Here is a 72,089-nt window from a genome sequence, read left to right as displayed (position 1 = left end):
TCATCATTTTCTTTGGAGGTGGTAACACCAGCTGGTGTTGAGCGCTGTCCGACATCGATAGCACCACCTTTGGATGAAGGCAACCTAACATGTCCGCCTGCATCTTCCTCACAGACCGGCAGTTTGCTGGGGACACCCTTATCAACCCCGTCTAAGCACAATAGCCAGCCCTCGGTCCCTCAGATGTGGACAAGTAAAAGACCATTTCCTCCTAGCCATGAGAAAGCTAAGAGGTTGAATTTCACCATCTGCAAGCTCTTGGCTACAGAAATGCTGCCTTTCCGCCTGGTGGACACAGAGGATTTTCGAGACCTTATGTCCGTCGCAGTGCCCCAGTACCAGATGCCCAGTCGGCACTACTTCTCAAAGAAAGGTGTGCCTGCGCTCCACCAGCATGTCGCACACAACATCACCGCTTCTTTGAGAAACTCTGTGTGTGACAGGGTGCATTTCACCACAGACACTTGGACGAGTAGGCATGGACAGGGGCGTTACATGTCGCTGACTGGGCACTGGGTAACTATGGTGACAGCAGGACAAGGGGCTGCTGTCCAAGTCTTGCCGTCCCCACGAGTTGTGCGTCAATCCTCTTTATGTCAAAGTTCCTCCACTGCTTCTGCCTCCTCAACCTCCTCTCGGTCTTCCACCTGCACCCAAAGCCTGTCTGGTCATGCCACAAGCTTTCTAACTGCGCAGAAGGGATCCTGCACACCTCCTTACTATGCTGGCAGTAGGGCTCAACATCATTAGGCGGTTTTTACATTGAAATGTCTGGGAAATGTGAGTCACACAGCTGAGGAGTTGTGGTCAGCTCTGGAGAACCAATTTCATGAATGGTTGTCTCCACTGGACCTGAAACCAGGGAAGGCCGTGTGCGACAATGCTGCAAACCTGGGTGCGGCCCTTCGCCGGGGCAATGTCACACACGTGCCTTGTATGGCTCACGTGTTGAACCTGGTTGTCCAGCAATTTTTAGCCCACTATCCCAGACTAGATGGCCTTCTGCAGAGGGCACGGTCGCTGTGTGCTCACTTCCGCCGTTCGCATCCCGCAGCTCAGCGACTTACATCTCTACAGAAGTCGTTGGGCCTGCCACTTCACCGGCTAAAATGCGATGTGCCTACCCGGTGGAATTCAACTCTGCACATGTTGCAGCGACTGTGGCAGCACCGACAAGCCCTGGTGCAATACGTTCTGACGTATAGCCTGGGCCAACGAGATTCAGAGGTGGGGCAAATCACGCTGGAGGAGTGGTCTCAGATCAGGGACCTATGCACCCTTCTGCACAGTTTTGAAATGGCGACGAAGATGTTTAGTGCTGACGATGCCATTATCAGCATGACTATTCCGGTGATTTACATGCTGGAGCACATGTTAAACAGAATTCGGAGTCAGGTGGTGGCACAAGAGGAGGTGGAGGAAGTAGAGGAGGAGGAGTTGTATGCGGAAGGGCTAACATCTGCAAGGTCCAGAAGGTCGGCAGCACCAAGGCAGCAGGCATGTGAGGGTGGGGGAGATGGTTTTACCAGGGCGCATGGTAGCAGCCAAACTAGTGAGGAAGGTGCAGGAGCCCAGGAAGAAGTGGAGGACGAACTGATGGAAGACTCATCAGATGAGGGAGACCTTGATGACATTTCTGTTGTGCGAGGTTGGTGGGAGAGGACAGAGGAAGGAAGCATGATTGTTACCTCGCCACCAACACAACAGGGACTTGGTGCTCCTGGATGCGCAACACACATGAGTGCCTTCTTGCTGCACTACCTGCAACATGACCCTCGAATTGTGAGAATTAGAAATAATCCTGACTACTGGGTTGCCACACTGTTAGATCCCCGGTACAAAAGTAAATTTGAAGAAATTATTCCTGCCATAGAAAGGGATGCACGCATGCAGGAGTATCAGCAGAGACTGTTGCAGAATCTTACATGTGCTTTTCCACAAAATACCAGTGGTGCACATAGTGAATCTCACAGTTCCAACTTGCCAACCGTGGGACCGTCAAGTGTTCAGCACTCAAACCGTAACAGAACCACAGTATCTGCTGGTAACATCAATTTTGCGGAATCATTTCACCACTTTTTTAGCCCATCCTTTGCAAGGCCACAGGAGACAAGAAGTCTGACACATAGTCAACGCCTAGAGACGATGGTACAGGAGTATCTCCAAGTAAACATTGAAGCCACGACTGTGTCACTGGACCCTTGCTCTTTTTGGGCTTCCAATCTGGATAAATGGCCGGAGCTAGCCACTTACGCCTTGGAGATCTTGTCATGCCCCGCAGCCAGCGTTCTGTCTGAACGTGTGTTCAGCGCTGCTGGTGGTGTGCTGACAGATAAGCGCACGCGGCTCTCCACTGATAATGTAGACAGACTCACGTTCATAAAGATGAACAAATCATGGATCCGAAACGACTTTTCTACCCCTGTGTCATCCTGGGGAGAGTAAAAGCTTGATGATTGGTTAAATCACCCTACCAAACGTTTTAAGCTTTCAAATTACTAATCATGTTTATCTGTATCTTGACTGGAAAATAATTTGGGCTTTGTAGCAGTGTGCAGCACTGATCCAATTAGGCCATCTATAATAAGCTCCACCAGGTTTAAAATTAAAAATAATTTTTAGCTGCATCTAGCCCGGAAAATAATTTTGGGGCTCCGAGATGCGCAAGACACATAAGTGCCTTCTTGCTGCACTACCTGCAGCATGACCCTCATATTGTCAGAATTCGAAGTAATCATGACTACTGGGTTGCCACACTCTTAGATCCCCCAAACTTTTCGATCAACCTTTTCATTTTAATAAAGACCAAATAAATGGTCATTTTTGAAATTATAAGCATTAGCAGGTTGTTAGAAACTGAAATCAAACAGTTTTCAACTCAAAACTTTATTCTAGGTGATGTTACATTTTCACATAGGACCCCTTGTTCGAAAGGAGCTTCTGAACTCTCTCGTCCATTGAATTTGTCAGGTTTTGGATGGTTTCTGCTTCAATTGTTTTGCATGAGGACAGAATACCCTCCCAGAGCTGTTGCTTAGATGTGAACTGCCTCCCGCCATCATAGACACTCCTTTTAATGATGCTCCAAAGGTTCTGAATGGGGTAGAGGTCAGGGGAGCATGGGAGTCACACCATAAGTTTGTCCCCTTTTATGCCCATATCAGCCAGAGATGCAGATGTTTTATGTGCAGCATGAGATGGTGCATTATCATGCAGAAAAATGATCTTGCTGTGAAATACACGGTTCTTCTTCTTGAACCATGGCAGGAAGTGCTGTTTGAGAAAATCCACATACATTATGGAGTTCATCTTTAGCGCCTTCAGGGATCCTAAAGGGGCCGACAATCTCTCTCCCCATGATTCCAGCCCAAAACATTACTCCACCTCCTCCTTGTTGGCGCTGTAGCCGTGTTTGCATGGGGTGTCCATCAACCAGCCATCCTCCACTCCATCCATCTGGACCATCGAGCGCTGCACGGCACTCATCCGTGAACAAAACAGTTTTGAAATCAGTCTTCATGTAATGTTTGGCCCACTGGAGCCGTTTCTGCTTGTGTGAAGTGGATAGAGGAGGTCGACAGGATGGCGTATGCACAGCTGCAAACCTCTGAAGGACCCTGCATCTTGTTGTTCGGGGGACGTTGGAGGCACAAGCAGCTTCAAAAACTTGTCTGCTGCTATGACAAGGCTTTTTTGCCGCTGCTCTTTCAACCTGACGTAATTGCCTGTAGGAAAGAGTCCTCAATTTGCCCTTATCAGCACGCACACGTGTGTACTGTGAACCAGCTACATACTTCTTGATTGCCAAGACACTTCATCCTGATCATCGCACAATGTTGATTGTAGTCATGCCTTGACCTAAACACTCCACAATTTCTTGCTTCTCAGCAGCCGACACATCCTTTTTCTTTCCCATTTTGGCAGAAAATGTAGGCTGCTTAATAATGTGAGAGAGCCTTCTTAAGTAGTCTTGCCTTTCATTGGACACACCTGCCAAACTAATTAGCACAGGTGTCTGCAATTGCTTACAGTGATATAAAGAGCCCTGACACACATCACCATCAATGAGTTTAACTGACAAACAAACAAATTCTTCCCTTATCACTCCTAAACACTTTTTGCATAATAATTTGGAACGCAGTGTACATGTGCTTTTCCACAAAACACCAGTGGTTCACGTAGTGAATCTTACAGTTCTAACTTGCCAACCGTGGTCTGTATGGAGTTGTTCAATAAAGGGCCCAAAATTAAGATAAAATAGATGGGAGAGGTCTCTATGAATAGGAATTCCTAAGTATTTGATACCCTGTGAGGGCCAGGCAAAGGGAAAGTTGGACTGGATGGAATCCTATATGGATTTGGGGAGGGAGACATCGAGGGCCTCAGACATCGCTGCATTGATTTTAAAATTTGGCCATATAACAAAGTGATCTATTTCAGCCATAACAGCATGGATGGATATATGTGATTGAGTGATATATACTAGGACATCATCAGCAAATAGAGAGCACTTGTACTCAGTGCCTCCCACCTCAATCCACCTTATATTGGGGTTATGGCGAATTGATGAGAGCAGGTGCTCCGTCACTAGGATGTATAAGAGAGGGGACAGAGGACATCCCTGCCTTGTCCCATTGGTGATTGTGAAAGGTGATGAAAATGTTCTGACGCACCCCCTGGGCCTTGGGACACCCGGAGCCGGACGCTTTTTGGTGGATGCTGGTGGTTGTAGTCTTCGTGGCGGCGACCCGGTTCCGTGGCTCAGGGTGGTCAAACCAGTGGCGGAACTATTTATGTGGTTTTGATGTTTAAATGTCCGACTACGCCACCCGCGGATTGCGGTCAGAGTGAACCGCCGCTACTGGGCAGACCACTAAGGCTGGTGTTGTGGGTGCAGCAGAGCGTAGCATAACTCCCCACGGGAGGAGTATAGCCTCAGGGCAGTGTATGCGGAGGATGGGGGTGATGGTGCAGGGCAGCAGCAGTATAGACACGGAGTCAGTGATGCAGTTCAGGGCCTTTACTCACAGTTCTTATTATCCAGACCACGTCTGCAGGTAACGGCTGCCCACGTCGTACTGTGCTCACCAGGTGAGGGGCTCAGACAACTCCCAGATGACTTTGGAGCGCTTCACAGGACCCCCTTTGTGTGTCCTTTGTCTGGCCTTTCTTACCAACACTTCTGTCCGGCTGCCTCGGGCCTCCTCTTGGTAAACTTGGCGCCAGTTTCCCTGACCCTATGTGGTGCCTTCCTAGCGGGTGTAGCGAGGGGCTGCGCCACATAAAATGTCAGAGCCTCCGGTTTCTAGCTGAGGGTCGTTTCCTGCCTCCACTAGTTCGGGGACCGGTTTCCCCCTTTGGCCTGACCCCTCCACGCAGGTGGATTCGGGCGTACGGTGGCGACTCGCCCGTCCGCACCCCTGGGATCCCTTCATTCCTCGTTCCTGGAGCCTTCTCCGCTCCTCTTCCTTCCTTCTCCCTCTTGCAGGCCTGGGCCTCTGTTACTAGGCCCGCCTCCGGAGCAGAGCTCATGCAGAGCCCCTGCTCCCTGCCACTTCTGCTCAGACTTCTCTGCACTGAACTAAGATGGTGCCCACCTTTTATACTCCCTTCTCAATGCACGCAGGAACTGCTTCCTCCCTGCTCCTGCACTACAGGGTTCCCCTTCCTCAGTGTTCCCTCCCCCCACTCCAGCCAGGGACAGGGACTGTCGTGCCCATCTCAGGGGCATATTGGTCGCCCTGCCCCACGGCAATGTGGTGTAATGCATGCAGGTGTCGGGTCCTGATCCACACTCCATCCTTACCTGAGAGTGAGATATCACACCTCTGGGTGAGGTGCAATATGTCTGTAGCAACCGAGCCCTCAGGGTGCTACAGTTCCATTTATCTTCAGCCTAGGTGACGTATTGTGATACAGGGCCTTGATTTTGGCTATAAAAGGGTCCCCTAGACCCCTACCCCAAGCTTTTTAAGAGAATCATATATGGCGTGCCAGGAGACTCTATGGAATGCTTTCTCAGCATCCAACGAGAGTATCTACTTACAAATTTTTAACTGCATCTAGCCCAGGAAATACTTTGTGCCTAGTAGCAGTGTCTGCTAGTCAGCGGATTATCCCGGCTTTTAAGCAAGCTACACCACCTGTAGTTTGGACACATAATTTTTTCAAAGGAAATGCTTCGGGACCACGGGATACTCAGTGAAGAGCATCAGGAGGCACCCCAAGGCATAGGGGCTGGGACTGGCAGTAGGATGCCTTGCGGTGGACAGCCGAGCTCGATCCTTATAAAAGCTTTTTAACTGCAGCCGCTTTAGTGGACGCTACTGGAGCTGGAATTACGCGGCTGCTGGCATGAGACTTGCCCTCCAATAGATCCTTGTAAATGGATTTAAAGTGTATTCATTCAAATTAGAGAGACAATTTAAATTAAAAAACTTAGAGCTGCCTCCACCACAGGGGGGCTCGCTCGACCCACCAGCGGACAGGCACCAGTATTGGGAGAGGGGGGCTGGCCGTAAGGGTTCACCGCGGCTCTGGCACAAACCCGGCGACACGGAGGTGGCACGGGCAGGAGCGGACTGAACGTGTCGGCTTCTCACTTTTTGGATTTTAGAAGGGCATGACATGCCTATATCTGTGTCTCCCCCTCCTTTTACTCCTCCACCTCTTTTCTTTTCTCATGACTATATGTACTTGTCACTTTTCCATGTGTTAGTTGTGTCTTCTGAGCAGTTTGTCAGCTTTTGGACACCTTTGAAGGTGTTTTCTATGTGTTTCTATGTGTTTTTGTTTGCCTGCCATTGGTTTTAACGGTGTTCGAAGGTGTTCGACGAACAGTTCGACGAACAGTTCGGCGAACACACGGGTGTTCGACGAACCGAACCGAACTCGAACACTACGGGGGTGGCTCAACACTAGTCCTGGCCTGCCCTGCCGCTAGCATGTTATCGGAGCGTGTTTTTAGTGCCGCTGGGGGAATTATAACTGATAAGCGCACTCGCCTGTCAACTGACAATGCTGACAAGCTGACCCTTAACAAAATGAACAAGGGCTGGATTGGGCCAGACTTCTCATCACCACCAAATGACAGCAGAGTAACATAAATTCAAATCCACTGTGTTATTTCGGGAGGTGTATTCACATGCACCGCTTCACACCCACCCATGGGTATACGCTTCCTCGTTTCGGCTGTTTAATCTTCTTCTCCTTATCCTCAGCCTCTACCACCACTATACCACCAGGGTGCCAGCATTGCAAGTTCCTCCGTCCTAATTTTTGGCAGCTTTTGCTGGGAAAGCATAAGCAAATACCATGGGACACCCACTCCCCAATAATGGGACTTATGTTTGTAATATGCTGTACTGCATGGCTCTTGTAAGGGGCATTGCAAGTTGCTCCGTCCTAATTTTTTGCAGCTTTTGCTCGGAAAGCATAAGCAAATACTATGGGATACCCACTCCCCAATAATGGGACTTATGTTTGTAATATGCTGTACTGCATGGCTCTTGTAAGGGGCATTGCAAGTTGCTCCGTCCTAATTTTTGGCAGCTTTTGCTGGGAAAGCATAAGCAAATACTATGGGTGACCCACTCCCCAATAATGGGACTTATGTTTGTAATATGCTGTACTGCATGGCTCTTGTAAGGGGCATTGCAAGTTGCTCCGTCCTAATTTTTGGCAGCTTTCGCTTGCAAGACATAAGCAAATACTATGGGACACCCACTCCCCAATAATGGGACTTATGTTTGTAATATGCTGTACTGCATGGCTCTTGTAAGGGGCATTGCAAGTTGCTCCGTCCTAATTTTTGGCAGCTTTTGCTGGTAAAGCATAAGCAAATACTATGGGAGACCCACTCCCCAATAATGGGACTTATGTTTGTAATATGCAGTACTGCATGGCTCTTGTAAGGGGCATTACAAGTTGCTCCGTCCTAATTTTTGGCAGCTTTTGCTGGAAAAGCATAAGCAAATACTATGTGAGACCCACTCCCCAATAATGGGATTTATGTTTGTAATATGCTGTACTGCATGGCTCTTGTAAGGGGCATTGCAAGTTGCTCTGTCCTAATTTTTGGCAGCTTTTGCTTGCAAGGCATAAGCAAATACTATGGGACACCCACTCCCCAATAATGGGACTTATGTTTGTAGTATGCTGTACTGCATGGCTCTTGTAAGGGGCATTGCAAGTTGCTCCATCCTAATTTTTGGCAGCTTTTGCTGGGAAAGCATAAGCAAATACTATGGGAGACCTACTCCCCAATAATGGGACTTATGTTTGTAATATGCTGTACTGCATGGCTCTTGTAAGGGGCATTGCAAGTTGCTCCGTCCTAATTTTTGGCAGCTTTTGCTGGGAAAGCATAAGCAAATACTATGGGAGACCCACTCCCCAATAATGGGACTTATGTTTGTAATATGCTGTACTGCATGGCTCTTGTAAGGGGCATTGCAAGTTGCTCCGTCCTAATTTTTGGTAGCTTTTGCTTGCAAGGCATAAGCAAATACTATGGGACACCCACTCCCCAATAATGGGACTTAAGTTTGTAATATGCTGTACTGCATGGCTCTTGTAAGGGGCATTGCAAGTTGCTCCGTCCTAATTTTTGGCAGCTTTTGCTTGCAAGGCATAAGCAAATACTATGGAACACCCACTCCCCAATAATGGGACTTATGTTTGTAATATGCTGTACTGCATGTGACGCGCCCCCTGGGCCGTGTGTACACGTGTGTGGGATACCCGATGCCGGGTCTCTGGGGTCTGTAGTCTCCGTGGTGGTGACCCGGTCCCGTGGCTCAGGCTGGTCAAACCAGTGGCAGTCTTTCTTAGGTTTTGAGGTTAATTGTCCGACTGCGCCACCCGTGGATTGCGGTCAGGGAGTACCACCGCTGCGAGGCAGACCGCTGAGGCTGGTGTTGTGTGCGCAGCATAGAATGGGATAACTCCCCTCGGGAGGAGTATAGCCTCAGGGCAGTGAGTGTGGATGATGGGAGTGATGGTGCACGAGTGCAGCAGGAACGACTCAGAGTCTTTGCAGTGCAGTTCAGGGTCTTTATTGATGATTATAAGGTAGACCCTCCCGGGAGTACTGGCTAGCATAAGAGGCCTGGTCAGTCTGTGAGCAAGCAGGAGTTCCCCTGGCCAGGTGGAGTTGTAGGCCTCCCCGTCTGTCTGCACTCTTCCTGGCTACCTTGCTGTAAGCGGGTAGAAGTAGCCCACGTCCCTGAGTGTACCGTGTAGTGCTCACCCGTATGGCTCGTGACTTGGGGCCTTCTGTTAGCCTCCGCTCCACGACGGCGGTGCTGGTCCCTTGCTTGTGACTGAGCCTCCGGGCTTCTATGGCCAGAGGACCTGAAATCCCTTGCCGGCTGGTTTCTGCTGCTGGATTTATAAGTCCTCACAGCTTCGGACTCCTGTGTCCGGTTCCTATTGTCTTCTGCCAGGGCGAGCTCTGCTCAGCTTCCAGCCCCTGGTCTTTAGCTCCTAGCTCCTACAGAGCTCCTTGCTGTTACTTTCCCTTGCTCTCACTCTGACTGTTCTCTGTTCTCTGACTCACTCAACCCCGCCCCAGATCCAGTTTATAAGGGCAGAATTCTCCCCTCCCAGGACTGGGGCAGGAGGATGCTGCATGTTTAAGGGATCCTGACCAGGAAACCTCCCACTTGCTCTCCGACGTAATATCTCTATTACTGTGGTGACCAGACCCCTGGGGTGCCACACATGGCTCTTGTAAGGGGCATTGCAGTTCCTCATAATTTTTGGAAAGCCTTCCATTCACTGCTTAGGCCAACAGTGCACGGGAGACCCAGTTGCTATAAATCGAAAATAAGGTTTAGTTAACGCCCTCTGACCTCCATGTCATTTCCAAGGGGCTTTGGAGTGGCTCGAAATTTTTGGTAGGCATTGCACTCACTGTATGCCCTATAACTGTGTAGCCGAACCGCTCCTTTTGTTACAGAAACATATCCTACAAGACATATATGGTTGACTGGCCTGATATTGATGTGAATGGTCCCTGTTCCTCCTGCTCTTTCTCCTTTGCCACCACCTCATCCATCATTTATCACCTGAAGCTTTGTTTTAGCGGGAGTCATAGAACTGGGATAATAGCAGGAAAACATCCAGCAATCCTCGGAGGAGGTAGGATATGCGCCAAAACGCGGACCACCTCAGGCCTAGCCGCTACTACATGCATGCGCTTGCATTCCAAGAAAACAAAGCAGATGCTAACTTCTATCATCATCATCATGCTCCTCACCTAGGCACTCTCAACTCCCCTGATGGAGAAGCCAGGGCCCACCGGAGAAGTCTGGTTCTCTGATGGGCTCGTCCAATGCTGCCCTAAAGCAGGCCAGGCTAAGAAAAGTGTGGGGGAAGGTGACAGGAGAAATCAGGGCGGCTGGGGACCGAGTATGGACACCTGGCCGCCACCTGGCGGCTGGGGACCGAGCACGGACACCCGGCCGCCGGGCGGCTGGGGACAGAGTATGGATACCTCGCTGCCGAAGCGGCCATGAGGTAGTGGCCAGCTTCGGCCTCCTCCAAACTAAAAGGCCCCATTTCAAGTGAAAGCTAGCAGTATGGTATTGCAGCCTGCGGGTGGGTGGGTGGTTGGCTGCATATTTTCGCTTGCATTGCAAGGAATGGGGGAGGTACAATTGAACACTGCCCTGGGACAAGGACTTGCATGGGGATAGTTGCAAATCTGCATCTTCTGATGCGGCAAGGATCAATTCTGATGGGCACACTTTTAGACAGTGACCTGGGGGTCAGAGATGCTTCCAGGGGTCTACCCCATGCTGATCCCTTGTCTTTTCAGCAATGTATGCATGTGTCACACAGCACATGGCCAGATAAGGTTGTAAAATGTTAAAATGACATTTCCCGGTGAACGCATTTGTCACGGTTGAAATCAATACAAAAGTGCAAAAACGCATGAAAATGCTACTTGTGAACATAGCCCAAGGTGTGGAGGAGTATTTTTGTTTTTGGTTATTTATTTTACCTTATACACAAGTTTTTACCCTGGAAAGGGAATTCCTTAACATATTTCACAGGAAAACCGTTTCAGTTTCGTTTTTGAACGTTTTATTGTGAGCCCGCAAAAGTGGCTTAATACTTCTGACCACATTGTTGACAGCACTGACCTGGGGGTCAGAAATGCTTCCAGGGGCGATCCCCATGCTGCCCCCATGTCTTTTGAGCACTGTCACTATCGTTTTGGGCACTTTTTAGGCTTTCTACAGACTGCCGGGGGTGCTGCCGCAAAAATGCTCGGGTCTCTCATAGACTAACATTGGGCTCGTTGCTCGGGTCGAGCACCCGAGTATCACGGTAAGCTCGGCCCGAGCTTCGAGCACCCAGGCATTTTAGTGATCGCTCAACACTATCAGTCGTCATCTTGGTGAGGACACGGAAGTCTTGCCCGTTACCAGTCTGGCACCCATGGCTGACTTTATGTTACGCTGCCTTAACCGTGACCCTCGCATTGTCAAAATGTTGGGTGACAGTCATTACTGGTTGATGACACTTTTAGACCCCTCTACAAAGATAACTTTCACTCTCTTATTCCTGAGTTGGAGAGGTCTACAAAAATGGGGCAGTACCAGAAGGCCCTTGCTGCAGAACTATTAAAAAAATTCCCATCTGAACACGGTAGCGGCAGAGGTCACAGTTCGCTGCCCAACTAAGGCATACAGGCGAGAGAGACGCAACTCCAATCCAGCAGAGGCAGGGGAACACTGTCAATGTTCTAGGGCAGTTTTCTGAGACCTGCCCAGCTTACAGGCCCTGAGGCGCAGGGTACTCTCACAAGGAGTGGAAAGTTTCAAAAGATGGTGAGGGAGTACCAGCGTCCTCCGTGATTCCTCTGTGTCTTTTAATTATTGGGTATCCAAGCTGGACACTTGGAATGAACTCACTCTGTATGCCTTGGAGGTCCTGGCCTGCCCTGCCGCTAGCGTGTTATCGGAGCGTGTTTTTAGTGCCTCTGGGGGAATTATAACTGATAAGCGCACTCGCCTGTCAACTGACAATGCTGACAAGCTGACCCTTATCAAAATGAACAAGGGCTGGATTGGGCCAGACTTCTCATCACCACCAAATGACAGCAGAGTAACATAAAGTCAAATCCACTGTGTTATTTCGGGAGGTGTATTCCCATGCATCGCTTCACACCCACACATGGGTATACGCTTCCTCATTTCGGCTGTTTTTTGCTCTTCTCCTTATCCTCAGCCTCCACGACCACCATACCACCAGGGTGACCGTGGTCCATGTTGCCAGCATTGCAAGTTCCTCTGTCCTAATTTTTGGCAGCTTTTGCTTGGAAGGCATAGGCAAAGACTATGGGAGACCCACTCCCCAATAATGGGAATAATGTTTTTAATATGCTGTACTACATGGCTCTTGTAAGGGACATTGTAAGTTCCCCCTTCCTAATTTTTGGCAGCTTTTGCTTGGAAGGCATAGGCAAAGACTATGGAAGACCCACTCCCCAATAATGGGAATAATGTTTTTAATATGCTGTACTGCATGGCTCTTGTAAGGGGCATTAAAATCGTCTTGTTAAGCTACTGTGACCTCCACGTCTCTTCCAAGGGTCGTTAATATTGTCTTTTTATTCCACTGCGACCTCCACCACTCTTCCAAGGGGCATTAAAAGCGTCTTGTTAAGCTACTGTGACCTCCACGTCTCTTCCACAGGGCGTTGATATTATCTTTTTATTCCACTGTAACCTCCACCACTCTTCCAAGGGGCATTGATATTGTCTTTTTATTCCACTGCGACCTCCACCACTCTTCCAAGGGGCATTAAAACCATCTTTGCTAAGCTACTGTGACCTCCAAGTCTCTTCCACGGGGCATTGATATTGTCTTTTTATTCACTGTAACCTCCACCACTCTTCCAAGGGGCATTAAAACTGTCTTGTTAAACCACTCTGAACTCCACGTCTCTTCCAAGGGGCATTAAAAACATCTTGTTAAGCTACTGTGACCTCCACATCTCTTCCAATGGGCATTAAAACTGTCTTGTTAAACCACTCTGAACTCCACGTCTCTTCTAAGGGGCATTAAAACCGTCTTGTTAAACCACTCTGAACTCCACAGCTCTTCCAAGGGGCATTGACATGTTGTTTTTAATTACCTCTAACCTCCACGACTCTTGCAACGGGCATTGCATTTCCTCCTAATTTTTGTCAGCTTTTGGTTTTCAATGCATAGGCGAACACTAAGTGAGACCCACTCCCCAGTAATGGGTAGATGGTTTTTAATACGCTGTAATCCACGTCTGTCTCAAGGGGCATTGCAGTGCCTAATAATTTTTGGAAAGCCTCCATTCACTACTTAGGCCAACAGTGTACAGGAGACCCAGTTGCTATAAATGGAAAAAACGGTTTAGTTAAGGCCCTCTGACCTCCATGTCACTTCCAAGGGGAATTGGAGTGCCTCGAAATTTTTGGTAGGCATTGCATTCACTGTATGCCTTATAACTGTGTAGCTGAACCGCTCCTTTTGGTACAGAAACATATCCTACAAGACATGTGTGGTTGGCTGGCCTGATATTGATGTGAATGGTCCCTGTTCCTCCTGCTCTTTCTCCTTTGCCACCACCTCATCCATCATTCATCACCTGAAGCTTTGTTTTAACGGGAGTCATAGAACTGGGATAGTAGCAGGAAAACATCCAGCAATCCTCTAAGGAGGTAGAATATGCGCCAGAACGCTGACCACCTCAGGCCTAGCTGCTACTACATACATGTGCTTGCATTCCAAGGAACAGAAAGCTAAGGAGGTGGATGGCCTCATGATCATGAATAATTTACTCGTTGTGTAGGAGGCCGACCACTGCTGCTGTCTACCTTCTGAACTTTGTGTTGAAGCCTGATTGACCCAGGACCCGCAATCCTCTATGTCTGGAGGACGTGTTGCATCCCACTGTCCAACTGTGTCCCGGCTTCCACAATATTAACCCAGTGTGAAGGCGTCAGTGAGATGGACCATTCCTGGCCACATTCACTTGTCCACGTGTTTGTGGTTAGGCTGTCCTTCCAACTAAATGCACTGGGGAGGGCACAGGTAATGTTTTGGTATGCGCGCTTGTGTATAAGGCGCACCGGGATAAATAGGGGCGGCTGGGGACCGTTTATGGACACCCGGCCACCCCCACGCGGCTGGGGCCTGTGTGTGGGCACCCGGCCGCGGGGTGGCTGGGGACTGAGTATGGACACCCGGCCGCCCCCTGGTGGCTGGGGACCAAGCGTGGACACCCGGCCGCCGGGCGGCTGGGGACTGAGTATGAATACCAGGCTACCGACGCAGCCATGACGTGGTGGCCAGATTCCACCTCCACATGCCTAAAAGGCCCAATTTCAAGTGCAAGCAAGCTAGCAGTATGGTATTGCAGCCTGGGGGTGGGTGGGTGGCAGGCTGCATACTTGCGCTTGTATTGCAAGTTATGGGGGAGGTACAATTGAACACTGCCCTGGGACAAGGACTTGCACGGGGATAGTTGCAAGTCTGCATCCTCTGATGCGGCAAGGATCACTTCTGATGGGCACACTTTTAGACAGTGACCTGGGTGTCAGAGATACTTCCAGGGGTCTTCCCCATGCTGTTCCCATGTCTTTTTAGCACTGTATGCATGTGTCACACAGCACATGGCCAGATAAGGTTGTAAAATGTTAAAATGACATTTCCCGGTGAATGCATTTGTCACGGTTGAAAGCAATACAAACGTGCAAAAACGCATAAAAAATGCTACTTGTGAACATAGCCCAAGGTGTGGAGGAGTATTTTTGTTTTTGGTTATTTATTTTACCTTATACACAAGTCTTTACCCTGGAAAGGATGTTCCTTAACCCCTTTCCGACCTGGTCAGTAATAGTACGCACCAGGTCGGGAAGGCCGGTTCAGCGGGGGCTCCGGCGGTGAGCCCACACTGAAGCGAGCACATGTCAGCTGATTATTGGAATCGCAATCCACCCGTGGCTGTTAACATGTTAAATCTATGACAGTGGCATTTAACTCGCGCTTCCGGGAGTCCTAAGCCCCGCCCATCAGTGACCCCGTCACATGATCGCGGGTCACCAATGGGTGGGCATGACAACTCAGGGTCTGCAGCAGACGGCTGTGGTTGTCATGTCTCAATTGCTATGAGCGCCACCTAGTGGTCAGAGCTCATAGCAAGTGAGCATTTCACCTGCATACAAGCGATCTGCTCATCGCTTGTATGCAGTAGAAGCAATCAGACAACTGCTGCTTCTAGTCTCCTCTGGAGACTATAGAAGGAAGCAGAAAGTGTAAAAAAAAAGTTTTTTGAAAAATAAAAAAAATAAAAAATATATAAAAGTTTAAGTCACCCCCCTTTCGCCCCATTCAAAATAAAATATATATATATATAAAAAAAAAAACACATACACATATTTGGTATCGCCGCGTTCAGAATCGCCCGATCTATCAATATAAAAGAAGAATTAATACAATCAGTAAACGGCGTAACGAGAAAAAAATTTTAAACGCCAGAATTAAGTTTTTTTGGTCGCTATAACTTTGCAATAAAATGCAATAACGGGCGATCAAAACATCGGATCTACCCCAAAATGGTATTAATAAACACGTCAGCCCGGCATGCAAAAAATAAGCCCTCACCTGGCCCCAGATCCCAAAAAATGGAGAAGCTAAGGGTCTTCTAAAATGGCATCATTTTTTTGTTTTTTTTAGCAAGCTTTGAATTTTTTTTTCACCACTTAAATAAAAAAGAACCTATACATGTTTGGTGTCTATGAACTCGTAACAACCTGTAAAATAATGATGGCAGGTCAGTTTTAGCAATCTGTGAACGTGGTAAAAAAAGGACCCAAAAAACAACTGTGGAATTGCATTTTTTTTGCAGTTTCACTGCACTTGGAATTTTTTTCCCATTTTCCAGCACACGATATGGTAAAACCAGTGATGGTGTTTAAAAGTAAAACTCGTCCCGCAAAAAATAAGCCCTCACATGGCCATATTGAACGAAAATGAAAAAAGTTCTGGCTCTGGGAAGAAGGGGAGCAAAAAAGGAAAACACAAAAACAGAAAGACCCATGGTCGTTAAGGGGTTAACATATTTCACAGGAAAGCACTTTCACTTTCGTTTTTGAATGTTTTATTGTGAGCCTGTAAAAGTGGCTTAATACCTCTGACCACGTTGTTGACAGCAGTGACCTGGGGGTCAGAAATGCTTCCTGGGGCGATCCCCATGCTGTCCCCATGTCATTTGAGCACTGTCACTATCGTTTTGGGCACTTTTTAGGCTTTCTACAGACTGCCGGGGGAGTCGCCGCAAAAATACTCGGGTCTCCTTATAGACTAACATTGGGCTCGTTGCTCGAGTCTCGCAGCCGAGTATCACAGTGAGCTCGGCCCGAGCTTCGAGCCCCCCAAACACTAATGTTTATCTGTATCTTGGCTGGAAAATAATTTGGGCTTTGTAGCAGTGTGCAGTACTGATTCTATTAGGCCATCTATACTAAGCTCCACCAGATTTAAAATTACTAATCATGTTTATCTGTATCTTGCCTGGAAAATAATTTGGGCTTTGTAGCAGTGTGCACGACTGATTCTATTAGGCCATCTATACTAAGCTCCACCAGATTTAAAATTCATAATAATTTTTAGTTGCATCTAGCCCGGAAAATAATTTTGGGGCTCCAAGATGCGCAAGACACATGAGTGCCTTCTTGCTGCACTACCTGCAACATGACCCTCATATTGTCAGAATTCGAAGTAATCATGACTACTGGGTTGCCACACTCTTAGATCCCCCAAACTTTTCGATCAACCTTTTCATTTTAATAAAGACCAAAAAAATTGTCATTTTTGAAATTATAAGCATTAGCAGGTTATTAGAAACTGAAATCAAACAGTTTTCAACTCAAAACTTTATTCTAGGTGATGTTACATTTTCACATAGGACCCCTTGTTCGAAAGGAGCTTCTGAACTCTCTCGTCCATTGAATTTGTCAGGTTTTGGATGGTTTCTGCTTCAATTGTTTTGCATGAGGACAGAATATTCTCCCAAAGCTGTTGCTTAGATGTGAACAACCTCCCGCCATAATAGACACTCCTTTTGATGATGCTCCAGAGGTTCTGAATGGGGTAGAGGTCAGGGGAGCATGGGGGTCACACCTTAAGTTTGTCCCCTTTTATGTCCATATCAGCCAGAGATGCAGATGTGTTATGTGCAGCATGAGACGGTGCATTATCATGCATGAAAATTATCTTGCTGTGGAATACACTCTTCTTCTTCTTGAACCATGGCAGGAAGTGCTGTTTGAGAAACTCCACATACATTATGGAGTTCATCTTTACCCCTTCAGGGATCCTAAAGGGGCCGACAATCTCTCTCCCCATGATTCCAGCCCAAAACATTACTCCACCTCCTCCTTGTTGGCGCTGTAGCCGTGTTTTCATGGGGTGTCCATCAACCAGCCATCCTCCACTCCATCCATCTGGACCATCGAGCGTTGCACGGCACTCATCCGTGAACAAAACAGTTTTGAAGTCAGCTTCATGTATTGTTTGGCCCACTGGAGCCGTTTCTGCTTGTGTGCAGTGGATAGAGGAGGTCAACAGGATGGCTTACGCACAGCTGCAAACCTCTGAAGGACCCTGCATCTTGTTGTTCGGGGGACATTGGAGGCACCAGCAGCTTCAAAAACTTGTCTGCTGCTTTGACAAGGCTTTTTTGCCGCTGCTCTTTTAACCTGACGTAATTGCCTGTAAGAAAGAGTCCTCAATTTGCCCTTATCAGCACGCACACATGTGTAATGTGAATCAGCTACATACTTCTTGATTGCTAAGACACTTCATCCTGATCATCGCAAAATGTTGATTGTAGTCATGCATTGACGTAAACACTCCACAATTTGTTGCTTCTCAGCAGCCGACACTTCCTTTTTCTTTCCCATTTTGGCAGAAAATGTAGGCTGCTTAATAATGTGGGACACCCTTCTTAAGTAGTCTTGCCTTTCATTGGACACACCTGCCAAACTAATTAGCACAGGTGTCTGCAATTGCTTACAGTGATATAAAGAGCCCTGACACACATCACCATCAATGAGTTTAGCTGACAAACAAAAAATTCTTACCTTATCACTCCTAAGCACTTTTTGCATAATAATTTGGAACACAGTGTACATGTGCTTTTCCACAAAACACCAGTGGTTCACGTAGTGAATCTTACAGTTCTAACTTGCCAACCGTGGTCTGTATGGAGTTGTTCAATAAAGGGCCAAAAATTAAGATAACATAGACGGGAGAGGTCTCTATGAATAGGAATTCCTAAGTATTTGATACCCTGTGAGGGCCAGGCAAAGGGAAAGTTGGACTCGATGGAATCCTGTATGGATTTGTGGAGGGAGACATCGAGGGCCTCAGACTTCGCTGCATTGATTTTAAAATTTGACCATGTAACAAAGTGATCTATTTCAGCCATAACAGCAGGGATGGATATATGTGATTGAGTGATATATACTAGGACATCATCAGCAAATAGAGAGCACTTGTACGCGGTGCTTCCCACCTCAATCCACCAAATATTGGGGTTATGGCGAATTGATGAGAGCAGGTGCTCCGTCACTAGGATGTATAAGAGAGGGGACAGTGGACATCCCTGCCTTGTCCCATTGGTGATTATGAAAGGTGATGAAAATGTTCTGACTCACCCCCTGGGCCTTGGGACACCCGGAGCCGGACCTTTTTTGGTGGATGCTGGTGGTTGTAGTCTCCGTGGCGGCGACCCAGTTCCGTAGCTCAGGGCGGTCAAACCAGTGGCGGAACTATTTATGTGGTTTTGATGTTTAAATGTCCGACTACGCCACCCGTGGATTGCGGTCAGAGTGAAACGCCGCTGCAGGGCTGACCGCTGAGGCTGGTGTTGTGGGTGCAGCAGAGCATAGTATAACTCCCCACGGAAGGAGTATAGCCTCAGGGCAGTGTATGCGGAGGATGGGGGTGATGGTGCAGGGCAGCAGCAGTAATGACACGGAGTCCAGGGCCTTTACTCACAGTTCTTATTATCCAGACCACGTCTGCAGGTAACGGCGGCCCACGTCGTGCTGTGCTCACCAGGTGAGGGGCTCAGACAACTCCCAGATAACTTTGGAGCACTTCACAGGACCCCCTTTGTGTGTCCTTTGTCTGGCCTTTCTTACCAACGCTTCTGTCCGGCTGCCTCGGGCCTCCTCTTGGTAAACTTGGCGCCAGTTTCCCTGACCTTATGTGGTGCCTTCCTAGCGGGTGTAGCGAGGGGCTGCGCCACATAAAATGTCACAGCCTCCGGTTTCTAGCTGATGGTCATTTCCCGCCTCCACTAGTTTCGGGGACCGGTCTCCCCCTTTGGCCTGACCCCTCCACGCAGGTGGATTCGGGCGTGCGGTGGCGACTCGCCCGTCCGCACCCCTGGGATCCCTTCGTTCCTCGTTCCTGGAGCCTTCTCCGCTCCTCTTCCTTCCTTCTCCCTCTTCCAGGCCTGGGCCTCTGTTACTAGGCCCGCCTCCGGAGCAGAGCTCATACAGAGCCCCTGCTCCCTGTCACTTCTGCTCAGACTTCTCTGCACAGAACTAAGATGGTGCCCACCTTTTATACTGCCTTCTCAATGCACCCAGGAACTGCTTCCTCCCTGCTCCTGCACTACAGGGTTCCCCTTCCTCAGTGTTCCCTCCCCCCACTCCAGTCAGGGACAGGGACTGTCGTGCCCATCTCAGGGGCATATTGGTCACCCTGCCCCACGGCAATGTGGTGTAATGGATGCAGGTGTCGGGGTCCTGATCCATACTCCATCCTTACCTGAGAGTGAGATATCACACCTCTGGGTGAGGTGCAATACCTCTGTAGCAACCGAGCCCTCGGGGTGCTACAGCTCCATTTATCTTCAGCCTAGGTGACGTATTGCGATACAGGACCGTGATTTTGGCTATAAAAGGGTCCCCTAGGCCCCTACCCCAAGCTTTTTAAGAGAATAATATATGGCGTGCCAGGAGACTCTATGGAATGCTTTCTCAGCATCCAACGAGAGTATCTAATTACAAATTTTTAACTGCATCTAGCCCAGGAAATACTTTGTGCCTAGTAGCAGTGTCTGCTAGTCAGCGGATTATCCCAGCTGTTAAGCAAGCTACACCACCTGTAGTTTGGACACTTAATTTTTTCAAAGGAAATGCTTTGGGACCCCGGGATACTCAGTGAAGAGCATCAGGAGGCACCCCAAGGCATAGGGGCTGGGACTGGCGGTAGGACGCCTTGCGGTGGACCGCCAAGCTCGATCCTTATAAAAGCTTTTTAACTGCAGCAGCTTTAGTGGACGCTACTGAAGCTGGAATTACGCGGCTGCTGGCATGAGACTTGCCCTCCAATAGATCCTTGTAAAAGGATTTAAAGGGTATTCATTCAAATTAGAGAGAGAATTTAAATTAAAAAGCTTAGAGCTGCCTCCACCACAGGGGGGCTCGCTCGACCCACCAGCGGACAGGCACCAGTTTTGGGAGAGGGGGGCTGGCCGTCAGGGTCCACCGCGGCTCTGGCACAAACCCGGCGACATGGAGGTGGCACGGGCAGGAACAGACTGGCCGTGTCGGCTTCTCACTTTTTGGATTTTAGAAGGGCATGACATGCCTATATCTGTGTCTCCCCCTCCTTTTACTCCTCCACCTCTTTTCTTTTCGCATGACTATATGTACTTGTCACTTTTCCATGTGTTAGTTATGTCTTCTGAGCAGTTTGTCAGCTTTTGGACACCTTTGAAGGTGTTTTCTATGTGTTTCTATGTGTTTTTGTTTGCCTGCCATTGGTTTTAACGGTGTTCGAAGGTGTTCGACGAACAGTTAGACGAACAGTTCGGCGAACACAAGGGTGTTCGACGAACCGAACCGAACTCGAACACTACGGGGGTGGCTCAACACTACTGGACAGTACACTGGACCGGGGACAGGTGAGTGAGGCTTCCCCAATCCCCATATTAAAAATATTTGTAATGGGTCTGTGTGTGTGCATGTATGTGAATGTCAGTGTGTATGAGTCTGTATATATATTTGTCTGTTTTATATATGTTTTTAAGAATTTGTGTAAAAATGTGTGTATGTCTGTATGTGTACATATCTGTGTACCGTGTGTGCGTGCGCATGTATTAGTGCCGTGTGCGTGCGCATGTCTGCGTACCGTGTGCGTGCGCATGTCTGTGTCCCGTGTGCGTGCGCGTGTCTGCGTATCGTGTGTGCATGCGCGTGTCTGTGTACCGTGTCTGCGTACCGTGTGTGCGTGCGCGTGTCTGCGTATCGTGTGTGCATGCGCGTGTCTGCGTACCGTGTGTGCGTGCGTGTGTCTGCGTACCGTGTGTGCGTGCATGTGTCTGCGTACCGTGTTTGTGCGCGCATGTCTGCATATGTGAAGGATGAGGTGGCAGGCTGGGTCAGGTGTACTATATATATATTTCTCCACCGTATCTGTGCATCATGAATCGTGTATGTGTTAAAAGGGCCCACTGAGACTCTTTCGCCCAGGGCCCAGAAAAACCTGGAGCCGGCCCTGGTAACACTGATGCTTGTTTCCTCTGTCCCCTCCCGCCAACCTTGAAAAACAGAGAGGGGATGATTATCCTATTCATCTTCTGACTGTTGCTCACCCATCACCTCTTCCTCCTCCATTTGCTTCTTGTCTCTTGCACCTTCACTAACAGTTTGTCTGGTATGACCAGCCTCCATCGATCGCAGTAATCCACCCTCTTTTGGCATCCGCCTGTATGACTACAGTCTGGAACTTTGAGACATTGTTATCCCTTCCGCAACCTCCTCTTCTTCTGGGACCACCACCTCCTCTCACAGGCTATTCAAAGTCTGCTCCAGCATGAAGATGACCGGAATAGTGATACTGATAACGGCATTGTCAGCGCTATCCATCTTAATAGCCATTACAAAACCGTGCAGAAGGGTGCAGAGATCCTTAATCTGTGCCCACTCCATAAACTTGATATTCGTACTGCATTGGCCTAGGCTATATGACATGACATACTGCGTGAGGGCTCGTTGCTGCTGCCACAATCACTGCAACATGTGCAGCGTTGAATTCCACGGTGTCGGCACATCGCATATCAACCTGTCAGCTGGCATGAACAAAGACCTCTGTATCGATGCAAGTCGATGACCTGAGAGGTGCGAACAGCAGAAGTGAGCACACAGTTTCCATGCTTTCTGCAGCAGCTCATCCAAGCTGGGATAGTGGCGGAGAAATCACTTTACCACCAGGTTGAAGACTTGAGCCATGCAAGGCATGTGTGTGAGCTCACCAGGTTCGTACCGTTATCACATATTGCCTTCCCTGGTTCCTGATTCAGCGGAGACAGCCATTGCTCAAACTCAGGCTGGAGAGCTGTCCACAATTCTTCAGCTGTATGACTGAAATCTCCAAAGCATATTCATTTTAACACTGCCTGATTGTGTTGAGCACTGGCTGCGCAGTACGGAGGTGGTGTGAATTCGCTCTGCACTGTTGGAACGCATGTCTCTTTAAGGTAGAGGTTTAGTGCACAGGTGGAGGCCCTAGAGGAGGTGAAAGAGGCAGAAGCAGTGGAGGAGATGTGAAATACAGAGGTTTATTCTACAAACCTTGGGGATTCCATGACTTGTGGAGTAGCCCCATCACACGCCTGCCCCCACAGCCACCAGAGTCACCCAGTGCCCAGTCAGCAAGATGTAACACCCTTGGCCATGCTTACTCGTCCAGGTGTCTGTGGTGAAATGCACCCTGGCAGACATAGATTTAGTTAAGGAATGGGTGATGTTGTCTGCAGCATGTTGTTGCAGCTCAGGCACAGCTTTCTTAGATAAATAATGGTGACTTGGCAACTGGTACTGGTGGACTGTGACAGCCATCTGCTTTCAGAAACCGTCTGTATCTACCAGATGGAAAGGCAGCATTTCCAAGGCCAACAGATTGGAGATGGTGGAGTTCAACCTCTTAGTTTTGTCACGTGTAGGATGAAACAATCTTTTACGTGACCACAACTGTGGGACCAAGAGCTGGCTGCAGTGCTGAGAGAGGGCGGAGTATGGTGAACTGGACAAACTGCTGGATCATGAGTGAGGTGCAGGTGGAGATGTTATGGTGAATTGAGAAACATGTGGTGTGTTTGGTGAAACAAACACAGCAGGCATGTGTGCTTCCGGTACAGCTGACGGGCTCTCACTCAGCCAGTGAGATTGCCAGAGTAATGCATGTTGATTGCACATGTGAAGATTCATGCATGTTGTAGTCATTTTATTGCACTTTTTCCCTCTACTGAGTATTTTCAAGCAAAGTTTGCAGATAATGTGAGTTGGCTCATTCTTTGCTATGTCAAAAATAGCCCAGTTGAGGCAACCTTTGCCGCCCCTGCAAGCTGCGGACCCGCAACCGCTGCTTGCCACAGCCACAGTTGTGGCTAAGGATGCAGTGCTCTTCGTGTTTGCATCACCCCATGTCTGCGCCGTAGGCCGCAATGTAACCTCCTCATCTTCCTCCTCCACCTCCTCAGATGAGTTACTCAGCTGAGTGCCTTTGGGTTCACACCAAATGAGGTCTACAACCTCATCATCATCCAATGTGTTATCCCATTTCTCGCCCTGAGAGTCACCCTTCTCCTCTTTTTGCTGTGACAGCACAATACAGTCCGCGTGAGCCTCAGGTATCTGAATCTCATCAGGATCACCTTTCCCCCCGGGGGTTAACGTCTGGTGATAAGGGTCTGGAAGCTTCTCGGACCCTACTTTGTCCTGCCCCGAATCCAACCTAATAAAATTTTGGGCATCGGTGGAGATGCTTTCCTCCTCTTGACTCTGTGATTCTTTTGAGTACACTTCTGATGCCCATAGCATAAAATGTATAGAAAGCTCACCCATCTGTAGTTCCCTACAGTCAGTTGGGCGGTTGAACAGTTGTTACACAGGGGGGAAGCAAGGGTAATTGGGGTGCCACTTATGTGAACTGTACTGTGTGTGATGTTGAGGTGGAGGAAGAGGAGAGAGGCCTCTTGCAGCAGCACTTTCCATCCACTGGAGCACATGCTCTTTCTGACCCTCATCAACATGCCGTACCACTGTACAACTGCCAAAGAAAGGGAGTGGAGTAGCCCATCCAGTAACAGAAGTTGTCAGTTGTCTTTGGATAGGATGTGACGGTGTAGGTTCACTAGTGCTTTCAATAACATTACCAACTACACCACATATACCTTAAACACCAAGCCTATTCCCCCTTCCATCAAGACCTTGCTTTTTCCCACTCATGTTGCTCAGACAGTGTGAGAGGAGCACACTATTAGCAACCAAAAATCTGTTTTTTTTACTCTGTACCAGCTCTGCAAACACCTGAATTTCAGCCGCACTGAATGACAAGGTGAAATATGGCTTGCTGTATCACATTAGCAACTGAAAATAGATATATTTTTACTCTGCAACAGCACTGCCACAGCTGAGTTTCCGCTGCACTAATTGACTAAGTGAGATCTCTCCTACTGTATCACGGTTGCAGATGAAATTATTTTTTTATTGTAGATGAGGCCTGTATAACATAGGAGATATGCTCCAAACATTTTCAAACTGAGATGCCCCCTTCTGTATCACATTAGTAACAGAAGAAAATATTTTTTTAGTGTGGGTGAGGGCTGCATAACATAGGAGATACAGTTGAAACCATAAGTTTACATACACTACATATGCATGTTTTTCTCAATATCTGACATGAAATCAGAATAAACCTTTCCCATTTTAGGTCAATTAGGATTACCATAATTTTTTAATATTTGCCAAATTCCAGAATAATGAGAGAGAGAGAATGTTTTAAGAAATTTTTATTACTTACTGCAAAGTCAAAAGTTTACATACATTTCATTAGTATTTGGTACCATTGCCCTTAAATAGAATGACTTGGGTCATACGTTTGGGATATCCTTCCATAAGTTTCTCACAATAGTTGCTCAGAATTTGGGCTCTTTCCTCCTGACAAAACTGGTGTAACTGATCCAGGTTTCTAGGTCGCATTGCTCGCACCAGCCTTTTCAGCTTTGCCCATAAATTTTCAATAGGATTGAGATCAGGGCTCTGTGATGGCCACTCCAAAACATTGACTATGTTATACTTAAGTCACTTTGTTACCATTTTGGCAGTATGCTTCGGGTCATTTTCCATTTGGAAGACCCATTTCCCCCAAACTTTAACTTCCTGGCTGAAGTCTTGAGATGTTGCTTTAGTATTGCCACATAATCTTCTTTTCTCATAATGCCATCTATTTTGTGAAGTGCACCCGTCCCTCCTGCATAAAAACAACCCCACAACATGATGCTGCCACCCCGATGTTTCACGGTTGGGATGATGTTCTTAGGCTTCCAAGCTTCTCCCTTTTTCCTCCAAACATAATGATGGTCATTATGCCCAAATAGTTTTTTAGGTTCATCAGATCACAGGACATGTCTCCAAAAATGAACGTCTGTGTTCCTGTGTGCATTTGCAAACATTAATCTGGCTTTTTTATGTTTCTTCTGGAGTAATGGCTTCTTCCTGGCTGAGTGGCCTTTCAGTCCATGTTGATACAGTACTAGGTTTACTGTGGTTATTGACACAATCTCACCAGCTTCCGCCATCATCTTCACAAGGTTTTTTGCTTTTGTCATTGGGATGATATGCACATGTCGGACCGAAGCACGTTCATCTCTATACTGTAGTAGTAACAGAAGAAAATATATTTTTAGTGTGGATGAGGACTTTATAATATACAAGATACAGTGGGTACGGAGAGTATTCAGACCCCTTTTAAATTTTTCACTCTTTGTTTACAGCCATTTGGTAAATTCTAAAGAGTTAAAATTTTTTTCTCATTAAAGTACACTCTGCACCCCATCTTGACTGAAAAAACTACAGAAATGTAGAAATTTTAGCAAATTTATTAAAAAAGAAAAACTGAAATATCACATGGTCTTAAGTATTCAGACCCTTTGCTCAGACACTCATATTTAACCCTTTCGCAACCTTGGGTTTTGTCGTTTTTGCTTTTTCGTTTTTTGCTCCCCTTGTTCCCAGAGCCATAGCGTTTTTATTGTTTGGTCAATATGGCCATGAGAGGGCTTATTTCTTGCGGGACGAGTTGTACTTTTCAACGCCATTACTAGTTTTACCATAACATGTACGGGAAAACAGGAAAAAAATTCCAAGTGCGGTAAAATTGCAAAAAAAGTGCAATACCACAGTTGTTTTTTATTTATTTTTTTTACCACGTTACGTGAATGCTAAAACTGACCTGCCATTCTTATTCTACAGGTCATTATGAGTTCATAGACACCAAACATGTATAGGTTCTTTTATATTTAAGTGGTGAAAAAAAATTCCAAAATTTGGTAAAAAAAAAAAATAGCGCCATTTTCCGAGACCTGTAGCATCTCCATTTTTCGTGATCTGGGGCTGAGTGAGGGCTTATTTTTTGTGCGCCGGGCTGATGTTTTTACTGATAACATTTTGGGGTAGATCCGTTGTTTTTATCGCCTGTTATTGCATTTTATTGCAATTTTGCGGCCACCAAAAAACGTAATTCTGCCGTTTAGAATTTTTTCTCATTACGCCGTTTACCGATCGGATTAATTCTTTTTTTATACTGATAGATCGGGCGATTCTGAACGCGGCGATACCAAATATGTGTATGTGGGGTTTATTTTTTATTATTTTATTTTGAATGGGGCAAAAGGGGAGTGATTTAAACTTTTATATTTTTTTTTTTTTTTTTATTTTTTCTAAAACTTTTTTTTTTCACTTACTGCATGCTTCTATAGTCTCCATAGGAGACTAGAAGCAGCAGTTGTCTGATCGGCTCTGCTACATACAGGAGACCAGCAGATCCCCTGCATATAGCAGAATTGGTCATGTGTTATGAGCGCCGACCACTAGGTGGCGCTCATACCGACCAGATCATGACAGCCACAGGCGTCTGCTGCAGACCCTGGGTTGTCATGCACGCCCATCGGCGACCCGCGATCACGTGACGGGGTCGCCGGTGGGCGGGGCTTATGACGCGCAACCCGGAAGTGCGCGTTAAATGCGCTGTCGGAGATTGACAGCGTCATTTAACATGTTAACAGCCGCGGGTGGATCGCGATTCCACCCGTGGCTGTTGCGGGCACATGTCAGCTGTAAGAATCAGCTGACATGTGCTCGGTTCAGTGAGGGCTCAGCGCAGCAGCCCTCACTGAACGGGGGGGTACGCAAATATGCGTACTAAGACGTCATGGGCTCTAAAAGGGTTAAATCACATGCTGTCCATTTCCTTGTGATCCTCCTTGAGATGGTTCTATTCCTTCATTGGAGTCCTGCTGTTAGAACCCTCCTGTTAGTTTTTTCTATTTTGTGTTTTGCGGTCACGTGACCATCTGCCTATATATTCCAGCTCCGCCCTTCTGGCTTTGCTGGACTTCAGTGTTGTTTGACTGTCTTGCTAGCCTGGTGCTTTGATGCCTATCTCTGTCAGTTCGCTTGGTCCTCTGGGACCTCTAGTACGTTTTGTCAGTATGTCTTTTGTGTTCTACAACAACTTCTGTTTAGGAGGTGTCCCATTTTTGTCCCAGTCCTTAGTTCTTTTAGGGACCCCTCCCTTAATTCTATAGGTCTTCGTTCAGACTAGCCAAGGATGAAGGAGGGTCTGTTCACTAGGAACAGGCAGCCCGCTATATCGTAGGGATTCAGCTTAGTCTTACTGTAAGGACAGCTTTCCCCTTTCTTTCCGTAGTTCTTGTTGCAGATCATAACACCTGCTGTGTTTAATTAAACACAATAGTGCAGTAATAGTGATAGTGCATTAATAATAAAAATGGTAATAATACATTTGTGAGGCCTCGTCCCAGTAAGTAAGTAAGTTAGTGTAGTGTTAGTGTAGGGAGTACAAATAGGGCAGAAAGGTTGAACTTGATGGACCTAGGTCTTTATTCATCCTACGTTACTATGTTACTATGTTACTCTGCATGAGCAGTGCATAGAACTTAATTTCATTGAAACAAAATGACAAGGTGAGATATGGCTTGATGTATCACGTTAGCAACTGAAAAAAAAATATTTTTTACTCTACAACAGCTTTGCACACAGCTGAATTTCAGTGTCATTAAATAACAAGGTGAGATATGGCTTGGTGTATCATGTCACTCACAGAAAAAAATATTTTTTTTTACTCTGCATACTGCTGAATTTCAATGCCACAAAATGACAAGGTGACATATGGTGTGCTGTATCACGTTTCTCACAGAAAAAAATATATTTTTTACTTTTTTTAGCAACTAAAAAAATTTTTTTTTACTCAGTCTGCACACAGCTGAATTTCAATGCCACAAAATGACAAAGTGGCTTATGGCGTACTGCATCTCTGAAAAAAATCTTAGCTTGTCTTTTCCATTAATCTCTGAACTACAGACAGCAACCAAAATACATCAGTGCTTCATTTTTATTTTTTTTTCACGAACCATTTGCTTGCATTGGTGAGTTTGATCCGCAACATGGATTAAAGTAGGACATGTCTCAAATTGTGGGTTGAATTTTTTTTTTCTATGGGTCCAATGACAGGTTAAAAAAACACATTTATTATAATGGATTGGTAATCTATTCACAAAAGCAATGGATAGCACATGTACCAAAAAAACTGATGTGTAAAGGAGACCTAACAAGGTGAAAACCCAATTGATGAAAATGGCAGATTGCAGAGATAGAAAAGATTAGGACATAGCTTTTGTTGAACAGTAGTACACTCACCATATCTGGGTTGAGGATGGTTTGTTTCAATGTCGTTTTTAATTATTCATTTCGTTAGAAAAAATTATCTCCCGATGCATGGTATCATCTGGAGCAAGGTAGTTTTTTATTGTTATCTTACAGAAAATGGACAAGACATTGGTCATAATCTTTGTCAAACTTAATATACATCGCCAGACTTTTTGTACTCTTAGAATACAATAGAGTCACTCAGATATACTTGTCTGTTTCTTATTGGTTAATATCTATTTGCGGAATTAACTTCTTGAAATATTAGTTATCATACAAAAGATACTTGAAGCGATGATGCTGTCTTGAACTGTCTCCCCCGAATACGAGTGCTTATCTAACTCATAGGTGTTGATAACACAAGTCAGGTATAAATCCAAGATCACAATCTCATACTATGTCTATCCAGAAACAAGGCGTTTGATAAGTACAAATCTACAAACATTCTTTTGTCCCTTCTGTGAGAACATCTCTTGGAAATAGATTTTGCTATAACTCTTAACTATTGATTTTACTAACAATATAGATGTATAGAATTGTCTAAATGATAATCAAAACAAGGTATAAAATATTAAACATAACAATTTTTACATCCTAGAAAATATTTTAGGCAGTTAAAAAATACTTTTATCATTGTATTAGACATTGCATTATCATTTTTTTTCCTACTTGGTGAACTGATGTATTTGCTTTAATGATGTAGATACTATAGATTGACAAGGAGAATGTTCTTTGTGCCATGAATGTATTTATGTGTGGTGCTCAAAATATCAGCACTGACATATTACCCATGCTATGCTGCCACATTTCTGATGTTGTAAATGACTCACTTTCTGGAGTATTTTTATTTCCATATGCAACACACACTTTACTTTCCTATTGTGTAAAATGATTTACCAGCTCTAGGATTTAGACTGCTTCTTGAATCAGTAATAGCATCTAAATGGATTTATGTGAACAAAGCATTTTGGAATGCACCCCACTGTACAAAATAGCATAAAATCCTTAAGAAAATAATTAAAATGTTTTCCAGCAGCAAGAAAACAGGCTTGTCACATACTAAGACAAATATGAAAAGAAAGATCACACCATAAAATTATAGAAAAGGATTTACAGCAAAAAAGAGCCAGATGGAATCTAAAAAAATGTCCACTTATCACTGTATTTACAGTTAACAAACAATATGTAAAATGCAAGAAAAGCAAAACTTTCCATATAAAAAAGTGGACCGTAAAAGCCTAGTCTACTTTAACTTTTCTTCTCAAACTTAACTATTCTATGTATTGATAAAGGCGTCCATATGACCTCTCCTCCCCTTTGTAAAAAATGTACTTTGCAATTTTATTCCATATTGTTTAAAAACTATAATTCTGAAGTTCCACCGTTCCTTCAATGTAAGAGAACAAATGGTGTGCTTACAAACAAAGAAAAAAAGATTCTACTGAAAGTTTATAATTATGAAACTTGGGAGACAATTCATTAAGACTGACTTTTAACACGCCAGTGTTAATGAAGGGGCATGGTGGTGTAGCATGCAACTAAATTAAGAGGCACACGTCATTTAATGAATTATGCGAATCTATCAAGTGTGAGGGTCCACTTGTAGCAAAATTTACGCTACTGGAGTTGTGCAAATTTTAATGAATCAGACAGTCGTGCTTAGTCATGTCCTGTCTCGTACCACCTCTGTTCATTTTGTCTAATCACAAGGTTTTTGCCAAGATTTTCAAAAATTGCAATAAAATGATGTATTTTTTTGCCATGATTGCATCAAGAACAGCAATGGGGCTGCAACTTGTAAGCATAGCTTTAGGCTGTGCTACTCGATGTGCTCCTGATGCATTTTTTTCTGTGATTTTCAAAAAATTCTAAATTGCTGTGTTATTATCACATTTTAAAAAAAGCATGATAAAAAAGTACATCAAGTGTACAAGGCTTTTCAGTTTCTTCACTGTTTTTTGGCTTTCTCTCACTATCTTGCTAAACTGTGAGCCGTGATATCCTCTCACTATTCAGATTCACATCAAAATGGCTGCTACATTTTTAGCAATTCACACAGAACAAACTCTTCAGAATAACAATACCATTGTATACTCCTTCTGAGTATTTATGAGCTTATACTAATGGTCCAACCGTAGTTCCTAATGCACTAACTAAGCAAATAGGTCATACTTTTTCGAATAGCAATACAATTCTTTGCTTTTTTGCAAGTTTACATTGTTAAAACCTATAATTTTTGCTAATAAATCTAATATTATTATAATAATAATAATGTTTGTGATTCCAACATATTGACAGTGAGCTAATCCTTACCTTTCTTTGTCTCTTTTCTGTTTCTTTGTTTTCTCTGTGGTAGCAATAACTTCATCTAATTCATTTATAAATTCTACAATATGGAACGTGAGCAGCTCATTGGTACGTTATCTTTTGATGAAGTAATTGTTTTATTTAAAAGTGACATAAATATTTCAAATAAAGAAACAATTTCATACAACTTTTTAATTCTAACCTCAAAAAATACAGTAATAAAACACTATTGCTTAGATTTAACAAAATCCTGAGTATGGTGATTTTATGGCAATAAGTAAAGTTGTGACAAAACTGGAGCTCCATAAATAAATGTATAAGTTTATATGAAGCAGGCGCTATTTAGGTATGCATATGTCTTCAGAGATTAATCTATATTGTATTATTAAAAATAGATCTTATGCAGTAAACATGAATCATAGTTAACCAAAGAACTAGGACACGACAACTACCATTTCTAGGTACAAAATATAAATAGTTGTTCAGAAGATTTTACATAGTCATTAATCTTAAATGTTGTGTATCTCATTAATTATGTCAAAGGTATATTCTAACTTTTTTCCAAAACCTATTTTTATTCATTTTAAACTAACATTAAGTTAACACAGGAAAAGCCTCATTCGTACAGAACACAAGACCCAGGAAAGGTAAGTAAAACTAAGTTTGTTTATTTACACCTGAGTCTATGGGAAAGTTTGGTGAAATTGGGCAACAGCTAAAAGGTTGGTATTGCTGTCAAATGTGGCTATAGTAACTAACTTGAGATGACCCCTTAGATGTCTTGGACAGTGGCATCTGTGGCACTAAGTGTTTCGACCAGTGTTTTCCAAAACTTCAACCCTCACAGCCCCACACAGATCAAGTTTTCAGGATTTCCATACTATTGCATAAGTGAGAGAATTCCTGATCCCTTGATGATACTTCCATCACCTGTGCAATACTAAGAATCCTAAAAACATGACTTGTTGGGGGCCATGAGGAATGGAGTTTGGGAAACACTGGTTTAGACAAATCGATGGGTTATCATAGGGTACGCATGGGTTATCATAGCAGCCAGAGCTCAATAAAGGACTCTTGGTCTTCCATATTTAGGCTAAGTGCCCATGATGCAGAAATGCTACAGATTTTTTCTGCATCTCCCTGGCAGGAAAAATGCATGCGGATTTTACATATATTTTTCCTGCCAGGTAAAAGCGTTTGTCAAGCGTTTTTGCAAGCATGTCTGCATGTGGGTTATCAAGCGCTTTTCCAAGCTATTTTAGCATCACTTGGAGAAGTGCTTGACAACTTGGTCACACTATATAAATCCATGCATCCGTCATGGATTTATATAGTGTGACCAAGTAATAGTTAAAAAAAAGAATAAAAATGGTAAAAAATAAAGATTATACTTACCTTCCGATGGCCTCCGGTGTTTTCTCCGCTCCATCTGGTCTGTTGTATGGGTTGCGGTGGTGTAAAAGGACCTGCGATGACGTCACTGACGTCATGGCAGGTCCTTTCACACCACCGCGACCCATGCAACAGACCAGACGGAGTGGAGAAAACATCGGGGGCCATCAGAAGGTAAGTATAATCTTTATTTTTTATTTTCAATTCTTTTTTTAACACTTTCTATGGTACCCAAGCCTGGAGGAGAGTCTCCTTTTCTCCAGACCCGGGTACCATCCGCACATAGAATCGCATAATATCCGTATGTGCAAATGTGCTGACAGAGACAATATGCGTTTCAATGCAAGTCAATGGCGGCAATTACGCTGCGTGTCCACAAAATTAATGGACATGCTGTATATTTTTCCGCAATGATAATCTGCAGCGGAAATTTCCGCAGCATGTGCAAAGCACATGCGGATTATCATTGGGGACCATGGGGCACGTATTACCAAGCGTTTTTTAAGCGTTTTCGCTGCAGAAATTCCGCGGCAAAAACGCTTGAAAAATGCATAGTGGGCACGCAGCCTTATACTTCTTGCCCTGCATAGAACAAACCCAACACAACTCTGTGGACAGAAAAAGGTAAATTCCTCCGAATATGGAGACACAAGCCAAATTTTATTTCTAAAGTTTTGGTTTTAGCAAATCAAGGATGTAAGAACAAGAGCAAAAAAGTACTGTAGCAGTAAGAGTAATAATTATAAAAAAATATATTTTTGAAGAACTTTATTTTAATTTTTTTCAGATTTATCACAATTAAATCCACTGTTATTTAATGTTCTTACACATTCCAAAAAATGAATGAAAGTTTAAAAAAAAATGTATAGTAACTAAAATTGCTTACAAGATTAAGAAATATGGGGTTTAGGAAGTGAAATATTTTTCTGAACATAAGTCACATGCAAGAAATTCTTAGAAATGTTTTAAAACTCTCCCTCGATGTGTCCTTGCCCATTTTTAAGCTGTCTGATTATATATGGTAGGTGGTTAAACATAGACATTCTAACATAGTGGATGCCAAGTCAGAGATAAACCCTGCTATTATAGAGGCTGAAAGCACACCTATTGCTGATAATACCTTATTGTTATCTTAATCCCTTTTGTATTTTCTTCACAGGTAGATTTTTATGTGTGTTTCAACCCTTTCTTTCCGAGCACATCACTTTAGCAAAAATCAATGACCCGTGCACACATTTTATTCCTCTGACATCTGCATTTACATGTACTGCTCAAGACTTTTATATACGTAGGTGTCATTATATTGTTGTCCTTGTTCTTTTTTACGTGTAATAGACAATTGGAAAGTAGAAAAATACATAGAAAGACATGAATCAAGTTTAAGTTATTCTCAATCAATGTGCTCTAAGCTCCTTTTACTTATCTATAATTATTTCCACAGGATCTATAGGATTTATACTGGCTTCGAAGACAAAAGAAATCAGTCATAAACCAAAATGCTTGCTCAGCACACCGCCTTTCCACAATATTATAAAGACAATTAGATTTGTCAAGATAGGAATCTGCACTGTCTTTGTGCCGGCTGGTCTGCTTTTATCCATGATCTGTGATCTTTTAAATGACCATATGATGAACTGAAGCACACGCTTTTAATAGGCTTTTATAATTAGATCAGCACTTGGCAAGTTTATGGACATTTTGTTGAATGGTAAAGTGGTATTTCTAAGATTATTATTGATTAGCTGAGGAACAATGAATGTACATGAAATAAAAATAAAATCTTGACTTTATATAATAATGCAAAAATAAAAAGCTTATAAATGGGCAACAGTTTCAATTACTTTTAATAAATGCTATTAGGACTGCATTAATATTGTGTGTTTTATCTATTTTCAAGTCCATTTTCTGAAGTATATGCATGCAGATCAATTCTATAAAAAAGGTTTATTCATTGCCACAATTTTTCCCCTATTCATTCTTACTACTAAGGAGCAGAGAGAGACAGAAGAGGGACCCTGTGCAAGAACAATATATGGGCCTTTTGCAGTCAAATAGCTCATTATAAGGCAGAATTCCAGCCACTTTGGAGGTGAGAGTAGGTCTCCCTAGCTTTTGGGCCCCTTAGCGTTTGCACAGTTTTCACCAATGGTGTGTCTGCCCCTGCTACTACTGCTGCTACTGCCTCCTACACTCCTGCCATTTTATGTTTGTATGGGCTCGCTCATACGAGTATATAACATGGCTGAGTGCTATTCGATGTTTTATCGGATAGCACTTGAACTAATGTTATACTCTGGGGCAGTGCCGAGAAGCACTTTTTTCACATGCCAATTCAGCATAAGAAAAAAATCACAGCATGCTGCGAGTGTATCCAATAATCGGACCATGTCCATCTATACAAATCTATAGGTATGTGTAAACCATCGGAATACACTCGGATGTCATCTGAGTGCAGTCTGATTTATGCGGACACAGACCATGGAGAAATTAAGTTCTCTGTCTTTCTTCTCCATTACTGTGCTATGATTCTCTCATTCGAGAGAATCAGATCTCAGTAAACTGACACTTGGCTCAAAAATCTGAAAAATGATCAATGATAAGAGAAGTCATATTAAGATAGTAAAAAAACATTATTGAAAACACAAGTAGGTGTGCAGTGACAATGTAGGAGAAAGACACACACATGATAAAAAAACAAAATCAAACATAGAAAGTGACAAGTGCAAGAGTAATGTCACATTGTGACGGTCTGAAGTAAGGGAGAGGGGCCATAAACTCTCCCTGGAACTGGGAACCTAACTATCTCTGTCCCAGGGGTAATCTTGATGGTAGAGAGGCCTGGGTCCCTGACCTTACTATGCTCCTGTTGAACCCTAATCTGTCCCCTCCCCCATCCCTTAAGGCATGGGACAGAAATGTAAAGGAAAACCAGATACAAAGACAGACAGGGGATAACTGAAAACCATTATTACACAAAACACTCACCAAAAATAGGGCGGAAGGTAGGGAATGGGAGAAATAAGCAAACCAAATAGGAATGGGGACAAGCAGATAAATTCCCACTAACCTACTTCACACATAACTCTCCAATAACTACTATCAACTCTAACTACACAGCACAGCACTTTCCAGGAAGAATAATCTTTCACCGGCATCGAAGAAATGCCCAGAGCCAGTATATACAGGGAGATGAGAAGATATTTGTAGCTGGGAGCAACCACCTATTGTCCCCTGACAGCATGGAAAGAGTCCTTAACCCTTTCAGCACTGATGGAAAGGAAATCCATTTAAAATAGGACACGAATCACACCTTCTCAAAAGAGGACATGTGATTGATTACCCATTGTGACCTTCTAAATCCAGGTCTCGGAGGGGGACGAGACACCCTCGTAACAAGTAAGATGTGAGGTATAAATATGAAAATAAAATATATTTACTGGCCATATAATCATGTAGGAAAAGATATCTGTTATAGCATAATAGCAAGCAGAGTAAAGAAGGTGCTGAAAGCGCACATCAGAAAATGTATGTGTGTACATATATATTGTGGTAAAGCGACTTGCTCGGCCCTCCAGAAGCAGACACAGAACACATGGGTTGGGTAAACTTCCTGCAGGTTTATTGTGAAGCATAAACTCCAGCGGTGTCCCACAAAAATAAACAGTCCCTCTTGGGGTTAACTGGAAAACAAAAGATGAAATATAGCAGAGTCCTCTATCCAACAAGGCCTTTGCCGGCTGCAGATAGTCCTGTGAAGCTTCAGCAACACCAGTCCTCCGGTGTTGCTCTCTGGTGTCAGCCACACACAGCCTGGAGACTTCAATCTCCAGACCACACACTCCACCCAGGAAAGCAAACTGACTGACATTTAAACCCTGTTCAGTCACACCCTGAGGTGGAGGTATGGGGAATAACGTCCCTTCCATCTCTACATCATTCCCATAAAACCACACCCTTTAAAAGAGTTAACCATCAGCATATAACATGCTGACAAAAATTCAGTAGGTCTTAGTTCACACAGGAGAGCATCCTGAGTGACACATACCTCCCTTCACATATAATACCAGTGACTCTGTCACATATTCCCCCCCCCTCTGCCCAAAGCCGGGGATTTAGGCACCTTCAGACACCAAGCAGGGAATTCTGGAGAGGGCATCCACATTAGCGTGTAACTTCCCGGGTCTATGCTCTTTGTGAAAATTAAAGTCTTGGAGACCTAAGAACCACCTAGTTTCTCGGACATTCTTACCCTTCTTTGCCCTCAACCATATCAAAAGGGCATGGTCTGACACCAATTTAAACTTCCGGCCAAATAGATAATATCTTTGCATGTCTATGGCGCATTTTATGGCTAAGCATTCTTTCTCTACAATGGCATAATGCTTCTAGAAGGATGAGAGCTTCCGGCTCATACACAGGATGGGATGCTCTTCCCCATTTATCTCCTGCGACAGCACGGCTCCTAGGCCAACTTCTGAGGCATCTGTCTGGAACATAAACTCTTTATTAAAGTCTGGTGCAACCAGGACTGGCTGCTTACAGAGTGCCAGCTTTAGCTGTTGGAACACCATCTCAGTTTCAACCATCCATTTCGCCATCATTGTTTTTCTGCCTTTCAGGAGGTCCGTCAGTGGTGCGACAGCCATGGCAAAATTTGGGATAAACCGCCGGTAATATCCCAGAATTCCAAGAAATGCTTTTACCTGCTTCTTGGACAGCGGTTGCTGCCAGTTCTGAATTTGCCTCGATCTAATTGACTGGGGCTTAATTTTGCCTCTCCTGATGACGTAGCCTAAGTGCTTGGCCTCCTCCTTCCCAATGGCACATTTTCTCGGATTTATTAAAAATCCTGCCTCCCTTAGAGCATTCAGACTCGCCTGTACCTTGGGCAGATTACTTGCCCAGTCTGGGCTAAAGATGACAATTTCATCAAGGTAGGCTGTGGAATACTTCTTATGTGAGCCAAAGATCAGATCCATGGCCCTCTGGAAAGTACCTGGTGCCGCCTGCAGTGTGAAAGGCATTCGGGTGTACTGGAAACACCCATCAGGTGTTGAGAAAGCCATTTTCTACTTGGCTCTCTGGGACATGGGAATCTGCCAGCAGCCCTTAGTCAAGTCGAGGGTGGTAATATATCTCGCAGGTCCAAGCCTCTCGATGAGTTTATGGATGCGGGGCATTGCGTATACGACACACTTGGAAACCTCATTCAGCCTGCAGTAGTCGTTACGAAAACTCCACTCCCCATCGTGCTTTGGCGCAAGAATGATGAGACTCAACCATCCGCTCTTCGATACCTCTATTAAGCCGAGGTCCAGCATCCTCTTACTAGGTCCATAGCAATCCTCTCCAACGGGACCTCTATCAGTAGTAGTAGGTAGTTGAACTAATGGACTATGGAAGTGGGAAGAGGGAGTGGTTATTTGGCAGGTGGGGCAGGACCTACAATAGTTCTGAATTTCTCTGTAACACCCTGGCCAATAAAACCTTCTCAGTATCCTCTCCTGAGTCTTCTAGACCGCTAGGTGACCCCCAGAACATGTGAATGGGCAATATCTAGTACCCTCCATCTGTATGGCCCCAGCACTAACAGCTGTTCCACTATCTCACCGCCCCTTAGTTTGGCCACTCCCCCGGCACTGTAAAGTGGAGTAACTTGGTGTCGGCCCCCGGCTCTTGGGCATCCCCATTTCATGAAGTAACCTGGTCAAACGCCCCCTTTAAGGTCAGGTCTTGAACTTGAGCAGTCCCAAAGTTCTCTCTGGACATATCTAACTCAGGGAGTTCGAACTCCTCAGTCACCGTCTCACCCTCGTCGTCGGCAAGGACACACAGTGGGAACTCTGCCGCCTGAGACTTCATTAGGGGTTCTTCTCCAGGGACCTGACTTTTGCCCATGCTACTTAGTCCAGTTCCCTTCCCCCACAAGTCCCAAAACCAAGAAAAATCACAGCCCAGTATGATGGGATGTATCAGGTCCTTAACCACCCTGACTTCGCGGGACTGGGCACCACAGTCTGTTTCCACTGTCACTGTGGCCATGGGATAGGCATTGGCGTCCCCATGGATGCACCGAATGCCCACAGTTTTGAAAGGGATCAAATGGTGGGGAAGGGCAGCTCTGATTAAAGTCACCAGACTCCCAGAGTCCAACAGTCCAAGCACCTTTACCCCATTAACGGACACGGGACACGCTTGCGGCCCCTCGCCGGGTCGACAGTACACACTGCAGGCTGGATAAGCATAATATGAAACCCGTCTGCCTAGGCTGCACTCCAAGGGCTCGGGGGACATATGACACCTGGCGGCTACGTGTCCAGGGTTGTGGCACCGCCAACAGACTATATCTTTAGAAACAGTCCTTGTGGCACCTTCAGTGGAAGCGGCACGCCCCCAGTGATGGTTCTAGACCCCTTCCGTGGGGAACCCGTCCCCTTTTGGGAATTTCAGTATGTAGAAGTGACTATATCTGGTTTCCCAAGGGATTTCTAAACCACCTGGTACCTCTCTATCAGGCCGATGAAGTTATCTACATTCTGGGGATCGCCCTGGGCAACCCAAGTCTGTACTGGCTTGGGAAGGGAGTGCACGAACCTATCAATCACCACCCGCTCGACCATCTGGGCCAGAGTAGAGGACTCTGGCTGCAACCACTTCTGAACGAGATGCAGTAGGTCAAGCATCTGCGAGCGAGGGGGTTTGTCGCTGGCATACTCCCAGTGGTGGACTCGTTGGGCTCTCACCGCCATATTTACTCCCAGGCATGCTAAGATCTCTGTCTTTAGCTTGGTGTATTCCTTGGCATCCTGCAGTGCCAAGTCATAATATGCCTTTTGGGGTTCACCAGACAAATATGGCGCCAGAACCTCTGCCCACTGTTCTGGCGGAAGTCTCTCTCGATCAGCCACCCTCTCAAAGACAGTCAGAAATGGTTCTACATCATCCCCAGGGGTCATCTTCTGCATGGCTCGTCTTACCGCCTTCCTGATGTGGGAGTCATCAGTTGGCCCTGGGGGTGGGGCGGTTGGCCTTCCCTGGATGGCGTCCGCCAGAAGCTGTATCTGCTGTTGCTGCTCCTGCTGGTGCTGCTGCTGCACCTTTTGCTGCAACTGGATATGTTGAAGCAACAGTTTGGTCGTCTCCTGGTGCTGCTGCTGGCTTTGCAATGGCTGCTGGTGCATCTGTTGTTGGCTGTGCACCAGGTGCTTAATGAGGTCCTCCATGCTGCCAGACATCTCTGGCTGGCAGGCGGCCTTCACCCAGGACATCCACCGGTCTCTGTGGCAGGTACACATGTTCCTGGAATCTTGCATGCACTCTCACACAAACTGTGTTAAAGCGACTTGCTCGGCCCTCCGGAGGCAGACACAAGACACATGGGTTGGGTAAACTTCCTGCAGGTTTATTGTGCGGCATAAACTCCAGCGGTGTCCCATAAAAATAAACAGTCCCTCTCGGGGTTAACGTGAAAACAAAATATGAAATGTAACAGAGTCCTCTAGCCAGCAAGGCCTTTGCCGGCTGCAGATAGTCCTGTAAAGTTTCAGCAACACCAGCCCTCCGGTGTTGCTCTCTGATGTCAGCCACACACAGCCTGGAGACTTCAATCTGAAATGCGTTGTTTCAGATGCTGCACATCTCGTATCTTCACAGCATAGACAATTGCCTTCAGATGACCCCAAAGATAAAAGTCTAAGGGGGGCAGATCGGGAGACCTTGGTGGCCATTCAACTGGCCCACAATGACCAATCCACTTTCCAGGAAACTGTTCATGTAGGAATGCTCTGACATGACACCCATGATGTGGTGGTGAAGCTATTCCCACGTGGTTGCTGTGAATAATAAGAAATTACAATTCCACTATTTAAAAAGGGTAGGTGTCTGTCAGACGTATCATATATAACTGTGGTAGAAATCCAGCCATTTGTAGTGAACGTAGAAAATATTGTACTCCATTTACAGTTTGGCAGCAGTGTGTCAGTGAAGCTATTCACACGTGGTCACTGGCAATATTAGGAAACTACAAGGCCGCTATTTTAAACCGTGGGCGTCCATCATACGTATCACATATAACTGTGGTAGAAATCCAGCCATTTGTAGCAACTGTACAAAATATTATCCTCCATTTAAAATGGGCAAGGCACGTGGCAAGGGATGGGGAAGTGGACGTGATTGTGATGGTGCATGCAGAGGCCAAGGCAGAGGGAAAGCTGAAATTGTGCCACAACCAACACCTACATTTTGTCGCCCGACCTTCCTGTCCCAATTACTAGGGGACTGCAGCACACCACTATTGAACTCAGAGCTGTGTCAAAAGGTTGTTGATTGGATAGCAGATAATGCTTCCAGTCACTTTGCCACCACCACCACCACCCTGTCTTCCACATGGTCAAGTCTCAGTAGCCGTGAGTCTGGACCACATATTCCTCACTTTGATCCTCCTTCCTTCCACCATGCCGAGTGCCCGAGTGCCGAGTGTCGCATGAGGTGGATGATGATGAGACACAATTGCCAGAAAGCCAGGAGGAGGACCAGGGAGTGGTATTGGAAGACGAGGTGGTGGACGATGAAGTCACTGACCTAACCTGGCAAGGTGACATGCAGAGCGAGGACAGCAGCATACAGGGGGAGGGAGGCATAGCATCACAACAGGCATGAACAAGCAGCGTGGTGGCCACAGATACAAGACGGGCAACCATTCCCCAGAACACCAACATGACATAAGTTGCCAGTACAACTGTTAGGTCTTTCTGAGTATGGTTGTTTTTTAAAGACCAAAAAAGTCCATTTGCACCATCTGCCAGGCCAGCATCAGCAGGGGTAGCAAAACTAGCAGCTTGACCACCACCAGCATGCTCAGATACATGGCAGCAAAGCACCTGACTAGGTGGAATGAATGCCAGAGTCCAGAAACAGTGTCTGCGGGTGACACACCACTGCTTGTTCCGCTGTTGTGCGTGCACCCAATCCCCTGTCCATGGTGCATGCGAAGATGCCTCCTGCCCTGCACCTGTCATTGCACACTCGCAAATACCACCATCAGCATCCATGTCCCAGCGCAGCGTTCAGTTGTCCCTACCCCAGTCCTTGGAAGGTAAGCACAAATATTCAGCCAACCACCCAGCCACCAACAGGCCACACTACTAAATTCACACATTTTGCGAATTCTGGCACTCAAAATGTTGCCCTTTAGGCTCGTGGAGATGGTAGCTTTCCGTAACCTGATGGTACTTGGTCCCCAGCCACCATTATTTCTCCCAGTGTGCCCTCCCCGCATTACACAAGCACGTGTCCCAGAACATTAGCCGTGCCCTCTACAACACAGTTACTGGGAAGGTCAACCTAACCACAGACACGTGGACAAGTGCTTGTGGGCAGGGACAGTATATCTCGCTGACGGTACAATGAGTTAATCTAGTGGAAGCCTGGACCCAGTCAGACCTTGGGACGGAACATGTCCTCCTGACGCCGAGGATTGCGGGGCCCTGGGTCACTCAACTTTGCCCCACATTCTACAGCTCCTGCACCTCCTTCTCCTCTTCAGCCTCCATCTCTGAATTGACCACATCAGTCAGAAGCTAGAAGCACTGCAGCACTGCCTCAGCCAAGCGGCAACAGGCAGTGCTGAAGCTAATATTCTTAGGTGACAAATCGAACACCGCTTAAGAGTTGTGGACAGCTCTGAAAGAGCAGGCAGATCTATGGCTGTCACCGCTGAACCTACAGCCTGGATCTGCTTGTCAAAGTACGCCCATGTGTGCAAATTTTAGAAAGTCAGCTACAGCTTCCATCGCCCTTGCCGTGCTTCAGCAGAATTTGCAGCTTCCAGCTCGCTAAGTGGTGTGCGAGGTCCCCACGCATTGGAACTCAACATTGCATATGTAGGGTAGGATTTGTGGGCAGCACAGGGCAGTTGTTGAGTACCAGCTTTAAAACGCCCGTCGGTATTCAGGTCAGCCTCCACACATAAGAGCTCAGGAGTGGGTATGGATGCCATCGTCCAAACCTTAGAGGACTCCACTAAGATGATGAGTGGCAATGACGACATAATTAGAGTCACCATCCCGCTTCTCTGTCTTGTGAAACGATCGCTGCTCACAATTAAAGAGAAGGCATTGCAGGCAGAGCACGATGAGGTGCAGCAATTGGGTGACAATGAGGAAGAGGAGGAGGAAGAACAGGAGTTAGTTTCCTGTGCTGTAGACAGTACTACTAACACAACTGTCATACTGTCTGTTCAGCGTTGATGGCTTGAGGAGAGCGAGGAGGAGGATGAGGAGGAAAGCATGGTCAGTCGTCGTCTTGGTGAGGACTCTGAAGTCTTGCCTGTTAGCAGTCTGGCACACATGGCTGAGTTTATATTATGCTGCCTTTCCTGTGACCCTCGTGCTGTCCAAAATTTGGGTGACAGTCATTACTGGTTTGTGACACTTCTAGATCCATGTTACAAAGAGAACTTTCTATCTCTCATTCCCGTGGTGGACAGGTCAACTAAAATAGTGCAGTACCAGAAGGCCCTTGTTGTGGAATTATTAAAAAATTCCCATCATAAAACGCTGGCGGCAGAGATCACAGTTCTTTGGACAACCAAGGAGTACAGGCGAGAGAAACACATAAGATCCAGCAGAGGCAGGGGAACACTGTCAAAGGTCTGGGAGAGTTCCTGGCCTGCCCTTCCACTAGCTTTTTGTTAGAGCGGGTTTTTAGTGCTGCCGAGGGAATTATAACTGATAGGCGCATCTGCCTGTCAACTGAAAATGCTGGCAAGTTGACTCTTAGAAAAAAGAACAAGGTCTGGATTGGACCAGACTTCTCAACACCACCCATGCACCTCTTCACACCCTGCCATGGGTATATGCTTCCTGATTTTGTCTATTTTCTGTTGTCCTTCTCCTTCTCCTCATCCTCATCCTCATCCTCTACCACCATATCACCAGGGTGACCGTGATGCAACACCCACATAATTTTTTTAAAGGTGTTTATGATGCCCGTAGGAAATGTTTGTTCATGTATACCCCCCAGGGGTAAATGTTTTTCTATGGGCATTACAAGTATAGGAGACCCACTCCTTTATAATGGGAACATTTTTTAATGAGGCCCTCCTCTACTTTCTTTTCCAAGGGGAATTGGAGTGAGTCCAAATTTTTTGCAGCCCCTGCAGTCACTGCATACACAAGAACTGCATAGAAGACCCATTCCTTTATAATGGAAACATTTTTTTTACTGAGGCCCTCCTCTACGTCTCTTCAAAGGGGTATTGGGATGCATCAAAAATTTAGGCAGCCGTTGCAGTCACTGTGTTAAGGGGAACGGTTGCAAACAACTTTATTAAATAATGGAAATCAACTGAACCCGGGGTCCGCGATGCAGCCTGGTGGACTGCAGCTGAACACCTTCCGGGTGAGAAGGTAAAACAACCAACTTATATAACAATCCCCTCCGTGTAACTGCACACCGGAACGGGAATAGGGATTCGCATTATCTCCGTTAACTGCACGAGAGATGTGCGATAAATAATGTATCTGTAGTACTGTTACAGCACAGGGACTACACAGCAGGCGCTAGGATGCGTGTGTGATACACGCCGGCGTACAAGTGCTCCCAGTCGGCGTGCTACCGGACTAAGGAGTATCTCTCCACGTGGCTTACAAGCGGTGCTGGGAATACGGCGTCTGCATACTGCTCGGGGTGTATGGCGACCCCTTTGTCGGAGCCAGACTGTCAGCCCAAGCTACCTGCCTCCCTCCATCTAAGGCTGCCTATCCCCCGCTAAACCTGCCTGAATAAAGCTAAAGCACACGTGGAGCCCAAACGACCAAGCGTCCACACAACACCATCACTGCTCAATGATCAGAGCGCGCCGCCATGTTTGTGGGTGGGCTATTTAAAGATTAAGCTATGCCCACCGTTTAACTATTGGTGATGTCACTCGCGACCAATCAGGCGGTGCCAGGTCACCGGATCAGCTGACTCCCAAACCACCAATCACGGTCCACCATGTCACGGGCATGCTCAGTGCCGTGAATCCTGGACTTAGGCTTTAGCAGCCCTGTTTCCCTCCGCAACCTACGCTTCATGTTGCTAGGAACAAAGACCCAAGAGACAACTTGTACATCTCGTGCACCAGCTGGGCATTGGGACTGACAATGATGCTGAGCAGCATCAGCCCTGGCTGGACCAGAATGTGAAACCTGAACCCATTTCAAATCCAGCAAACGCCCAAAGCCTAACACACTGCATATGCAGTAACTGTATAGCAGAACCTTTCCTTTATAATGGGAACATTTTGTTACTGAGGCCCTCCTCTATGTCTCTTCAAAGAAGTATTGGGATGTGTCGAAAATTTAGGCAGCTGTTGCAGTCACTGCATACGCAATCACTGTTTAGCAGAACCTCTCTTTTTTAATGGGAACATGTTATTACCGAGGCCCTCCTCTGTGTGTCTTTAAATTGCTATTGGGGTTTTTCCTAAATTTAGGCAGCCGTTGCAGTCATGGCATATGCTATAACTGTAAAGCAGAACCGCTCCTTTATAATGGGAACATGTTGTTACCGAGGCCATCCTCTATGTGTCTTTAAATTGGTATTGAGTATTTTTCCTAAATATAGGCAGCTGTGGCAGTCACTGCATATGCAATAACTGTATAGCAGAACCGCTCCTTTATAATGGGAACATGTTGTTAAGGAGGCCGTCCTCTATGTGTCTTTAAATTGGTATTGGGGTTTTTCCTAAATTTAGGTAGCCGTTGCAGTCACTGCATACGCAATAACTGTATAGAAGAACCACTCCTTTATAAAAGGAACATGTTGTTAGGAGGTCCTCCTCTATGTGTCTTTAAATTGGTATTGGGGTTTTTCCTAAATGTAGGCAGATGTTGCAGTCACTGCATATGCAATAACTAATTAGCAGAACCGATCCTTTATAATGGGAACATGTTGTTACCGAGGCCCTCTTGTATGTGTCGTTTAATTGGTATTGGGCTTTTTTTGCTAAATTTATGCAGTCGTTGCAGTCACTGCATTCGCAATAACTGTATAGCAGAACCGCTCCATTATAATGGAAACATGTTGTTACCGAGGCCCTCCTCTATATGTCTTTAAATTGCTATTGAGGTTTTTCCTAAATTTAGGCAGCTGTTGCAGTCACTGCATATGCAATAACTGTATAGAAGAACTGCTCCTTTATAATGGGAACATGTTTCCGAGGCCCTCCTCTACCTGATAAGGTAGTAAAATGTTAAAATGACATTTACTGGTAAATGTATTTTTCACCGTTGAAAGCAATGCAAAATTGCATAAACGGATCAAAAACACTATGTGTGAACATAGCCCAAGGTGTGGAGGAGGATTTTTGCTTTTTGTTATTTATTTTGCCTTATATACAATTCATTACCCTGGAAAGGATGTTCCTTAACATTTTACCCAGGAAAATTGGTTTTGTTTTTGCATGTTTTATTGTGAGCTCGTTAAAGTGGCATAATACTCTGACAACATTGTATACAGCAGTGACCTGGGAGTCAGGGATGCTACCAGGGGTCTTCCCCATGCTGTTCCCATTTCATTTGTGCACTACTCCCATTGATTTGGGCAATTTTTAGGCCCCCTGCATACCTCCACTGGGCCTCCGGAAAAATGCTCGAGTTTCCCATAGACTTACTTTGGGCTCGTTGCTCGGGTCGAGCACTTAAGCATTCCAATATGCTCAACCCGAGCAATGAGCACCGGAGCATTTTCGTGCTCGCTCATCACTAGTAGTCATCTATAAGCTTCTTGCACTTCTCAGCAGGAATTAACTCCCACTCTTCCTTTGCTGTTTGTTCAAGCTCTTGAATGTTTGCAGGGTTCTTTTACCAATGGCAGATTTCACCTCACCTCAAAGATTTTCAATGGGATTGAGGTCTGGACTCATTGCTGGCCATTTCTGTGTACTTTTGGATGTGTACTTTGAGTCATTGTCTTGCTCAAGGGCCCATGATCTTCGGCTCAAACCAATTTTTCTTGCACTAGGTAGGACATATCACTCTAAAATCTCTTGAGAATACTCTGATTTCCTGCTTCCTGTGAAACAGTTAAGGCCTCCAGTACCAGATGCAGCAAAGTAACTCCACAGCATTATGGATCCTCCACCATGCTTAACTGTTGGTAAGGTGTTCTATTCCTTATAAGCTTCATTGCGCCGTCAGAATACAAACTTGCTTTGCATTGCTAAAAAGCTCTATTTTTGTTACATCTGTCCACAAAACATTTTCCCAGAAGGATTGTGGTTTGTCAAGGTACTCTTTGGCAAAAGATCAGTCATTCCTTTTTATGTCTTTTCTTCAGTAATGGTTTGTTCCTTAGCCTTTACCCATAAAGCACTGCTTGGTTTAGTGTGTGACTGTTCCAGGTTGGCTTTCAGGTCTTTGGATGTTTGACATGGTGTTTTTTCCACCATTCACACCAACTTTCAAAACCATTTCTTGTCAATTTTCTTTTTTCCCCCACTTCCAGGGAGGTTCTTGAAGAGTTCCACTCCAAACTTCTTAATAACATTGTAAACAGTTGAGACTGGGATACCCAGGTCTTTGGAGATGGCCTTATACCCTTTGGAAGTCTTCTGTTTGCTAATATTAGCAGTTCTGATGTCCTCAGACAGCTCCTTTGTCTTCATCATTGTGATAAAGGAACAGGGCCTACCATATGGATTTTTAAATTCAGACCTACAGATCACTACCCATTCCTGCTATTACATGTGGGGACAAATGACACCGCAAGAAAGGACCTGGAAACCATCTGCAGTGACTTTGAAAATTTTGGCAAGAAAGTGAAAGAATTGGGAGCGCAGGTAGTCTTCTCATCCATCCTCCCAGTGGATGGCCATGGAACAATGAGGTGGAATAAGATTCTACAGGTGAACAACTGGCTACGTCGATGGTGCCGTCAACAAGGATTTGGATTTCTGGATCACGGAATGAATTACCTATATGATGGACTACGTGCTAGAGATGGGGTGCACCTTACAAAGATTGGAAAATATGTATTTGGAAGTCGCCTTGCTACACTCATCAGGAGAGCTTTAAACTAGAACAATGTGGGAAGGGAAGCAAAAGGCCAGAAAAAGCTATACAGCTGACAAATACTAATGAGATCTCTGCTATTGGAAGTGGAAAGGAAGAACAAAGACAAAAAAATCTAAATAATAAAAATATTTGAGGAAGAGAAACCAATCACAAACTCAAATGTTTTTTTTACAAATGCACAAAGCATGGGCAACAAACAAGGAGAAATTGGAACTACTAAAGCAGGAAATGTGAAATATGATGTCATTGGAATCACTGAAACTTGGTGGGATGATACACATGATTGGAATACAAGGCTAAAAGGATACAACTTATTTGCAAGAAACAGACTTAATAAACGAGGAGGAGGTGTCGCATTGTATGTTAGAAAAGCGTATATCTGCACAGAGATTGAAGCTTCAGAGACTGGGAGTTCTGTGGAAACTGTTTGGTAAGAATACAAGGAGCAAAGGAAAGGACACCATTGTAGGCATTTACTACAGGCCACCTGGGCAAGCTGAAGATATGGATGAACTCTTTATGTATCAAATGACGAAGTTCTCCAAAAAATATGATGCAGTGGTCATGGGAGATTTCAACTCTCCAGACATTTGTTGGGAATCTCTCTCAAGTAAAACTAACAGGTCAAGCAAATTCTTATCCTCTCTTGCTGACAACTTTATCTTCCAAAAGGTAAGGGTGAAAACAAGGGGATCTGCTACTTTGGATCTAATCCTTATAAACAGGGAGGAAATGGTTAAGGAGGTAAAAGTGGCTGGGACCCTAGGAGGCAGTGATCATGCTATTATAGAATTTTGGATAACTAGAGGAGGAAGACATGCGAAGACTCAAACTTCAAGGTTAGATTTCAGAAAGGCAAATTTTAAGCGACTCAGAAAGAGAATAGGAGGGATCCAATGGCTGGATGTCCTTAAGGATATAAATGTCCAGGAAGGATGGGAAATTTTTACAAATGAGATTCTGAAAGCACAATCGTTAACAATCCTGAAAAGTAGGAAGAATGGGAAGCATTTAAGGAAACCAGGATGGATGAACACAAAACTTAAACACATGCTAAAAAGAAAGACAGAAATGTTTATCAAATGGAAAGAGGGAGACATATCTAAAGAAGATTATAATGCAGTCTGCATAACCTGCAGGGCACATATCAGGTTAGATAAAGCTGACAATGAATAAAGGCTTGCAAGAGATGTCAAAAGCAATAAAAAAGGATTCTGGGGGTATGTCAAAAGTAAAAGAAAAGTCAAAGATGCTATAGGATTTTTACTGGATGAAAATGGTGAAATTGTAAGAAAGGATGTAAAGAAGGCTGAACTTTGTAATTCCTATTTTGCATCTGTTTTCTCTCAGAAAGAAAATGTAACATCAACTGATCTTCACTGTCTTATTAAAGGAATAGAAGAATCCAGGTTATCTGTAAACAGAAAGATTGTGAAGGAATATTTAGCTAACATAAATGAGTTCAAGTCTCCAGGTCCAGATGAATTACACCCCAGAGTACTGAAGGAGATCGTAGAAGAAATTTTAGAACCACTCTCCATAAACTTTGAAAATTCTTGGAGAACAGGAGAAGTCCCAGAAGACTGGAGAAGAGCAAATGTTGTTCCTATCTTCAAAAAGGAGAAGAAGGTGGACCCAGGAAACTATAGGCTAGTGAGTCTGACTTCTATACCAGGAAAGATCTTTGAACAAATTATTAAACAACATGCATGTAAGTACCTGGATAAGAATGAAGTGATTAACCAGAGTGAGCATGGGTTTGTAACTAACAAGTCATATCAGACTAACTTAATTTCCTTCTATGACAGAATCACTGACTTGGGGGATCAGGAAAATGCTGTAGATATAGTATATCTTGACTTCAGAAAAGCATTTGACAAAGTATCTCACACCATCCTTATTGAAAAAATGACCAAGTATGGAATGGACAAGGCAACGGTTAGGTGGATTCATAAGTGGCTTAGTGATTGGACTCAAAGAGTGGTCATAAATGGCTTCACATCCAGTTGGATGAATGTCTCAAGTGGGGTACCACGGGGCTCTGTCCTGGGTTCTGTATTTTTCAACATATTTATCAATGATTTAGATGAAGGAATTGAGGGTAAACTGATTAAATTTGCTGATGACACAAAGCTAGGAAGGATAGCTAATACTAGAGAAGAGAGAGAGGATTCAAAAAGACCTAAATAAACTGGAGCAGTCGGCAGCAACTAACAGAATGGTTTTTAACAGGGAAAAATGTAAAGTACTACATCTGGGCAATAAAAATGAAAAAAACATATATAGAATGGGAGGAATAGAGCTAAGCAACAGTACATGTGAAAAAGACTTAGGTATACTAATAGATCATAAACTGAACATGAGTCAACAGTGTGATGCAGCAGCAAAAAATGCAAATACAATTCTGGGATGTATTAACAGAACCATACAGTCTAGATCATGTGAAGTCATTATCGCACTTTACTCCTTTTTGGTCAGACCTCATCTGGAATAGTGTGTCCCGTTTTGGGCACCACATTTTAAAAAAGACATCGACAAACTGGAGCAAGTTCAGAGAAGAGCGACCAGAATGGTGACCGGTCTGCAAACCAAGTCCTATGAGGAACGGTTGCAGGATTTGGGAATGTTTAGCTTGCAAAAAAGAAGACTGAGGGGAGACTTAATAGCTGTCTACAAATATCTCAAGGGCTGTCACATTGTAGAAGGATCATCTTTATTCTCACTTGCACAAGGAAAGACTAGAAGCAATGGGATGAAACTGAATGGGAGGAGACAAAGATTAGATATTAGAAAAAACTTTTTGACAGTTAGAGTGATCAATGAGTGGAACAGGCTGCCCCGAGAGGTGGTGAGTTCCCCTTCAATGGACGTCTTCAAACAGAGGCGGGACAGATAGGTATCTGTCTTGGATGATTTAGTGAATCCTGCTTTGAGCAGGGGGTTGGACCAGATGACCCAGGAGGTCCCTTCCAACTCTACCATTCTATGATTCTATGATTCAATGGCTTATTCATGTCTCGTGGGCATAGACAATTATTCACAGGTGAATCTGTTTTGTGATTTGCCACAGGCGAGTCAAAATGTGTTTCCATACTAAATTAATGTAAAGGGTGCCAATACCAGTGACACAGCAAGCTTTACGTTTTTTTTATTTTTTCCCTCCCCATTGTTTTTTGTTTTAAATTATTGTTTATCATTTGCTCTTTTGCATTTAACACAAGTGCTCTATGCAAAAAAATAGTTTCACGTGATTCGTTTTTTTTCAGGAGATATTCCACATTATGTTCTTAAACGTCATGGTTGTCAATAACAATAAGCAGGATTGTATATATATATATATATATGTATATATATATATATATATATATATATATATATATATATTTCAGTCACATGTGAACAAGATATCTATTAAAGCATAATATCTAAAAGAGTAACTAAGGTGTTAGAAGTGCACAGCACATTATATCACAAAGGCAGGAATTGTATAGAATGCAAATAATTAATATGGCAGTATACCTGTATAGGATCCCAAAGGTTAATGTGGTGCCCACCCCATTTGTCAGAAGAGAAAACATTCACCATGAAGATTTGTAGGTTTGAAGAATGTTAGTGGATTATGGGATTGAATTCTGAATCCAGCTTTATGTTTGAGTCAGACAAGAAATATTCGAAATAGCAGATATAAAGGGAACTTGTTATTTATAAACGCTACTTACCTGCAAATATAAGGGAGTTCCTCTGGTAAGTAGCATTTAAATTCTGTTTATTGTAGCATTTGCTACAGGGAGAAAATTAAGTTTTACTCTCCCTGCAGCCTCCCTTCTCCAGTCATCAGGTGCAAGGAGCTGTTACACTTACTGCTCAAGATACAGTGAATGTGCTGTAGTAATTTCCCAGCATTTTAATTGACAGCCTGAGTCTGTCTGAATGGCAGGCTTTTAATAAATGTGCCAGGGAGTGATTACAGTCATGATCACTGTGTAGTGAGCAATAACTATAATTGCTTTCAGCACCACACCGATGGCTGGAGCAACGGCAGGGAGAATAAAACTTTATTTTCTTCTTAAAGCTGCTGCTCCCGTAAGGAGTTTATTTAAATGCTATTTACCTGTAGATTACCCCTCTCTGCAGGTAAATATCCTTTCAGGATGTAATAGGTTAACTTTAAGGTAAATTGGAAAGGTGTAAGTCTTCATATTTACAAGTCACAAAAAAGGTGGTACTATAGTCTTTCCAGTGTATTAGATATGTATGTACTCACATTTTAATAGCCTTCTTTATGTGGGAATGATACAGGAAATGTTTTTGAGTTGAAGACGGGAAGAAGTGTGGAAAGTGAAGATGTGATGCTTAACACCTCACCTATATCCAACATACACGCGCAAATTTGGGGCTGTGCATGAACTGGGCTTAGACAACATCTGTCTCTTACAGTAGTGACTGGCACAAGCTCCAATCACTGCTATTATTTCCGTACATACCACCATCAATCTCTGACAGCAGCATTTAAGGCTTGTGATCTTGGTGTCACTTCATTCTGTGCACCCATGGACACTCTAAATGATTTAAAAATGATAAAAAATATATAAAAAGACTTGAATTATTCAATTTTCCCCACAATAATAAATAAATAAAATAAAGTAAACATTAGTGATAATCGAACGTGCTCGCCACTACTCGGTACTCGCCTGAGCATCACGATGCTCGACAAGCTTGGCAAGTATTTCTGAGTTGCTTGGGCGGGAGCTCAGGTCCCTGCCCTGCATGTTTAGCACTCTTTAGAAAGCCAATGAACATGCAGGGATTGCTTGCCATATATTCAGTGGTGATAGCAAGAGTTAGGCAGGCAGGCAGGGTTTGTGGCAGACTGCAGTGCATACAGCACAAAAGGGCCAATTGCACGTTCTGTCTGCTGCTGCTGTTGTTACAGATATTTGTAGACATAGCCCCAGATATCAGGGGCCATGGCTATTTTTTTTTATCTTAATCTTGGTTATTTTCTTAAAAAGCAAGGCAGGCAAGGTACATAGCAGACTGCAGTGTATACTGTACAAGAGGGTCCATTGCACGATCTGACTAATCCTGCTGTTTCAGATATTTGTAGACATAGCCCCAGATGTCAGGGGGCAAGGCTAATTTTTTTTATCTTAATCCTGATTATTTGCTTAAAAAATAAAAAGCAATCGAGAGTTCACCATTTTTTTGTTCTATTTGCTTGTTAGCACTGCAGAATACAGCCAAATCTTTTCCATATTACAGTAATAAAAATCCAGAAATTTGTAGTGAACTTGGAAAATATAGGCCTCCATTTACATTTTGTTGCAGTGTGTCAGTGAAGCTATTCACACGAGGTAGCTGTGAAGAAGAGTATTAGGAAACTACAGGCCCGCTATTTAAAATCGCGGTTGTCCGTCAGACGTATCACATATAACTGCGGTCCAAAATCAGCCATTTCTGGCCTCCATTTACATTTTGTTGCAGTGTGTCAGTGAAGCTATTCACACGAGGTAGCTGTGAAGAATAGTATTAGTAAACTACAGGCCCGCTATTTAAAATCATGGTTGTCCGTCAGATGTATTACATATAACTGCGGTTGAAATCCAGCCATTTGTAGTGAACGTGGAATATATTGTCCTCCACTTAAAATGGGCAAGGCGCGTGGCAAGGGACGGGGAAGTGGACGTGATGTTGATGGTGCATGTAGAGGCCGAGGCCATGGGCAAGCTGAAATTGTGCCACAACAAACACCCACATCTTGTCGCTTGACCTTCCTGTCCCAATTACTAGGGGATGGCAGAACACCACTATTGAACCCTGAGCTGTGTCAAAAGGTTGTTGGTAGAATAGCAGATAATGCTTCCAGTCACTTTGCCAATACCACCACCACCAATTGTGTAGGGATGCCCAAATATTTGAGCAAACACGATCACATGAAGGCAACGGTGGGAAAGTGCAATTACTGTTGCAAGAGGAGGTTGATGATGAGACACAATTGCAAGAAAGTCAGGAGGAGGATCAGGGTGCGGAAGTGGAAGACGAGGTGGTGGATGACATAGTAACTGACCCAATCCGGCAGGGGGACATGCAGAGCGAGGACAGCAGCACACAGGGGGAGGGAGGTGTAGCACTACAACAGGCAGGAACAAGCAGTGTGGTGGCTGCAGACAGAAGGCTGGAGAGCATTCCCCTAACACCAACACGACGGACGTTTCCAGTACAACTGTTAGGTCTTTCTTTTAAAAACTCTGAAGATAAACCCAAAAAGGTCATTTGCACCACCTGCCAGGCCAGCATCAGCAGAGGTAGCAAAACTAGCAGCCTGACTACCACCAGCATGTTCAGGCACATGGCAGCAAAGCACTTGACTAGGTGGGCCGAATCCCAGGGTCCAGAAACAGTGTCTGCATGTTACACCCCTGCTTCTTCTGCTGTTGTGTGTGCACACCAATCCCTTGTCCATGGCGCATGCTAAGATGCCTCCCGCCCTGCACATGTTGTTGCACACTCTCAACTAGCATGAGCAGCAAGCTTGTCCATGACCTAGTCCCAGCGCAACATTCAGTTGTCCCTACCACAGTCCTTGGAATGCAAGTGCAAATATGCAGCCAACGCCCCAGAGGCCACATTACTAAATTCACACATTTTGCGAATGCTTGCGCTCGAAATGTTGCCTTTTAGGCTCGTGGAGATAGAAGCTTTCTGCAACCTGATGGCAGCGGCCTTTCCTCTGTACTCAGTCCCCAGCCGACACTATTTCTCCCAGTGAGCCATCCCCGCATTACACAAACACGTGTCCAAGAGCATTAGGCATGCCTTCAATAATGCAGCTACTGGGAAAGTCCACCTAATCATGAACATGTGGACAAATGCTTGTGGGCAGGGATGGTACATCTCGGTGACGGCACACTGGGTTAATATAGTGAAAGCCGGGACCCAGTCAGACCTTGGCATGGAACACGTCCTCCAGACGCCGAGGATTGTGGGCCATGGGTCAATCAGGGTTGCCCCCTCATTCTACAGCTCCTGTACCTCCTCCTCCTCTTCAGCCTCCATCTCCAAAATTCCCACATCAGTCAGAAGCTGGAGCCACTCGGCCAAGCGACAACAGGCTGTGCTGAAGCTAATATGCTTAGGTGACAAACCGCACAATGCTGAAGAGTTGTGGACAGCTCTGAAAGAGCAGGCAGATCTGTGGCTGACACCGCTGACTCTACAGCCAGGCATGGTCGTGTGTGACAATGGCTGGAACCTGGTGGCCGCTCTGAAGTGAGGCGAGCCCACACACGTACCATGCCAGGCCCATGTGCTTAACCTCGTGGTTCAGTGGTTTCTCAAAACCTACCCAGATCTGCCGGATCTGCTTGTCAAAGTACACCTCGTGTGTGCCCATTTTACAATGTCAGCTACACCTACACCTTGCCTTGCTTCAGCAGCATTTGCAGCTTCCAGCTCACTGACTGTTGTGCGATGTCTTAACGCATTGGAACTCTACATTGCAGATGTTGGGAAGGATTTGTGAGTAGAAGAGGTCAGTTGTTGACTACCAGCATCAATACAACCATCGATATTCAGGTCAGACTCCACACATAAAACCTCAGGAGTGGACATGGATGTCAGACATCTGTACCATCATCCAAACTTTGTGGTCTCCACCAAGATGGTGAGCGGCGATGACGCCATAATTAGTGTCACCATCCTGCTTCTCTGTCTTCTGAAACGTTCTCTGCTCACAAACATGATGCATTAAAAACCTACAAGCTAGCCATATAATACATGGTCAATGATCCCTAGAAAACTAGAAAAACTGATTAATAGCCTATTTTGGAAAGGAGGAGGTTAAATGGAAGGGAAGAATTTCCCCTATAAGTTATATCTCAATCCACATGTTGGTAGACCCCAAATTGACATGAGAGGGATTTTAATCCAAAAGTATCAATTTTATTAGAAGATATAAAAATTACATAGCAATATGAATAAAAAAGAGGGAAGGAAAGGAGATGGTAGGACAGCTATGAGGGCAGGGTTAAGGAAATAAACCCTGCAAGGAGACTAACATCCCTGAACCAGAATAAAGGGTAAACTGGATGTAAGTATGAGCTGCCAATCAAAAGATAATAAAGTGAAGGCAAACATAAGTCATGTCAGTGTGTGTCTTCACTAGCAATAACATTCAAAGCAAAAAGTAGAGTATGGAATATAATACTCAAGGTAATGGTATTATAATGTAGACATATAACAGCATGACAAATCGTAGGGCATCAGAACATATAGTAATGATACATATATGTATAAGTAGGTAGATAGCACTATACAGATAACATTATGCAGATAACATTCAGGTGTATAACAATGATACATATAGCAGGTAGCATTACTGTCTGGTCAGGAGCAGCAGCTCTATAGGATATTGTTTACCTTGTGCCATATGAAAAACAGTTGAGACAGCGTGTCCTGAGATGCTGGGGGGATGTGTAGCAGCCTCGACGTGCGTTTCGCCCTGGGAGTGGCTTCGTCAGGAGGCGTGGCTGTCGTATGGTGAGGGAACACCCTTTATATAAAAGGTGGCCAATCAGAATCGCTCGCGTAATGAAAGCCCCGCCCCCAATGATGTCGCGGTCGGGCACGTACGCCGCACACAGCTGATGAGAGGGAATCCTCTCTGTTGCTGCGGCGACGCATCCTGCCCTGGACACCACCAGGGCAGAAGTTCACGCTAGAGCGATGAGTGATACTGAACAGAGGTGTGTAAAGGAAAAAGCTATATAGAGATCTTAGCTGCTACGCACAGTACAGCGCAGCATGGACACACGGAGTGGCCATCTCACTGTGCCATGAAGCGCTGCAGATACAGAAGCAGGGAATAATGTTAAACATGATTATAGTGAATGACAAGAAATGGAGGTCGTAATAAGAGTGTGGGGGAGAAAAATAGATAAATATGTGCAGTACAAGGGTATAGAAATATACATCTTACATGGACAGAATAATTGTATAAGTTATAAGCGTCTTACATCGAAAACACATATAGGTAAACCCAGATTCATATGTATATAAGTGTCCATAGTGAACAGGGTTATATAAAATATAAGCCCATCGGTTGGCATATGAAAAGAACTATGGAGATGTTAATTTTCGAAGGGTTTAGAAAAACATATGAGTAAACCCAGAGTCATATGTATATAAATGTCCATAGCAAACTAGACTATATGAGATATATGCCCATTATATAGCATGAATGATGGGCATATATTGTCCATCAAAAAAGGCATTAGATAGGTAATGCATCCATCAATGCATACAGAAAAAGCACAGATAGGTGGCTTGTAATAGGAAGGGGAATAGAGTGAGGGGAAAGGAGGAGGGAGAGAGGAGAAAGGAGGAGGGGGAAGGGGGAGAATAGAAGGAAGGGAAGGGGGAAGGGGGAAAAAAGAGGGGGGGGGGAGAGGGGGAGAGGGAGGGAGGGAGAGGAAGGGAGGAGGGGGAGGGAGAAGAGGAGAAAGAATGTGTATGGATAAAGAAGAAGAAAAATGAGTGTCAAAGAAAGGTATATAGAAAAACACGTGGCACAAAATTACTACACAGTAGCCTCACATGATAAGTTAAGCGAGTGTACAAAAACGAGATATATATTGAATTTTTACATGATAACACTTGCAAAAGACCAAAAAGAGGCGGACAAAAATACATGAAAGTTAGTTTTCCTTCACAGTGAGAAGTTCCAATCAAGCATCTCAAGATGCCAAACATCATCCACAGGACTAGACGAGTTCTTGGCTTTTTCTTAAAGAGTAGATAGGCCGTGTTAATTGTTCATTGTAATTTCTCCCCGAATCATGAATCCCGCTAGATAGACGTACAATGTATCTCCATGTGGTAACAGCAAAGCAGATCTGAATAGAATAAACAGTCAAAAAGAAAAAGTGAGATAAAAATATAAGGCTAAGGGATAAACAGTACCACGGGGATAATAAAAAGAGAGTAAGGGGTGTCCCGTATAAAACAGCGCAACATTTTTACAAAAAAGAGACTTGAAACTGACCATATCGTTCAGTCCTTTAGGGGAAATGGTGTCTAATGTTGCAATCCACCGAGTCTCTCTCTGAAGTAGTTTCTTTTTAACATTTCCTCCCCTAATGCCCATGTGTATGTGGTCAATGCCCCGAACAGTTAGGCCACGTGGGTTGCCTTTATGTTTTTCCAAAAAATGTTTAGGTATTGTTTTGAGGGATGCTGGATCGGTACATGCCGAGGCATTATTAATGTCTCTAATGTGTTCCTGAATCCATACTTTTAGGGCTCTAGTGGTCATGCCTATGTAAATTAATCCGCACGGGCAGGTAAGATAATAGACAACTGCTTCAGTATTACATGTAATATGATGGACAATGCGAAATGACATTTCTCCGCTAAAATTAAGAAAATGTGATACTTTCGGAACAAATTTACATGCCGAGCATCGGCCACATGAAGAGCTTCCCCATGGGGGACCTTTTTGTCCAGTCAGAAAGGTGTTTTTAGTTGGTATGTAGTGACTGTTAGTTAATAAATCACCTAGCGTATTTGACTTCCGCCAGGTCATGGCTGGGCGGATAGGAAGCTGACTTTTTAGATCTTTGTCGGTCAATAGCATTGGCCAATGTTTGGTAAGTATGTTCCTAATATTGATCCAGTTGCTGTTAAACGTGCTGATAAATCTAGGATACGTGTTCTCTAAAGACTTCCTTTCTTTGTTAGGATTTCAGGTCAGGAGGCTTTGTCTGTTCGAGTTTTTTGCTCTCATATATGCCTTATTAATGTCATTGATTTTGTAGCCTCTATTGAGAAATCTTTTGGAGAGGTCTTGTGCTTGAAAGTCGAAACAATCATCGCTCGAACAAATACGACGAGCTCTTAAGTATTGTCCAATAGGGATAGAGCTTTTAAGTTTTGGAGGGTGAGATGACGTAAAATGTAATAAGGAATTCGTAGAAGTTTCTTTTCGGAAAATGTCTGTACCTATTCTACCACTCTCTGTTCTAGTAATGGATAGGTCCAAGAAGTCTATATGGGACTGACTATATTTATAGGTTAGTTTGATATTAAGTTTATTGTCATTGAGATGGTGAAGAAATTTGTCAAGTTGCGATGTGGAGCCCTGCCAGATGAAAAGAACATCATCTATGTAACGTGACCAAGAGATGACTGATTTGTGACCGGGTGTTTCAAGGACCGTATCCCTTTCCCACAGCCCCAGGAAAAGATTATCGTATGAAGGTGCACAAGACGCCCCCATCGCTGTCCCCTGGAGCTGTAGGTAGGGGCGGTCTTTGAACACAAAAAAATTATGTGTTAAAATAAATTCTAAAAGTCCCAAAATAAATTCAGTAAGTGCTGGTTCAAGGTTGGTCATTTCCAGAAAAAAACTGGCAGCTGTAATGCCATCATAATGTTGTATAGAAGTATTCAGGGACTCCACGTCGCAAGTAACAAACCACATATCGGCATCTAAAGTAATCCCATCTAGCTTTCTAAGGACATCAGTTGTATCTTGTACAAATGATGGAATTGTCTCAACACATTGTTTGAGAAAAAAATCAACAAATTGACATATAGGTTCACAAAGATCCCCCATGCCGGAGACGATGGGTCTCCCCGGTGGGCAGAGGGCATCATTGTGAACCTTAGGGAGTAGGTAGAAAGTGGGAACCATTGGGAATTCGGGTGATAAAGCCCCCTTCATTTTCTCAGATATAGCGTTTGACTCAACTCCATCATCTAGTAAGTTAGCCAGCTCTCTCTGGAAGGCCAGGAGGGGAATGCTGTCCAATCTTTTATAGCAAGTTTTGTTGTTGAGTTGTTTAAAGGCCTCTTTTTCATATTCCTGTGAAGGCCAGATCACTACATTGCCTCCTTTGTCTGCTCTTTTGATGACCACGTGCTTAAGTTGGCGTAGTTCCCGTAATGCTTTTCTTTGTGAATAGGAAAGATTGTCTCGTGTTTTTTTCCCCTCTAAGTGTGAGAGGTCTTTTCTCACTAATTTGATGAATATCTCAACCTGTGGGCTGGTGGATAAAGGAGGGAATGCAGTTGATCGTGGATATAAATGTTTAGGCATTGTCGTAGACTGAGTAATTTCACTCTCCCGTGAAAGATCTTCCAGATCTTGCACGGCTTGTTTTTCAGTGGCTGTAAAGAGTTGTTCAGATGGGGGTTTGAAATATTTTTAAAAAATTAATTTGCGGGCAAACAATTCTAAATCTTTAATGGTGGTGAAGTGGTCATATTTATCAACAGGGGAAAAGGAGAGTCCTTTAGAACGGACCTCCTTTTGAGATTTAGACAGAATATGATGTGACAAATTAATTACCTTTAAATTTTCTTTAGTTTGGCCGTTTTCGTCCTGAAATTGTATGGGTAATGTTTTCTTTTTGTTGTTGGTGTTTGTACAAATTGGAATGGACCGGTTGATGTACCCTCTTTGGTCCCCATGGCTCGTTTGCCTAAAAAAGGCTCGCCACATTCTTCTTCAGAGGCGGTAGAGAGACTGGAGACTGACTGTGAGCGAGGTCTGTTTTTGTTGGTTTTAGTATGCCAATGGTATACTTTATTATTTTGGTAAGATGATGCATTGCAGGTGGAGCATGAAGAGATGGAGCAAGGAATCATACAGGGTGATTCCACACAGCCCAGCCTCATCTCATTCCAACATGGATTGGGTGAAAATAAGGAAGAGGAGGAGGAGGAAGAACAGGAGCTAGTTTCCTGTGCTATAGACGGTACTACCTGCACAACTGTCATACCGTCTGTTCAGCATGGTTGGCCTCAGGACAGGAAGGAGGAGAAGGAGGATGAGGAGGAGAGCATTGTCAGTCGTCCTGTTGATGAGGACACGGAAGTCTTGCTTGTTAGCAGTCTGGCACACATTGCTCTAGTTTATGTTACACTGCCTTTCCCGTGACCCTCACGTTCTCCAAATTTTGGATGACAGTCATTAATGGTTGGTGACACTTCTAGACCCACGCTACAAGGAGAACTTTCTATCTCTTATTCCAGTGGCAGACAGGCCTAATAAAATGGGGCAGTACAAGCAGGCCTTTGTTGCGGAATTATTAAAAAAATTCTCATGTGAAAACACTGGCGGCAGAGGTCACAGTTCATTGGACAACCAAGGAGTACAGGCGAGAGAGACACAAATCCAATCAAGCAGAGGCAGGGGAACTCTGTCAAAGTTCTGGGACAGTTTTCTTAGACCCTCCCATCACACAGGCCCTGATGCGCGGGGTACTCTCACAGGGAGGGAAAAATTTGCTAAAAGAGTACCTTGCCGACGGTACCAATGTCCTCCGTGATTCCTTATAATTATTGGGTATCCAAGCTGGAAATGTGGCATGAACTAGCTGTCTACACCTTGGAGGTCCTGGCCTGCCCTGCTGCTAGAGTTTTGTTATAGCGGGTTTTTAGTGCCGTTGGTGGAATTATAACCGATAGGCACCTCCGCCTGTCAACTGAAAATGCTGACAGACTGACTCTTATAAAAATGAACAAGGGTTGGATTGGGCCAGACTTCTCAACACCACCGAATGTTAGCAGCATTACATAAACTCAAATACAGTGTCTTTTTTTGGGAGATCTAACTCTATACCGATGCACCTCTGTCTTCAAACCCAGAAATGGGTATACGATTCCTGATTTTGTCTATTTGCTCTTGTCCTCCTCCTTCTCCTCATCCTCGTCCTCCACCGCCATATCTACCATATCACCATATCTACGTCTCTTGCAAGGTGCATTGGAGTGCCTCCAATTTTTTGGCAGCCATTGCTTCACTGCACAAGCAAACAGTATGGGAGACTCACTTCCTAATAATGGGAACATTTTTTTCAGGAGACCCTCCGACCTCTACGTCTCTTGCAAGGGGTATTGGAGTTCCTCCAAATTTTTGGCAGCCGTTGCGTTCACTGCATAGGCAAAGAGATGGGAGATCCACTTCCTAATAATAGGAACATTGGTTTCAGGAGGCCATCCGACCTCTACGTCTCTTGCAAGGGGCATTGGAGTTCCTCCAAATTTTTGGCAGCTGTTGCATTCATTGCATAGGCAAACAGTATGGGAGACCCACTTCGTAATAATGGGTACATTTTTTCAGGGGGCCCTCTGACCTCTATGTCTCTTGCAGGGGAAAGGGAGTGCCTCCAAATTTTTGGCAGCTGTTGCATTCACTGCATAAGCAAACAGGAGACCCACTTCCTAATAATGGGAACATTTTTTTAATAAGGCCCTCCTCTACGTCTCTTCCTAGGGGCATTGGAGTGCGTCCAGATTTTTGGCAGCCCTTGCAGTCACTGCATATGCAAGAGCAGTATAGGAGACCCGCTCCTTTATAATGGGAACATTTTTTTATTAAGGCTTTCCTCTTTTGCTCTTGCAAGGGGAATTGGAGTTCCTCCAAATTTTTGGCAGCCATTGCAGTCACTGCATATGCAAGAACAGTATGGGAGACCCGTTGCTTTCTAATGGGAACATGTTGTTACTAAGGCCTACCTCTATGTGTCTTTAAATTGTTATTGGGGTTTTCCTAAATTTTAGCAGCTGTTGTACTCACTGCATACCCTATAACTGTATAGCAGACCCGCTCCTTTCTAACGGGAATATGTCATTACTGAGGTCCACCTCTATGTGTTTTTAAATTTTTATTGTGTTTTTTCCTAAATTTTGGCATCCGTTGTACTCACTGTATACTCTATATCTGTATAGCAGACCCGCTCCTTTCTAATGGGAACATGTCGTAATCGTTACTGTGGCCCACCTCTATGTGTCTTTAAATTGTTATTGGGGTTTTTTCCAAATTTTGGCAGCCCTTGCAGTCATGTATGGGCATTATCAGAATAGGCGACCCACTCCTTTATAATGGAACCATTTTTTTTACTAAGGACCTCCTCTATGACTCTTCAAAGGGGTATTGGGGTGCGTCCAAATTTTTGGCAGCGTTTGCAGTCACTGCATACGCAATAACGGTATAGGAGACCCACTCATTAATAATGGGAACAACAAAGCATAGCTGGCTGATGGCTCTCTAACAATAGTGAGGACCGACTGATGGCCCTTTAAGAATAGTAAGAGTCACCGGATGGCCCTATTAAAATAGGCTTTCTGACTTTCAGAGTCCCTCCTTCATAAATGAAACAGGATGTGTCTGATCATGTCTCACACACCACATGGCCAGATAAGGTAGTAAAATGTTAAAATTACATTTACCGGTGAATGTAATTTTCACCGTTGAAAGCAATGCAAACGTGCAAAAATGCTACGTGTGAACATAGCCCAAAGTGTGGAGGAGCAATTTTGTTTTTGGTTATTTATTTTGCCTTACATACAAGTCATTACCCTGGAAAGGATGTTCCTTAACATTTTTCCCAGGAAAATCCATTTTGCTTTCGTTTTTGTATGTTTTATTGTGAGTCCGTAAAAGTGGGGTAATACTCTGACAACATTGCTGACAGCAGTGACCTAGGAGTCAGATATGCTTACAGGGCTCTTCTCCATGCTGTTTCAATGTCATTTGAGCACTGTTCCCATCAATTTGGGCAATTTTTAGGCCCTTTGCAGACCGCCGGAAGGGGGGCCGCATGAAAAATGCTCGAGTTTCCCATAGACTTACATTGGGCTAGTTGCTTGGACCGAGCACTCGAGCATTCCAATTTGCTCGACTCGAGCAACAAGTACCTGAGCATATTAGTGCTCGCTCATCACTAGTAAACATATTTTGTAACATAGTAACATAGGTTTAATAAAGACCTAGGTCCTTCACGTTCAACCTTCCTCCCCCAATTGTACTCCCTACACTAACACTACACTAACTTACTAACTAACTGGGACTAGGCCTCACAAATGTATTATTATTATTACCATTTTTATTATTGCTGCACTATTACAATTAAAAATTTACCTGTTTATAATTTAATTTTTTTAATTAGTTTTATATTTTGTATTATTCTTGTGATTCTAATAATAGTATTACTAAAATCCCTATGCCTAAATCTGTTGATCCAGAAGAAGCCAAAAATCGCAGGACACATTCAGCCAATTTGTGTCACAGGGGAAAAATTCTTTCTTGACCCTGATAAAAGGCGATCAGTCCTAGAACTCTGGATCAAACCTAATTATGTTATTAATAGTTATATATTTAATATTACACAACTTATTGTTCTACTGCAGTTATAATTTTAATTTGTTTTTATTTTTATAAATTTGTTTAATAGTAACATATCGTTACTATTGTTAACATCCTGCTATCTTATTACAGTATTATTCTAACTTTCCAACCACTGCCTACACTGTTGATCCAGACGAAGGCAAAAACCCCGGGACATCTTCAACTAATTTGTGTCACAGGGGAAAAATTCCTTTTTGACCCCGAGAAATGGCAGTCCTAGAACCCTGGATCAAACCTAATTGTGTTGCTAGTTATGTAATTACTATTACCATACTAAATGTACTACTATAGTTGTTGCTCAGCTTAATTGTACCTAGAATACCCATTATCACGTCCTTAAAAATGTTGATCTATCAAAAGGATTTAATCCATATGACAAACACTCTAAAATTGACATTTTTCAGTTGATGCCCCTTCCCCAAAAAAATAAGTAAAAGGCACTGCTTGTACCTTAAAATAGTCCAAATAAAAACATCAGATTGAAAAAGTAACCCCTCACACAGGCCTGATAGAATATGGTGATGCAAACCTTTTTTTTTTCAAATTTCTGAATTTTATTTTGCCAAATAACACTTTTACCCGCCAAGCCTATTTTCACCTTCCTGACAAGGCCAAATTTTACAATTCTGAACACTGCCACTTTGAGGTAATAACTCTGGAATGCTTCAATAGATCCCACTGATTCTGAGAATGTTTTTTCGTGACATATTGTACTTCACAATTGTGGTAAAATTTGTTCGATATGACTTGCGTTTATTTGTGAAAAAAACAGAAATTTGGCAAAAATTTTGAAAATTCAGCAATTTTCAAAATTTTAATTTTAATGCCCAGAAATCAGAGAGTTATGCCACAAAAAGTAGTTCATAAATAGTATTTCCCACATGTCTACTTTACATCATCACAATTTTTGAAACATAATTTTTTTGGGTAGGAAGATCTAAGGGTTAATATTTAACCAGTGATTTCTCATTTTTCCAACAAAATTGACAATACCTCCCACAAGTGATGCCATTCTGGAAACTAGACATTTCACGAAACTTTTCTAGATCTGTGGTGAGCACCTTGAACCCCCAGGTGCTTCACAGAAGTTTATAATGTTGAAAATCACATTTTTCCCCAAAAATCTTTTTAAGCCCCAAATTTTGCAATTTTGCAAGGGTATCAGGAGAAATTGCACCATACGATTTGTTGTGCAATTTCTTTTGAGTATGCTGATACTTCATATGTGGGGAAAAACTACTGTTTGGGTGCACGGAAAGACTCAAAAGGAAACGAGAGCCATTTGACTTTTTGAATGTAAAATTTGCCGGAATAATTAGTGGACGACATGTCGCATTTGAAGAACCCCTGATGTGCCCTAAACAGTGGAAACCCCCACAAGCGAGACCATTCTGGAAACTAGACCTCTCAGGGAACTTATCTTGATGTGTGGTGAGCACATTGAACCCCCAAGTGCTTCACAGAAGTTTATAAAATGTTGAGCCTTGAAAATAAAGAAATCACATTTTTCCACAAAATTATTTTTGGCCCTAAATTTTGAATTTTCTCTTGGGTAACAAGAGAAATTGCACTAAAAAAATCACATTTTTCCAACAAACATGATTTTAGCCCCACATTTTTTTTCACAAGGGTAACAGCAGAAAGTGGACCCCAAAATTGGTTGTGCAATTTCTCCTGAGTACGTAGATACCCCATATGTAGGGGAAAACACAGGAGAGAAGGAGTGTCATATTGAAGCTCAGATTTTACTGGTTTGAGGGTGACATGTCACATTGGCAGAACCCCTGACATGCCAGAACAGCAGAACCCCCCATAAGTGACCTCATTTTACAAACTACACCTCTTAATGAATTCATCTAGGGGTGCAGTGATCATATTGACACCACAGGTGGGTCACAGAATTTTAAACCATTGGGCAGTGCAGAATAAAATAATTAAATTTTTACCACCACAATTTAGTTTTAGCCCCAGATTTTACATTTTCACACTGGGAAATGGGTAAAAATGGCACAATTTTTTTTTCTCACAATTTCTGCTGAATGTAGAAATACCCCATATGTGGCTGTACAGTACTGCTTAGCCACACGGCGACTCATTAGGGATGGAGCGCTATTCGTCTGCTGGAGTGCAGATTTTCCTAGAATAGTATGTTGATTCCATATACAGAGCTACTACGTGCTAGAAGACCAGAATTCCCCCCTCAAGTGACCCAATTTTGGAAATTATACCCCTTTGGGAATTTATCTACAGGTGTAGTGACGATTTTGACTCCATGGGTGTTTTCCTAAAACAAGCAGCAGTGGATGTTGCTAAGTGAAAATTGAAAACTGCCATTGTAGTGACCAGTACGTTGTAGTGACCAGTAGGTTGTAATGACCAGTACATTATGCCCAGGTTGTGCTTCTGGAGACACGCACCCATAAATTAGGAGGGCTATCTTTGCTACAGAAATGCCAAACATATGGACGCTAACTGCGGTTTAAGCACACTGAGGATCAGAAGGGAGGGGTCATTAGGATTTGGGAGCACAGAATTTGCTGGAATTCTCTTGTGGGGCGAGGTGCCATTTCGCTTTTCCAGAGTGTTTGTGCTACCAGTAACGTGGAAGTCCCCTATATTTCCATTAACAGATGACGGACCTGAGTGGAGGCTTTTTTGGTGGATTGAGTTGAAGTTTTTGTTTGGAACATTTTACATAACATTTTGGATCACATATATCCTGCGCTCTACGCTGAGCACTTACATCGGGGTTTCCATCTTCTGGATGGAAGTTGATCTGGAAAAAAAATCCCTACAATAAGGGAAAGAGAAGCTCCTGCAAAGACAAAGTATAAATAAATGAATGAAATAAGCTCAAAAGAGCCACAAAGAGGTGTAGAATAACCTGGATCACGTGGAATAAAAAAAATGAGTAGACAGGGCACAGCGCCCAATGCGTGTTGCCACCATGTGGCTTCCTCAGGGAATTTTTCCTGATCAACTCTTTAGCACTTTCATGAACTTTATATTTATTTATTCTCTTTATATTAACTAACACGCTCTTATAGTGTGTTTGTATAGTATTTTGTTGTGCTGGTTATTTCTACTACTGATGTAGATCCGTGATATTTATTTATTTTTTAGGGAGTATATATTCTAATAAGCTTGTTTACATTTTGTGATTAGGTACTTTTCTCTATTACCTTTCTGGACCATTTTCATGTTGTTATTGAATATATTTACTTGACAGGGCCATTCTTTACCCTATTGTGGATTTTGTGCATTTCCAGTCTTGTATGACTGTTTTAATTGTTTTTAATTGTTCTTACAGTCTGTGTCAATAAAATTATATATTTTTGCATATTTATGTGGTAATCCATATTTAAAGCATGGCTTTCGTCTTTTTCTTGTTCTCTTAAGATTTGTATACCCTTGTTTGGGTGGGAAGGGGTGCATGGGAATACACCAGAAAAAATGAACATTTTATTTGACTTTATGTTCTGATGCTAGCACCTGATGAGGTTGAGAAGCCTGGGCCAATTCAGGCCTTGTTTATTTTGAGAACAGTCAGCCTGTCAGCATTTTCAGTTAACAGGCGGATGTGCCTATCAGTTATTATGCCCCCGGCGGCATTAAAAACTCGCTCTGATAAAATGCTAGCGGCAGGTCAGGCCAGCACCTCTTAGTATGTGCACAGTATCATCTGCGATTTAGTGGCCTTGGGCAATACACTGATCTATTCATTCTTCTTCTAACACTGACTGTTGATTACATTCTGGTCAGGTATGTATAGAGTTTAAGCCCAGTATCATCTGTTATTAGGAGGCTTTAGGGATATACTGGTTCATTCACTTACAACCTAGTATAAACTTTGCATAGCCCTATGATTTGTATTGTATGTGGTACTATTGTTCAATTGACCATAATATGTTATATATTCTTGACACTATCATGTTCACTTGATTTTTATTGAATGTACTGTCATGTTTTATTCCCCCTTTTTCTGAAGGATTTTTTGCCCTGTTTTACAGTATTTTCTGTTTTTATGTGATCAATAAAGTATATATTTTTTAATAAGTGGAGCTTGAATCAATTCCCTATTGGTAAAGGTATATATTTTTATTTCACTATGCCGATATATGGTGCTCTATAATTCTAGGAGTCAGTACACATATGCCGTCCCAGGGTCCAACTCGGTCCCGGCGGTCACCAGGCTCACCCAGTGTGCCATCAGGGAAATGTGGTGTCCCTAGCTAAAAGCACTTGTCCATGTGTCGATGGTTAAGTGGACTTTCCCAATAATTGCATTTGTCATGGCACGGGTGATGTTATGGGACACACGACGATGTGAGGCGGTGACAGCTTTCTGGGAAAAATAGTGGTGGCTGGGGACCGAGCACCGAGGGATGGCCGCCTCCATGAGGTTGCAGAGAGCCTAAGTGTTCACAAGCCTAAACGGCAACATTTCCAGGACAAGCATGATGAAAATGTGTCCTGTCCGTTTAGTGGTTGAACATGTGGTGGGTGGCTGTGTATTTCTGCTTGCATTCCAAGGCCTGGGGTAGGAACAGCTGAACGCTATGCTGGGACAAGGAAGTGGTTGCTGATGGTGATTGTGTAAGTGCAATGACAGGTTCAGGCCGGGAGGCATCCATGCCTGTATGATGGACAGGGGATTGGCAAGCACATAGCACAGGAAAAGAAGCAGTTGTGCTACCTGCAGACACTATTTATGGACCCTGGCATTTGGCTCATCTAGTTGGTTGCTTGGATGACATGTGGCCTGAGTATGCTAGTAGTGGTCAGGTTGGTAGTGGTCTGGCCCCTGCTGAGCTTGGTATGGCACAGGTTGTAAATGACCATTTTCTTGTCTTCTGCACTTTCCGTAAAAAAGTGCCAGACTGATGAACACCTAAACCTTGTTCTGGGATCTGTCCACCTGTGGGTGCTCTGGGGAACAGTTGACTGCCTTCTCCCTCTGGCCACCCCATTGACTCTATCTGCCTGTTTCAGTACTGCGGAACCCTCCCTCCCTGCTCTGCTGTGCTAGCTCTGCAAACCACCTTGCCACCTTTCCTTGTCAGTGATTTCATCATTCATCACCACATCTTCCTTTTCCTCACTCTGGTCCTCCTCCTGACTTGTTGACCTAACATAACTTGTTGGCAACTGTGTCTCATCATCATCCACCTCTTGAGATAGTAATTGCTGTTCCACATCGTCGGCTTCTTCTGACAGTGGCTACTCAAATATTTGGGCATCACCCCACATAATCTCCTCATATCCCTCTTGCAACGTGCATGGTGAGAGGTCAAAAGAAGCTATAAATGTAAATGTAAAGAGCTCTTCAGAGTGTCCAAGCATGGGGTCAATTGTCTCCTGGGACTCACCATGGTGGGAGGAAAGAGGATTATGTGGTCCAGAATTTTGGCTAGTGAGACTGGAACGTGTGGAAAACTGGGAGGTGCTGAAAGCATTATCTGCCATCCAACCCACAACCTGCTTGCACTGTTCTGGCTTTAACAGTGTCTCACTCCCCTCTGCAAAATGGGAAAGGAAGCTAGGTCTCGTGAATGAGCATGTCTGTTGTGCTCTCGCAGTAGGCACAATTTCACCTGGTCCACTTCCCTGTCCGTTACGGTACGCCTTGCACATTTTTAAATTATGTACGCAGCTAAGAGCGGTTTTATTAGAGAATATAGTCTATTTAAGTTGGCCATGAAATGACTTTTGGTTGTATATAACATCAAAAAAAACAGGAAAAATCGCACTCACCATCTCTTTAAGACTTCAGAACTTTAATGCAAAAGTTAAAACATCGGGTTGCAGGGGTGAGCGGAATGCAAGGAGGACAACACTCCAAACAGCGCTTCAACAGGTCCTTGTATACAGGTCAGTGGGAGTAACCTGATTTAGATACCCATGCCTAGCATGCAGTAGGTATAAAGACATAATGTGAACATATAATCAAAAACACGCAAAAATGTATCAAAAACATGAAATTAAAATACAATCAGCAACAAACAAATGATAAAAACACAATGACATATCCAATTTATCATTCAGCTCTGATATACCCTGTGAATGTGTGTGAAGTATCCACCTGGCTTCTATTCTCAGTAAATGTTTGTGTAGATCACCACCCTGGATGGAGTGCTTGACCCTTTCCAGACCTGCAAAGCGTAATGCATTGGGATTTGAATTGTGTTTATCTCGTATGTGCTCTATCAATCGACAGGAGCCTTTTCCCTTACTGATTAATCTATAATGCTCTCTGAAGCAAACGAATAGTGGTCTGATGGTCTTGCCTATGTAAAACAAATGGCAGGGACAAAAGGTAATATAAATCACATGAAATGAAATCTCTAACCGCATGTGAAACGTCCCAAATTCTGAGCCATTCAGATGTCAGATGTAAAGAACAAATAGAACAATCCCCACATTTAAAATTACCTGTTGGAACTAAATTATCCAACCAATATTTTGAAGGTGCTTTTAGCCGATTATGCATCAAAATGTCTTTTAAATTGGTTGAACATCTATAGCTATTCAAAGATTGCCTAGAGGCAATGTCAGCCAGGTCATAGTCGCATTCAAGGAGAGTTTTATGAATGGATGCATGTATGGGACCACCCACAGGGCCATAAGAGAAATTGAAAAGAAACCTTTTCTCATTAAGTCATTTGCATTTTTATTTATTCCCTCCCAATAGTTCCTTCTGAAAGAAGGAATTTGCCTTCTGAAATGCCACATCTAAAATGGAATCAGAGTACCCACGCTTTGAAACCTAAGTCTAAGCTCACTAGCCTGTTTTAAGAAATTACCATTATCACTGTTAGTCTTTCTCAAGCTCAAAAATTGTTTGTAAGGCAAGAATTCTTTTGTATGGAAAGGATGAGAGCTGTTAAAGTGCTAAAGTGCATTAGAAGCTCTGGGCTTTCTAAAAGTCTTTGTCACCAAACAACCATCGATGACCTGGACTCTTATATCCAAAAATTCCAGATTTAACTCCTCCAAAACAGAAGTAAATCACATGATTACGGTATTAACCAAATTTAGATAATGAACAAAATAATCAAACATATTATTGAACCCAGACCAAACAATAAAGATGTCTTCCACATATCTAAGGAAGACATTAATGTTTTATATAATTATTTAGGGAGAAGTCATGTTTGTCTTCAAAAGTAGCCAGAAAGAGGTTAGCAAAAGTACATGCCACCGAGGTGCCCATTGCCACCCCCTTACCCAGCCAGAACTATTTGTCTCCAAATATGAAAGCATTATGGGAAAAAATAAATTTCAATCCCCAACAAATAAAATCAATGACAGCCATGTTTTTCTCGGTGTTGAATAACACCGTCTGTACAGCCTCTATACCCTGATCCTTGGGGACACGGGTGTACAGGCTCTCTACATCTATTGAAGCTAGAGCAAAAGTCCTCTTGCAAACTGATTCCTGTCACAGAACTCAGAAAAACCCCAGTATCTTTTAAGTAGGACAGAATATCTCTCAAGATGTGTCTAAGGAGCCAGTCCACATATTGTGATAATGGCTCAGTGAGGGACACAATCCCTGAGACTATGGGGTGTCCTGGTGGGGCAGAGAGAGACTTGTGTAATTTAGGCATATGGTACCAATGAGGTTTTCTAGGATGGGAGGGAAGAAGTCTTTCAGCTATCTTGTTGTCATACCTGCTGTCATAGGAACATGCATAGCAAATTATGATATTTAAAAGTGGGGTCCTTACTTAAGGGTTTATAAGTAGTCCTGTCTCCCAATTGTCTTGGAGCTTCCTGGACAAAGTATTCTTTTTTTCAGTAGGACTATGTTGCCCCCTTTGTCTGCTTTGCGGACCACCACATCTGACCAACTACTGATTTTTTTAAGAGCTGCCAGCTACCCAGGTGAGAGATTGTTGGGAATCCCCAGATATAAAATCGCCTCAACATCTTGTATTACCTGGCCGTGAAAAATGTCAGTGACGTTACTAGGTGAGACAGGAGGCATGTGGGAGGGACCAACTCTGAAGCCCAAAGGATCAATGATGTTTCAACCTCGATTGGATTAACGGGAGGGTCGAGTACCGAGCGCCTCGAGCACCAGGATGCTCGATTGAGTACCGAGCAGTGCAGAGTATGCTCACCCATCCCTAATAATGAACATACACTGCTCAAAAAAATAAAGGGAACACTTAAACAACACAATATAACTCCAAGTCGATAACACTTCTGTGAAATCTACCTGTCCAGTTATGAAGCAACACTGATTGTGAATCAATTTTTCTGCTTTTTCATTTTGCCATTGCTCTCACCCCAAGAGGTAGAGTAGCATGAGGTGGTGTCTACAGTACAACCCAC

This window comes from Phyllobates terribilis, unplaced genomic scaffold, assembly GCF_046119375.1.
Source record: "Phyllobates terribilis strain yellow unplaced genomic scaffold, ASM4611937v1 Scaffold_3__8_contigs__length_932513732, whole genome shotgun sequence".
Classification (NCBI taxonomy): Eukaryota; Metazoa; Chordata; class Amphibia; order Anura; family Dendrobatidae; genus Phyllobates; species Phyllobates terribilis.
This window is presented reverse-complemented; position numbering follows the sequence as displayed.